The sequence below is a fragment of the Chanos chanos genome, chromosome 9 (assembly GCF_902362185.1).
Source record: "Chanos chanos chromosome 9, fChaCha1.1, whole genome shotgun sequence".
Taxonomy (NCBI): Eukaryota; Metazoa; Chordata; class Actinopteri; order Gonorynchiformes; family Chanidae; genus Chanos; species Chanos chanos.
Window position 1 is genome coordinate 35,007,450 of NC_044503.1, and position 64,534 is coordinate 35,071,983.

General features: G+C 40.2%; 3 protein-coding genes and 6 non-coding genes across 11 annotated transcripts; 2 read left to right on the top strand and 7 right to left on the bottom strand.

Annotated features, from left to right (window-relative positions):
* Window positions 1–2,399: 2,399 nt before the first annotated feature.
* On the bottom strand, window positions 2,400–7,506 carry LOC115821695 (tumor necrosis factor receptor superfamily member 14-like). The gene is made up of 6 exons (XM_030785498.1): window positions 7,374–7,506; window positions 4,957–5,082; window positions 4,705–4,860; window positions 3,495–3,582; window positions 3,202–3,399; window positions 2,400–2,544 (listed from the first exon to the last, which is right to left on the bottom strand). Exons 1-6 carry the CDS (start codon window positions 7,504–7,506, stop codon window positions 2,400–2,402), a joined length of 846 nt encoding a protein of 281 aa, XP_030641358.1.
* An 11,681-nt stretch (window positions 7,507–19,187) lies between these two features.
* trnak-uuu (transfer RNA lysine (anticodon UUU)) lies at window positions 19,188–19,260 on the bottom strand. The gene has a single exon. It is a non-coding gene; the product is annotated as a tRNA-Lys (tRNA).
* Window positions 19,261–19,985: 725 nt separating this feature from the next.
* On the top strand, window positions 19,986–27,364 carry LOC115821016 (adenosine deaminase-like). 2 transcript variants are annotated; one of them, XM_030784758.1, is made up of 11 exons: window positions 19,986–20,018; window positions 20,910–20,971; window positions 21,273–21,395; window positions 22,304–22,447; window positions 22,602–22,717; window positions 23,180–23,304; window positions 24,665–24,736; window positions 25,750–25,851; window positions 26,208–26,275; window positions 26,562–26,691; window positions 27,119–27,364. In XM_030784758.1, exons 1-11 carry the CDS (start codon window positions 19,986–19,988, stop codon window positions 27,221–27,223), a joined length of 1,080 nt encoding a protein of 359 aa, XP_030640618.1. In that variant the 3' UTR covers window positions 27,224–27,364. The 2 variants fall into 2 exon arrangements, with proteins under 2 accessions (XP_030640618.1, XP_030640619.1); XM_030784759.1 differs by lacking the exon at window positions 24,665–24,736.
* Window positions 27,365–28,607: 1,243 nt separating this feature from the next.
* LOC115821068 (adenosine deaminase-like) lies at window positions 28,608–36,120 on the top strand. 2 transcript variants are annotated; one of them, XM_030784825.1, is made up of 11 exons: window positions 28,608–28,640; window positions 29,529–29,590; window positions 29,904–30,026; window positions 30,761–30,904; window positions 31,035–31,150; window positions 31,554–31,678; window positions 33,125–33,196; window positions 34,498–34,599; window positions 34,961–35,028; window positions 35,316–35,445; window positions 35,875–36,120. In XM_030784825.1, the coding sequence occupies exons 1-11, from the start codon at window positions 28,608–28,610 to the stop codon at window positions 35,977–35,979; spliced, it is 1,080 nt and encodes a 359-aa protein (XP_030640685.1). In that variant the 3' UTR covers window positions 35,980–36,120. The 2 variants fall into 2 exon arrangements, with proteins under 2 accessions (XP_030640685.1, XP_030640686.1); XM_030784826.1 differs by lacking the exon at window positions 33,125–33,196.
* A 600-nt stretch (window positions 36,121–36,720) lies between these two features.
* trnak-uuu (transfer RNA lysine (anticodon UUU)) lies at window positions 36,721–36,793 on the bottom strand. The gene has a single exon. It is a non-coding gene; the product is annotated as a tRNA-Lys (tRNA).
* A 5,925-nt stretch (window positions 36,794–42,718) lies between these two features.
* Window positions 42,719–42,791, bottom strand: trnak-uuu (transfer RNA lysine (anticodon UUU)). The gene has a single exon. It is a non-coding gene; the product is annotated as a tRNA-Lys (tRNA).
* A 2,483-nt stretch (window positions 42,792–45,274) lies between these two features.
* trnak-uuu (transfer RNA lysine (anticodon UUU)) lies at window positions 45,275–45,347 on the bottom strand. The gene has a single exon. It is a non-coding gene; the product is annotated as a tRNA-Lys (tRNA).
* An 8,620-nt stretch (window positions 45,348–53,967) lies between these two features.
* Window positions 53,968–54,040, bottom strand: trnak-uuu (transfer RNA lysine (anticodon UUU)). Its single transcript has one exon. It is a non-coding gene; the product is annotated as a tRNA-Lys (tRNA).
* Window positions 54,041–56,494: 2,454 nt separating this feature from the next.
* On the bottom strand, window positions 56,495–56,567 carry trnak-uuu (transfer RNA lysine (anticodon UUU)). The gene has a single exon. It is a non-coding gene; the product is annotated as a tRNA-Lys (tRNA).
* Window positions 56,568–64,534: the final 7,967 nt, after the last annotated feature.

Here is a 64,534-nt window from a genome sequence, read left to right on the forward strand (position 1 = left end):
ATAACACATAATTTCAGGATCTATTTGTCAATATTAATTTGTTACAATGAGGCCTGTTGACTTCTTTCTGTAGTCACTGTGATCAATGCTAGACTGTCTTTCTGTCTGATTCACTCTTTCTTTCTGTCTTCCTCCAGCACTGATAAGTTATTTCAGGTCTTGGAGAATGTATTTTAAGCTTGTATTGAATTTCTCCTCTGAAATCGTACGCATGGAAGTCCCCATGAAGTCCCCACTGAGTCACGGGGTGTATGCTTTGACAGTATCTTCTCTGTTTCTCTTGTTTAATAAGAATATGTTACTCTTATAAGTGTTATTGACACCAGCATGAACCTCCCACCACTGTTCCTCTCCCTCCGTGTTTTCATTACTCACACTCCCTCATCACTTGCTACATGTTAAAGAGATGTGATTTTCTGCTGTGGGCGTGATTAGCAGGAAAATGAGATTCATGTGGGACGCTGAAAGCAGCAGAACGACAAGCCAAGTCTGGTCTCTTATGTAGCTTTTGTTTTGTCTAATGTGAGTGTCAGACGTTTGGGAAAAAGAAACTGAGCTATATGGTGTGTGATGAACAGGGAACAACACGTTAATGTTAAATCATATCTGCAGTCATTACCGCTTAAAGCAGGGGTCTCAAACTCCGGTCCTGGAGGGCCGGGGTCCTGCTGTTTTTCTTGTAGACCAACTAAATAGAATCTCTGATTGGCTGAGGAGTGTCCGCACCTGTTTTCAAGGTGAAAATCAACAGGTAACTAAGAGGTGAAAACAAAAATCAGCAGGACCCCGGCCCTCCAGGACCAGAGTTTGAGACCCCTGGCTTAAAGGAATTAACAACAAGCAACAACAACAACAGCAACAACAAAAACTGTCTGAATGACACCAGATAAACAGTGAATAAATAATTTAAGTAATTAATCTAGTGGTCTTCAGTTACTTTTATTTGTGTATTTATGTGTTTATGTATTTATTTATGAATAGGAATACTTTAATTGGAACATCAAAAACTAAACAGGGCTGAACCAAAAACTGACAAGAGAAAACAGTGAAAACAGAGCCCAGACTCGACACTAGAGGGAGAACAAACGAAAAAGGAGGAGACAGAGGAAACAGAGGGACCAGGGCCTGACAGTTTATGCTGATCTATTTCAAATGTCTGAAAATATAATTACACGGATTATATTTAACTATTTAACATAACACAGATTATGTATGTCCTAACTACCACACTATTCCAGTCTCAGTGCTCATATTGTTTAATTATCATACTGTAAAAACTGACACATCTCCCATCCTGCCCCGATTAGGTCATTTCCACGCACCTGTTAAACCGCTTACAATGAATCTGTTTTCCTGATTAAAAATAAACCAGTCCATCCCAGTCACTGTATGTCTGTGTGCCAATCTCAATTCATCTACAACTGCAGACATCAGATCAATGTGTTCCTAGAACTTCAGATGCACTCATAACACTCTGTACACACAATGGCTGTCTCTCTTTCAGTTTCGTTTGCCCACCATGTAGAAGAACAAGCTGTGAAGAAACCATGAATATGACATCTTAACCATCTTGTGTTTATAATCTTTTAGTGTACAAGTAAATGAAGAAATTTAATTTAAACATCCATCAAACGTCCTGGTCTAGTTTTCAGACTCACGCCCAACGTAAACAGCCTCATTTACTCCTATCAGTGCCTCTCAACTCCCAGTCATTTAAAATGACAATATTTCACTATTACCACAGTAATACTGTAACGCATATTTACCACAATAATTCTGTCATATTCTGCTCCACTATTTTGTAATATTGCAGATTTTATTTTAACCAGGCACTCCATCATTACTCCTGTGGACACTGTGGTATTAGTAACACTGATAAATAAGAGTACAGTATGTGAGAAAAGGCGACTAGGTGAAACAGTATTGCACATAATATAACAACAGCTTTTTTTTTTAAAGGCAGTTGCCTCACAGTGAGATGGTCTTGGGTTCGATTCCCGGCAACGTTGTTTAGCAACTCACTCAATTAGTATCTAAGCCGCTTGTCCTAACTAGTGTCATAGGGGGTGCTGGAGCCTATCCCAGCGCTCATAGGTAGCAGTGCATGGTATGTTCTAACACAGGGGTGGGCAACTCCGGTCCTGGAGGGCCATGGTCCTGCTGTTTTTCTTGTCAACCAACTAAATACAGTCTCTGATTGGCTGAGGAGCACGCACACCTGTTCTCAAAGTGAAAATCAACAGGTAGCTACGAGGTGAAAACAAAAACCGGCAAGACACCGGCCCTCCACGACTGGATTTGCCCACCCCTGTTCTAACATGTGAGTGTAGGGTGTGTGAAAACCTCTATAGGTGAAAAACGTATTGCACGTAATATAAACATGCTGATATTTTAAGCCGTTAAAAATACTGTCGGTTTTCATGACGTTCCTCCCGGTGGCGCATGGAACAGTATTGTGGCGCCGACGCTGTTTCAGTGCATGTCACAACAGGGGCCCGTTTGGCTGAAACAGCTGTTTCCACTTCCTGCTCCTGTTGTGTCAGTCTGTTTAAAAAAATACAGTCTGTCAAAGAGGTCCAGCGTTCTGCATGAAATATTTCACTCGCGGCTTCGTTTCTGCGTCGGGGTCATCTCTCTCCATTTCTGCTATTCCTGTTAAAAAATGTTAAGAAAAGTGCACGAGGCAGTCAGATGATATAAAAAAGGAAGTGAAGAAAAATAGATCTGACAAGCAGATGATCTGTGTTTTATTTCTAGAATCTGTATTAATATCTCAGCAGGAAAGCACTGTTTTATTACACTGACAGCTGAATGAAAACGCGTGGTCAGTGAATGACAACGGAGGGTGGGAGCATCGACCTCAGGATTATCACGACCCTGGATGTTTCGCTTCATTTCGTTAATTCTGAAGATTTTATTAAGGGCATGAAAAATCTTAAGGTTGTGAATTATACTTTGGTGTGACTGAATTGATCCAAGTCCAGTATTACTGATTCTACACAGCTTTCTTTGCACATTTTCTTGAAGTGTATGAATAATTCTGGAGGCCATGGCCAGGTAGTTGATAGGTGTTCGATAGATGCAATATATAAACCAGTCCTGAACCTTGTAAAGAATAATCCTTGTTCAAAGTCAAGGACCAAATGTGCTGATTCTTTACAAAACCCCATATTTACAAAACCCCACCTGAAGTCAGCCTACCTTTCTGTTTTTGGGGCAAAGATGGATTCTGTCTTCCTTTTATGTATCGTAAAACATGCTAATCCCACTGTAACGATGACTACACCAGATAAAACACCAAGTATGATGGCAACTTTCTGTATTTCTTCACATTCAGTATCTGATGAATGAGTTCCTGGCCTTTTTACCCATCTCAGAACACCATCGGAACTCTCACACCTGTCAGATGAAATAAAATCACATCATTAATGTGTTACACTAAAGAATCTAATTGTAATAGTGTTACAGACAGTGCTAATGGACAGTAAACTCACTGTGTATGTGGCAGACAGGATGAGAATGAACCATTTGAGTAAGTTTCACCAACACAGTCACCACACACAGTGTCTGTATCTGCTGATCCTACCAAAACAAACAGAGGACAAATACAGCTAACAGAAGTTTAAGATATATAAATGTAAAATCAATGCTTCTCCTACAATGTGGGAACAACTCTGTTCACAAACTAAAACAGTTTATATACACTGACCAGCCTGTTGGGTTATGCACTTATCTATCTATCTATCTATCTATCTATCTATCTATCTATCTATCTATCTATCTATCTATCTATCTATCTATCTATCTATCTATCTATCTATCTATCTGTCTGTGTGTGTATGTAAGTACTAGAGCTGCCCTCTGAAAGTCGACGAGTATGCAAGAATTTGCTAATCATTCAACAACAGGGCAAACCACTTGAAACAGGTAACTTGCATACCTAGGTGGCCATCGAAAAAGAGACTGAAGAAAAATGTTTGTTTTTTCATCTTAAATATCTCAAATCTTAAACTGCAAGTGTTTCATTTGTTTGTTTACTCATTTGCACTTAAGATTTACGCATTATGATGAGAGAAATACAGTAGTCTAACAAGCCTATCCCGTTGAAGTCGAAAAGTTATTATTTTACGACGGGCAATTCTGTGAGTTTATTTTAAACGGTTTCATTTGTTTATTCATTTATGCTACACATTGTTTTTGATGTTTAAAGTGAAATAAAAATAAAAAAAAAAACTGTATGAGCTTGATTTAAACAGAAATACACACATGCCGCCTGTCTCATTATTCTGATAAATCCAAATGGCCGCCCTACATTACATGTCGGCAATTCAAATGGGCCGCAGTTCAAATCTCGCATCATATGCAGCTGTCTTTTACTGATTTTTAAATCCTCAAAAATATGCTCCCACGACTATGTTGCCTTTGACTGTGTTAATGTGGTCAAAACCATCACTGAAACTCATGCCAATGAATTTTCTGATTGCCAGATAGTCTATATGGAAAAAAAGGAACGAATAGTCGAATATTCGTATTGACCAGCCAAATCCGATTTGACTGACAAAATCCTGAGTCGGGTGCAGCCCTGGTAAGTATGTATTCATTTATTGACTGATTTATTTAATACTTTCTGGCTCTTTGTGAATTATGACACGTAAGTGCCACATGGATGAGTGACCAAATCAAGTTTGTTCTTCAGGTACAGACCTTGCTGTATGATGTATTGTCCAGGTTTACATGTTGAATGTTCAGCAGCTGCTCTACAACTGTGTTTGTGTTGGTCAATACAGTAATATCCTTCACGTGGTTTACAGATGGTGTCTGCAATAAAGGTGCACTCTTTCTTTATTCTTAACCCTTGACCTACAAAGGAAACAGAAATTGTGTAAATGTAACAGTGAACTGGTTAAGCACTTATGTCAGAAAAACTCGTGTGACTAAGTCAAAGGACAAACTCACTGGAATCACAGACTGTACATTGGAAACAGCGACTTAGTCCATTGGGTGAATTGGTGAAAGTGGATGTAGAGCATGGTTTGCATGTTGTAGATGTGTCATCAGTACAATGTCTGTACACATGAAAACCTAAAAGAAAAGAAAAAAAAAGTAAATATCACATTCTCTTCGTCAAACAGTGTTGTAAATGTAAATTTGTATGCTTTAAACACGGGCCCGACGCGTCATATAATTGGGTGGACATTCCTGTAATGCGCGGTTATTTCAAAGGCTAACTCTTAGCTGTGACACAAAGGCTCATACACATTTACAGACACATCACAATAAGTCATAATCTGTCAAATCATTTGAGGCATAGATAGAGTTAAGTCCAAAATTATTCATACCCATGCCACATTTTTAATGAACCTTTATTTGGCCAGTAGGTTTCATCTGGCTGGAAACGACATAAGCAAGTAACGAAAGATGGTAAGACATTGTGTCAGAGATGCTAATTGTGAATTTGAACTATTTCTATGTTTTTTTTACATTTTTTTTTTTACCAAAAAGGGCACGTCCAAAATTATTCATACCCCTTCAAATTGCAAGCTCCTGTACTATTCCAAATGGTCTCGGTCATTTTTACCATGTTCTAGAGCATTCTAATCAACTTGAAATTAAGAACAGTTCATGCAATAGTTCTTTAGGCAGTTATTAGTTAATTGCAAGTCATGGCAAAAACCAAAGAGCGTAGTGAGGACTTCCGGTCGCACATTGTGGCAAGAAGAATCCAAGGATCACCACAAGGGTCATCTGATGAAAATGAGCATTTCCGGTATCAACATCTCAAGGCAGACACTCCGGCGGACACTGCACAAGGCTGGTCTCCACGGACGCCGACCAAGGAGGACTCCACTCCACCAGGACAAGCACACAAATGCTTGCCTAGCCTTCGCAAAGGCTCACCTGGCCAGAGAGGACAGACTTTTGGCCATCTGACCACAGAACTGATGACCAAAAGCTTTCCTCTTTTCTGTTTTGGAGAAGTGGAGTCTTCCTCTAGACCTCTTGCACTACCATTCTTGCCAGTGCAGGAGTCACTTTTGGCTTCCTACCCCACCCTTTGAGGTTTTTTCACAGTGTAGAACTCCTTGCACTTGTAGACACAGTGTAGAACTCCTTGTAGATTGTGCTTTGCACTGTGGCCACTGGCACTTGAAAACACTTGGACACGGACTTATAACCTTTCCCCGTCTTGTGAGCAGCCACAATGTGCAACCGGAAGACCGATTGGAATGGTATGGGACCTTACATTGCATTTTCTCAAAAATATGTGACAGTTTGAAGGAGCATGAATAATTTTGGACATGGCATTTTTGGTAAAAAAAAAAAAAAAAAAAGTAAAAACAAACAAACAAACAAACAAATATAGAAATAGCTAGAATTTATCATTAATATGTCTTACCGTCTTTTGTCACTTGTTTATGTCATTTCCAGCCAGATGAAACATATTGGTCCAATAGAAATTCACTATAAATGCACATTTGGCATGGGTATGAATAATTTTGGGCTTTAACTGTACATCACTCAGTCACTGTGTCACAAACAAACTCTTCCCTTCGAGCCTGTTTTTCATTTGTTTATTTATTTATTTATTTTTCACTGTTGTTTAACAGAGGATGGTATAGTGACAAAGTCCTTTCAGTTAGACTGATCACGGTTTGGTTTTGATTGCATTCAGCGACAGCACCTGATTGGATGCTGTGTTCTACTTTATATTCTTTAAAAACAGCTTGGGGCACATGGTGGTGCAGTGGTTAGTGCTGATGCCTCACAGCCAGACGGTTCTGGGTTTGATTCCTGGCCAGGCCGCCAGGGTCTTTTCTGTGCAGAGTTAGCACATTCTTCCTGGGTTTCTGCGTTAGGGCAGCCGTGGTCTAAAGGCTTGTGACTGGAGGGTTACCGGTTCAATTCCCAGGCCCAACATCCACAGCTGTGTGCCCTTGAGCAAGGCACTTAACCCTAATGCTCCCCAGGCGCAGAGGAATACTGCTCCTGCATCTGTTGTGTGTGTTCACTACTGGTGTGTTGGATGGGTTAAATGCAGAGACAAATTCACTGTTCACAATGTGTGTGTGCAATCACAGAGAATTTACATTTAATTTACAATTTACAAGCTCCCAGGGGTTTCCTAATAACAGCCCAAAGATATGAAGTTCAGGCGAACTGGAGATACTAAATTGCCCCATAGGTGTAAATGTGTGTGTGTGTGTGTGTGAGTATGTCTGCCTTGCGATAGACTGGTGACCTGTCCAGGGTGTTTCCCCTTCTTTCCCCCAATGAGTGCTGGGATAGGCTTCAGCACCCTCCCACAACCCTAGTTAGGTTAATCGGCTTTGAAAATGAATGAATGAACGAATGACAGTTTGAGTGACACTCACCAGGTCCACACATTGGACAGCACTGCCCATCCACTTCATATTCAGCCTCACCACATGTACCAATGCAGCATTGAAAGTCATGAAACAGAATTATTGCACATGAAAGATAGATTTTTAATACTGATACAGGCATCCTCCCTTTAGGGCTCAGGGCTCCTTGAGAATTCTTCATTTAGTGCAGATGTACTGATGTCAGCCTTTAATCTCCAGAGGATTCACTGAAATGACAAAGTTCAAAATTTACCACGTGATATAGTTTCCACTGGCACAGACTAAATGGAAGCACACTGCATTCATAACTGACCTTTATTTTCCTTCCTGTTTTAGGAAGAATAAACTCAGTGCTTTACTGTAGAAAGAAATCCTGAATCACTAACGTAATAACATTTTAGACAGTAATATAACAGCATTATTATCTAGCTTTTTCATCATAGACTTAGCAATCATATTTTTTTTTGTGAACAATGCAATAATATGAACACCATAACGTAATTACACTGGCGTAAAACTGTTAAAATGCTTCGGTTTGATGACATAAGGCCAACACCAGATGAAACAGTGGTCTTGCAAAACATGTAGAGGTGTTTACATGGTGTGGAACGGTTGTGTTTTAGTCAAGACTTAAACAGTCCGCTGATGGATCTGAAATATACAATGAGGAGAGAAAAAAGAAAAGTTACAGACTCTGTTAAATGTCCCCATGTATCCTGCTCCTGCACGTTTTGTGTTGCGATTTGTAGGTTTGTTACTGTTTCTGTCTCTCTTGGTGTGTGTGTGCGAGTGTGTGTGTGTGTGTGTTAATCCCACAGGTGACTCTGTTGAAGTTTTTCCCTCCTGATGAAGAAACTGAATGGAAGAAACCAGCAATATATATATATATATATAGATGTGTCCCTGTTTCCGATACGTTTTTTTTCTCTCTCTCTCTCTCTCTCTCTCTCTCTCTCTCTCTCACCCCACACGCTCTTATGTTGGAGGAGACAAATCACCCTCTTGCATCCTTTTGTTTTTGTTGCTTTGTTTAATATTAATACATTTTTCATTGCTCTTGTCGAGCAATTCTATGCTGTATCCGAGAGCTGGTGGCATTAGATCGGGGTGGGTACAGAAGACCCAGAAGACCCATCTTACCTTTTGTTATCAGAAGAAAGGTAAGATCTGTTCTCCAAGCGAAAGGTGTAGGTTAGACACCTGCTGGCCCACTCTGGTCGACTGCTACCAATTCCTCTCTGGGTTATCTCATTTTGTTCTTTAGTTTTGTTAAAAGTTTGAAGACTGATATGATATTTTGTGGTTTCTGAAATTATTAATGTTTTTCTTTTTTTTGAGTAATTTAAATGCTTGGTGGTATTTTATGTTAAGCCATGGGGGAGCGCTCTGGTTACTGCAACTCAGGTGGTCTTTGGGGCCACAACACACAGTCCTTTAGTCTACATGTTCATACTAAGGGTGAACTTGATGACAGATCCCAGGATTTCAGCATGTAGGTTATGGGACAGTATCGTTAATCTTTTCTTGGTTGGGGTTTGATTGTTCAGCAGACTGGCTGGTTGTTCAGTTGATTTACAGAATGGATGAAAGAAAGGCTGGATTAATACAAGGCGTATTTATAAGTGATTACATGCAGTGGGTAAAAAGGTCTGGATGATCATATTTAGAACACGTGCTACATTGAAGCCACTTTGTGTTTTCTTCTTGTGGCTCTGAGAACAAATACATTCAGTCTGACGTATAATTCTTTGAATGACTTCATTCATTTAGATCTCCTTATACTCATTAATCGGATGTACTTGATTTTGGGGACCTGAAGTTTACAGAGATATGGGGGCTCCCGCGGGAACCGTTACAGTACGACTGCGTGTTAATCTTCATTCTGTGCTACATGCACAGTAATTGTAGTGATTTTAGAAACTGAAGTGATAACTAAGTACAATTAGATTTCTCAAGATATTTAATGGCGCAAACCGCTTTTTTGACCTGGTGTTAATCTTTATTAAACTTGATGTTTATGAAACTTGACCTAGTTTACCCGAATGTCAGTACATTATAGGTTTGTGATCAGATTGATAGAGGACACATTTATGGAGACCACCTAACTCGAAAACGAAAGAGAAGTTATGTTACAGTAGTTACGGATCAGTCTAGAGTATGATTGTTTCAGTTAACGGCACGTAAACGATTGTTCTAAGTGCTGCCTTCTCAGGATTGGATTATATTTCTGAATGTTTTTGCCTTTTAGAGTTTTTCCGACTCAGTTTGGAATCACTCGTTTTTTTCCAGACGGGTGTGGTGCTGACGTAAACATAACGGGATACTCACACATTTGCGCAGCGTAGAATCTGAAATATCATCATATATGGTATCTTTATCCACAAATTCACTGGAAATAACACACCAGTGATCTTCGTTCAGTTTTCATGAAATTACACACGTTTATCATCGAACTTATAAAGCAATGCTCGACGCTTAACTTGGAACTTTGTTCGATACGAATCATTCCGCATCTTGTCGTTTTTTGTAAAACTATATGCACACATATGTAACTGTGGCTAGAGACTGAGAGAAAGGCTACTCTTACTTTTGTCGTGCAAAAACGGAGAGTCTTCTGGATCTTCTCGACATTTTTCATTCCTATTCTATTGTTCCGTTTCTTGGTTTGCTAACTGAGCGCTCCAGCGAATGGTGGGAGGGCCTGGGGACGTCTTTCCCAAAGAATTTGATGGATTGGGTGTGGCGTAACACGATAAGAAAAAGATCTATAATAGTTTTCATATCGCGTATGTAAACTTATATATTCAGCACATTCACGTGATCAGTTTCTGGAACACAAAAGTTTGAGATTAGAGGATTTTTGTTTTCAAAGACAAGTACATTTTTACGGTAAGTCTTTAGTAATGAAAGCTTTTGTGTTGAATATACGTTTGTTTAATGAAAATATGTTGACTGTTTTGTAATCAAACAGCTTAACTGAACTCACAAATTCACTCCCTACAGTAGTAGAGTCGTTCACGGAGGGTTGGAGAGAAATCAGATGAGGTATGTGGTTATCTGATTCAGAGAATTTATGACAAACATGATTATATTTGTTTTACTTTTATTTTTCTTAAAATAAGAATAAAATGTATTTATTCTTATTTTAAAAAAGAGATACATTGTGGCCTGGCCACGATATAAGTCTGTTACAGTCAATGGCAGGTAAAGTTCAGAGCAAATGTGGTTAACTACAATTACCAAATTTCGCCAGTAGGGGGCACAACAAAACAGTAAAGAACCATATTCTGAACAGCATGAAGACTCGTTTTGGAGGCTGTTACTCTTGTCCACCGAGCACTGCAACGTATTTAGAATAATCTAAAGTGCATTAAAACAGTGGTATATCGTTATCAGGACAGTGAGTGAAATGCATTCTAAATATGAAAAGGTATTCGCAGCTCAGTGGGGACAGCTGAACATCCTCTCTTGCTGAAACCTGAGATATATTAGTAATCCAAGATACTGAAAAAAGGCTTTATTAAAAAAAATATTTGGAAGGGCAGAAACACGTAATTTTTTTTAAGATTTATGATTTGCAGTGTAAATAAGAATCTCAGCAAGATCACAGTCAAAAGTAGCTCAACTCATGTCATTTGGGATTCTTGATAAAAAAAATGAGAGAAAGACAAAAAAATGAACACTGTTACAATAGGCTGAGAAAACATGTCAGGTTCAGCTTGTTCTAGACAAACAAAGAAACAAACAACAACAACAACAAACACATGTAGAGTCACAATATGTGGGGTTTTTTTCCCACCAGGCCTTTGAAATGAGTGTGTGTGATTGTGTGTCGCAAAAGTTTTTGAGACGGTATTCACTTCACTTCTGTTCAGACCAGAGCGTGTACCCGCATCTACAAAGGCACACACACACACACACACACACACACACATAAACACACACAGCGCTCAGGTCCGCAAACATATTATCTTTGGTATTGAATTCATTTGTGCAGAGATGAATGCAAGGGTAATATGAATGCAGAATTGATCTTTGTTCACTATTATGAAATGTAAAGTATTTACAATACATGCTATTATGTCCATTAAGAACTTCAACGCTTAAAAATATCCAGGAAACAAGTTATGAGGGCACGCTTTCAGGGGACTTGTAATTTTGAAACTTTAGAAGATTTCACTGAGGAAAAGGATGTGTTCTGTGACCGAAAGACAGCCTTAACTGAAAAACTGTAGAAACCTTGAATAAAATGAACGACACCAAATCCTCTAATATTTTTTTTACAAGACTGATGAGTTGCAGTATCTCTCAGATCCTCCACAGTTGTCTCTACCAACAGGCTTCATTGTTTATCTGACCCACTTTATCATCAACACCATGGTAACCAAGATTTTCAGAAGCATTTGATGCACAAGTTGCATACATACCTCACAACACATGTGGGCAGATGTAGAATGACCCCTGACACGTACACACTTGTATTTTCCGGCGCTGGAAAACAATATCAGCTCTCACATCGATATGTCATGGTGTTACTGAATATTTTGTACACAAATTAATTTACAGAAACATGATTTTTTTTGTGGAAACAATTTAATCATATGATTCAATTCCCATTAAACAGTCAAGCATGTATATTGTGTTCAGCAGTCTGAAATAATTTATCCACACAATTTCAGTGTCTGCTGAGTAGTATTACTGTGTTGTAATGCATGGCCCTTGACTAGTTTCTGTTGTTGCTGAATCTCACAGCGGTAAAAACCAGACTGTCTTTCTCTAGGCCCAGTCGATTCTCCCTCTGTCTTCTTCCAGAGCTGACATGTTGTGTGAAGTCCTGGAGAATGTAATTCATGCTCATGTAGATTCCAGCCAACAAACACACACACACACACACACACACACACGTACGTACGTACACACCTCACCCACTCAAACACACGCACAAATCATAATTCCAGAGAACTCTGTAGTGTCTAACCCGGCACTGAGGAAACACAGTCTTATACAACATGAAGACTTTAGAGGCATTCTGCATCTACTGCATTTTAGGCACCTGAATGCGACCATCCCTTTTAAACATCAGTCTGTCACACATAATGTCAAGAAATGCAGGCATGTATCACAGGTTTCCTCCATAACAAAGATGAAACACTGTCCTAAAGATTTGCATAGTTCTGTAGCACTATAACACACCTATGTGCAGGTAACATGGACAATGACCGGTGAGGATGAGGAGAAGAATCACATACACTGTACTGAGTGTTATAACTTTGTACAGTGGAGCAGTACATTTCTCTGAAATCACATAAAACACATTACAGTATTAACCGATAAACAGGAAATTACTGAAAAAACGGCATTATAAATGACTGAATAAATATCAATATGCCATTCTCAAACTACGTGTAGCCCATCAGTGCTAGCGTGTTATATCCTGAGGAATGCCGATGATTACTTCCCTATGGTAAAACAAATAGGAGAATTTAAATGTTTTCTATTGTGCACTTTTGAAAACTTGAGTGCTTTGAAAGCCTCACACTTTAAGACTGTGACTCAAGTTGCTTTTGCTAGGAGATTTTTATTTAGTTTTTATTAGATTCATGCTCTTATGATTGAACTTTTAACTGAAGTATAATATCTGAATACTTGTACCACCCCTGATACGTATACTCGTGTGTTTTACCAGAATCTTCTGTGTTCCTCTTGTTTAATGAGAACATGTTGCTCTTATGAGAGTTAACTGACTCCGGTATGAACCTCACACTCCCATTCCTGCGCATTCAGGTTTTCATCAGGCAAAGTGTTATGGACGAGGACACGGTGAGAGTTATTGCTCTGGGGGCTATGACCAGCGGGAACTTGGACTTGTAACCGGCTCATGACCTGGAACTTGTCTGATACCGCACCTCAGTTACGGCAGTTTGTACTTTTCAGAGACACGTAATATCTATAAACTGTAATTCTCAAAACGGCCCTCATTAATTGTAGCTGTGATTATTTATCACAGTATCACAGAAACTATTTTCACACTTGGAACAAATGGCACTCAGTTCTCTGCAACTTGCTTAGCCACACTGTCAGCGTTGTGAAATGTATTGCGTTAAGGTAATTAATTAGGCTATTGACAAAAAAAAAATATATGAAAAAATATGTAAATAGATCCGTTACCAAGTGACTGCATACACTGACTTATACGTTAACTGTAGCCTAACTGTGATACTTCAGCTTTTTGAGATATTTAAAATAATTGGTTTTGCGTACTCTAACTTATTTCAGTCAGTATGCTGTTATATAGCGCATCTTGCGCAATGAATTTGATTCGTCTGTTTTAAGTGTAGCCAGTATATCGTTATAGATTGGGTAACTGCTGAGGTGACGTGATAACGACAGAATCACTTTGATATCTTTAGTTTTCACTTACCAATCGCTGGCTTCTCTCCACTCAATAATTTGACCCCTTTCCGACCTCCCTACCGATGGCGTCCAACTTATGTCCGTTACAGGTGCAGTCAGACCGGTCATTAAGCAGCTCATCTCAGCTTCACGACCGGATGTCATCTGTGACTAGGTGAATCACTAAAGTACTCTGAAAACACAAAACTTTTGCTTACTGTTGGTCTTCCAGATATCCTCTATAAAAATACAATGTTGTAGTTTAAAACATAAAAATGTTAGATGCGTTGGTGCATTCAAAATAACTGGCCTACTCCTGCGTAAAATAACGCTTCACTGTTTTTAAAGGGAAAATCCGCATGTATACTCAAAATCATAAAAAGAAAAATGATATTCTCTGAACACAAGAAAAAGACGCATAATGCGTACAGCTGTGATTTAAATGTGTCCTATGACCTAAAATATGCACTGTGTTAAGATATTTTGAGGTTTTCACTGTTTAGCAACCGTGTCTGATTAATTAACAATAAACATGAGGATTAACCTCCAATTTCCTGTAGGTTTCTTTCCTCCGTAAACAGACTTGTGTTCATCTTCTGTTTGTAGAAATAAGACCCTTCGTCGCGCTTGTCCACGGACAACACAATCAACTGGACTTCGGCATTACTTGAACTTTTGCTAGAAAACCGATAGTTTTTGATTTTTTTTTTGTCCTGACAGTTTGTGACAAACATCTCCACTGTTCCGTTAATTTTTATTTGCATTCCATGCACTAAGTTAGGAAGCAGCCCTTGATTTTGGTGCGAGAGCAAGTTAATGAGATTTAACTACCCGGTGTGGCCACGATTAGTTGGTTTACATCCAAAATGCGAATCATGAGAAAAAAAACAGATCCGTTTTTACAATAATTTACATAAATATAATTTATTCAATTTGTTCATTAAAAATAAATGCTTTGAGAACAACACCCATTCCACTAAGACTAATTGTGCAGACGTAATTGGAAATGCATATAAATGAATAACGAAACCGCTGACCACCATTGCATCCTGAAACGATTTAAAAAATTACGAGGGTGCACAAATGCGTAAATGATATTATCATAATAACATGACTTACTTACGGGGAGGACTGGAAGAAACAAAACGAGAACCCACGCCATGTCTCTCGTTTAGCCTATGATTTAAAAAAACAAACAAAAAAACAAAAACATGTATATGATCAACTGTCAGTATAAGAGTTGCGCACACGTGCCACCCAAAGTGTACTTTTTGTCGAGTGTTGGTAATGTCTCTTTGTCATCTGAATGGAACATGTTTTACCACATCATTCAAACTAACCGTTACTCTGAAAAGTCACAAAACCACAAACAACAACTCTTCTCATGAACTGACACCACCTTCGACCCTCTTACCTGCTCACAAAATCGACTGTTGCGCACGGGGCGCGTCTTTCCGTGAGAACTGATCTCAACAGTTCAACCACAGTTTTTTTCTGTGTGTTCAGAGGTTTGGACAAGCATGTGTACTGTTCGTTCTCTAAAAGTGACATTCTAATGATTTTTCATTTGTTGTTTAATATAAAATGAAGAAAAATAGGTTTTGATGAGGTTCAGTTTTCAGCCAAGCAAAGAGCGCAATGCAGATCAATATTAACAGAAATACACGAGAAATTCTGACATTTAGATACATTTGTGAAGAATTACAAATAACTTATACATCATTTTGCAAACAGACTGCAAATCTGAGCGTTTTTGAAAAAGCTAAAAGAATCAGTCTTCAATATTCACAGTTTTTTTCAATCATTCTAAATCGAAGGTGTTCAAGTGTTCACACGTACAGATATCGTTTCAAAAGGCGCACCGTCAGAAAATGGATTCATCTGTTCAAATGTTATTGCTGTTGTAGTTGCACGTTTGCACACATATTTGTTTGTGGCGGATGTATATAACCAGTGAAGAACATATGTGTGTGCGTGACCTCGTCTGGTTGTTGGAAAGTTCTCTGTTGTTTGTCTGGGTGGAAACTCTCGCCTTACTCCTATTCACTGACCACAGTGTGCAATGAATGCTAAAATAGATCGTGGTGTGAGAGTTATAAAATGAACTCCTGACCTTACAAAGCTGAGGAAAATAAACACTTCTCTGAAACTTATTTCTGTTTGTAACTTTCTAATTAACACAAAAAGACGAGAAGGAAACTTTAAAGAGGAGACACTTTATTTGTTGAAAAATATGTAAAAAGAAAGAAAGAACATCAACGTATGAACACAGTGATACACGGAAACATTAAGAAAACATGTGAGGTCTATTTATGCTAAAGAAAATTGCAATGGAATCACGTCGAGTGCATTGTCCGGTTCTGTCTGCTCTTGTGGAACCTCCGGGCCCAGAACGCTGTAAAGACTCCAGTGGTGAGAAGCAGGAGACCACACAGAGAACCCAGAACCATCAGCCTCTTACAGGAACTTTCATCTGTAATAAAATGAAATACACAAACAACAGGGTGACCTCTTTCAGGAAGCTTGCTATATGTTTCTGAAAGAAGATAATGTGAGTATATGTAATAAAGTCACAAACTCAGTATCACACCAGTGGACGTGTGTGTTTTGGTCGTTTGGATGGGGACTCCTGTCTTTTTATCTTGACACACACACTTCACTGCAAGCCTGTTGTTCGCTTTGGGGAGTGTGATGACAGACCATCGAGTAAACAATCCATCTTCGTCTATCCTTTTCCCCTTCACTCTCTCTATTACTGGTACATCCTCAGCTCCCCCCACTTCCCAGAGTGGATCATTGCATCCTGCTCCACCACCAGTTAACTCACACATATACACACTGGATGCGTTGGAGCTGGTGCCACTAAATATTCGTATGACAGGTGGTATCTGGGGGTCTATATAAAAAAAAAAAAAGAGAGGGAGAGAGAGAGAGAGAGAAGGGGGAATGTATATTAATTATATAATTATACTGAGCAGACATTATAGAATAAGCCTGTTAGAATTATGTGTATTTTTATATTTTTAAATTGTTTGATCAGCAGAGAGAGCTCCGAATGTCACAATCTCAGTTTATTACATTCACATCTGTTTAATCATCCGTTCTTAAAGATCCACAATATTCCTCTCCGCTGCTTAAACGCATGCATGTAAGTATTTTAGAATTATGTGCATTTTTATATTTAATATTTCTATATTATTTTCAGCAGCAGAGAGAGCTCTGGATGTCACAGTTTCATTTCACGGTCAAATCTGATTAATCACCCGTTCTTAAAGATCCACAACATTCCTCTTCGCTGCTTAAAGGCGTGCATGTAGGTAATTTTAGAATTATGTATATTTTTATATCTTATATTTCCGTATTATTTTCAGCAACATAGAAAAGCTCTGGGTGTCACAGTTTCACTTCAGTACGGACAAATCTGATTAATCATCCGTGCTTAGAGATTCACAATATTCCTCTCCGCTGCTTAAAGGCGTACAGGTAAGTTCAGTCTGATTCTGTGTATGGGAAGATGATCTTGCCTGTTACAATCAAGTAGTGAGTTGATCCAGGAGTAAATGTCGTTCCAACTCCCACAACTGAAAAATAGCGCCCAGAATCCTTTACCGTAACATGAGAAATGGACAGAAACGTCTGACCCGAAGAGTCAGGTAATTTTCCAGAAAAGCGTTGGTATGAGAATGAAAATGCAGAGAAAGAATATAAAAATTTGACTTTTCCTGCGGCACTCTGATGGTACCAAGCAATGTACATAGCGCTTGAAGATCCGTCCACTTTACTGTGCAAGGTTACGGTTTCTCCAACTTTTCCAAACACGAATGAGTCTTGATCAGATAGACCATAGGTATAACCTAAACATGAAAATGTCAAGACAAAACAGGTTTATCGTTATACATGAGGATGATGCTGCTTATATTTTTATGTCGGTATTAGTACTCTGGTGATGAAGATCAGCGACAATTACAAAAATAGAAAAACAAGGTAATCGCATTTAGCGCGTGAAATTAGTTCTCCTAGATGAACGTTTACTTACTAGTGTTGATTATCACTACTGAAATCACCCACAGCACGTTCATAGCAGAAGAATTTAATGACATGTCGATTAAAAATCTCTCTCCCTCTCTCCCTCTCTCTCTCTCTCTCTCTCTCACACACACACACACACACTCACACACGCACATATACTTGACCTTTTTCTCTCTCCATATATGGTTTTTGGGGTGTGACTGAGGGGAAATGATCAAGGTTGACATTCTTTGTTCATTGACCAAGCCTACTCAAGTAAGACGCGATCTATGAAATTAAATCCTCAGAAACATAACCTCTTCAGTTTACCGCATTCCCTTTTCATTCACATAGTTTGAAAAAGACCACGATTCACCAGTGTGGCCATGGTTTGGAGCTCACAACGTCCAGACAACGTTCAAAGTCGTCTGAAGAAGAAGTCGCCACAGTTCAGAAGTGTGGTCGTCAGTGCATTCTGTATGACATGACCCCGAAAGAAGTATTTTAGACTTCGTGTTTAAAAAATCCCTGCCACAATGGGAAAGTAATACTTCTATAGGCCTGCTTATGCAACACTCCGTTTCATGTTCATCAGAGTGTCTTCCTCGGTATGATACGGAAGGCCTAAGAAGCCATCGGTTTAATCTTGATTCTGTTTTCTCGCGATAACGGGTTGTTTGGCTTTGTTTTCTCGAAATCTTGATTTATTTATGTCAATTTCACGAAATAACGAAACTTTGTTTTCTCGAGATAACGTCGTACTTAATTCAATATCTCGAGGAAACAATCTTGTTACCTCGTCCCATACCGTTCTATCAAGGTTCTCATCTGGTATCCCTCTCCCTCAGTGCAGCGTAGAACGGTTCGTCCGTTTCTACAAATCTGAGAGAGCGTGCGCTGACATGCACCTGCTCCTCCTGTGTTAGATTGAACGACATACAGCAAAGCACAGGCCACTCCCCTATTATTCAATTATGTCGTTATCTCGAGAAAACAAAGTTTCGTTATTTCGTGATAATGACATGAATAAGTCGAAGAAAAGAAAGAAAAGTAACGCGTTGTCACAAGGGAACGGAATTTAAATTAAATGTAAATTCATGGCATCTTAGGGCTTCCGCAGTATGAAGAGTGGGTTTTGCTTAAATAATGACTGAACAGCCTTTTACAAACTATTGTTAAAAGTACAAACTGAACGGCTTTTGCCCGGGAGGTGACTTGAGACCTTACTTGACCCCTTTGCGGAGACTCGACCCTGTATATAATCTCTTGCAACTCCCTCTGCATCGAGTGATCACTACACTTATCCAGCACGGTCGCCTTCACTCCCTGCAGACATCACACCGTGGCCAGGTAACACTGTTTTTTTTTTTCCCTGGAGAGTACCTCCAGGACCCATCCACTTCATAAGCTAAAGAGAACATCCGCCCGAACAGGGACTTGAACCCTGGACCCTCAGATTAAAAGTCTGATGCTCTACCGACTGAGCTATCCGGGCTCTGTCAACACACGCGGTGACATACTTAATCGAACCGAGAGGTGGCAGCTGTGGGAGGAGAAAAGATTGCGGTTACCCCGCAAAAGTTCTAAAAGCTTAAAATGCCCCGATCACAAATTAAAATGCCCCCAATTTACTATGATAAATGAATCAAATTCCGCTGTTTTTAACTCCGAGTGGGGACCCTTTGGTCACTAGCGACACATCAGAAAACGGGAAGAGGCGCAAGGGAAATGTAACAGCTGTGTGCTGATGTGACAGTTAAATCCGGCACCTCAAAAGTTACAACTGAAAACATTTCAGGCTACCGAGAGCCTCAAAACGATACCCCCGCCCCCCCCCCCCCCCCCCCAAAAAAGCCTGAAATTAGGTTGAAATAAAATACTACAAGTGAGGTGTGAATCTGGGCAGATCATGCCCGAATGGCTTGGAAGGAATCACCTATTTGATGCGTTACTCGCGACTTTGCATATGAATAAGTTTAACATGTCCACGGCTGTTTGGTCACTTGAGTAGGCGTGGTTGTATGTGGATAGAACTGACATATGGTAGTAGCTACAGTCAGAGTGGCAAAGTGTGGGCTCTGGTTCAGAGTCCAGTGTGCAATATGTCAGCGCTGTTATTAAAAACAGGTTGAACTTCCTTAGTCAAAGTGAGGCCACTGGTTCGTCAGTTCGTCAGCTAAGAAATTTCCTTGACAGACAGAGCTGATAATAGATTTAACAATGGCAGAACAACTCGCATTCAACAAGCCTAAGGTAAGTTGAGACTGAAGCGAGAAATGGTTGTGAACAGGGAATGTGGAAGTGGATCGGATTTGCTCTTGTTTGTGTGTGAATTATTGACAAAATTTATGAATGTCTCTGCTCTTCATTGGCCAAGGACATGAGGTGTAAAAACTGGAGTGCACTATGGCTAACCAGCTGAGGAGACATGATAAATGTATACATTTTCACATTTTAACAGCACAGTTTTTTACTGTTTGACAGATGAGATGCACTCATAGCAGTTTCAGACTATGAACAGAACCTTATTTTACACAAGGATTTTATTTACATTAGAATCAATCAGCAAACAGTTCACAACTCATAAATGCTTAATATATCTATACGTGAGTCACTACTGTGAGAAAACAGATCTAGTCGACAGCGCTGTCACATGCTGTACTGACACTGAACAAACAAACAAACAAACAATCAAAACTTTTACTTCAGGACTGGAGCATAAACCTTTTCAGTGGTGACTCAGCCGTGACGAAAGTGTGTCGAGTGATTTTTATGAGTCCCGCATTACCACGCTCACACACGTGTAATAACAGGTCGTCAATATTTATGACTCATCTACAAAGCCAGACACACACGCCTTCCCTTGTGCCAACACACGCTGGCCTGGGATCACTTCTCTCTTATCCCTGTCTGTCACTCCATCCGTGCATGACACACGGCAAGCTGCCCGTTAAGGCCCCGCTCAGTAGCATAGGACAGCGACTGCACTGTCCACACATACTCTGTATACAACTCAGGTCAAAAGTTAAATCCCAGGCTTTACTTTACGTTTTTAGTTTGGCATGGGTCTCCACGGTGATGTTGGACGTACCATACGGGTGTCTGGTGTGGTTAACGGTTATTTCGTCATCTCTTGACCTGCAGGTGGAGCTACATGTGCACCTCGATGGAGCGATACGAGTGGAGACCATTATGGATGTTGCGAAGTCAGTCAAGCTCCGTCAACTTGGGCTTTCTCTTAATAAGCACAGACTGAATTATGCTTAAAATAGAAAGAAAAGCAGAGAAACTTTTTTAAAGCATTTTGTGTGCCATAAATTACATTTACATGGTCTTAATACTTACTCAAAGTGAAGAGTTAAATTCTCACAGTGGTACAGTAAACAATATATATCCTGTGCTGTAATTTTCCATGCCCGTAATTCTGACTGAGAGTAAAAAAATCAAATCCTCATAGTGGTTTGTTTTGTGCTGTCATTTTATAACTCTGTGTTCTGACTGATACAGGAGGCGCGGAATGACCCTGCCCGCGGCGACAGTGGATGAGATGAGAGATCTATGTTCGTTAAAGGAACCTGCCACGCTCACGGAATTCCTCAGCAAATTCGACCATTACGTACCTGTCGTTGCGTGAGTAGCGGAACATCTTAAACACTCAATGAGATGAAATAAAAGCTTTTTCTCCTTGAATGGGGTTTAATGAGAATTTAATGAGGTTTGAGATGAGGCAAATATCTTATTTAACTGAATAGAGTGGCATACAGGTCAGGCTCAACCACTTTGCAAAGACTGATCTCAGTGGCGATGCTGAGGAACGACGACGCTATCTCACTCTCCAGCTCTGGATATTACAGTAATAACCTGAGTATATGAATAGATAATGTGAATATCTTTCTCATTTCAAGATACTGAGAGTTTGAAGGCAAAAGCTTAGCGCGTTCATTTCATAATAAATCAAAGTGGTCTCTGTGGGTTATAACATCAGTAGACAGTAGTTGTTACGCTGCTGTAGCCTGGGCCAGAGCTGTACCTGGTGGCATAGAGACCGTGGGCGGGCTGTTTGGACCAAGTTAAATACAGCACTGTCATTCTGTAACGTTTATAACTCTGGCCAAATAAAATCAATTAGATTGCTCTGTACGTTCAGAGAAGTACTGACTCAAGCCAGTGCAGAGTCCAGAGCAAAAATGTCACTGATCCCAGATCATTTTTTTTTATGTGTCCTAAAATTACCCCCACATGAAAACAAACAGACTCCAGATCAGTCTCTCGCAGTTTTGCTTTCTAGCCCGAAAAACAGGGTTGACATTAATGCGTTTTGTGTGTTAGAGTGCTGACACAGCTTAGGCTGTGCTAAAAACCTTTTTATCCATCTCAGACATCTGTAAAATCACCATAGGACTGAACAACTCAACAGTTTTTGGAGAGTAATGTTGTTGTTTTTTTTTTTGCATGTTTCTTTCTTCATTCTGTGTTATTTTGTTTATCTCTGCGATATGAAATTTCAGCTCACTTCCGTCTTGCGTTTGTTTTAACAGGGGGGACAGGGAAGCCATTAAGCGAATAGCCTACGAGTTTGTGGAGGACAAAGCCAAACAGGGAGTGATTTACGTGGAGGTCAGATACAGCCCCCATCTTCTGGCCAACAGGGATGTGGAGCCCATACCTTGGCAGCAGAAACAGTGAGGGTTCTCAGCAAGTAAACGTTTAAGTTTGAAATATCATCTACAAGCTTCTAAAAAAAAAAAAAAAAAGAAATGCACATAAAACTTGAATGGTTGTGCCCAAATGAACGATGATGCTCTGCATGGCTGTCCCGCCTCTTTCTCTGTTCAGAGGGGACCTGACGCCTGATGAAGTGGTGAATTCGGTGAACCAGGGCCTGAGTGCAGGGGAGAAGGCGTTTAAAACTAAAGCCAGGTCCATCCTGTGCTGCATGCGTCACATGCCGAGTAAGTCCTTGTCAAACTGTAAACCAGGCAAACACTGGGCACGTTTTCATGTCTACCACACTCAAGGTCCCTGTTCACGCAGCTTACAAATGTGTGTGTACATGTGTGTGTGTGTCTATGTGTGTGCGTGCGTGTGTATGTGTGTGTGTGTGTATGTGTGCATGCCTGTGTGTGTGCATATGTGTGTGTGTGTGTGTGTGTGTCTGTATGTCTATCTATCTGTGTGTGTGTGTGTGTGTGTGTGTGTGTGTGTGTGTGTGCGCGTATGTGTGTGTGTGTGTGTGTGTCTGTATGCCTATCTATCTGTGTGTGTGTGTGTGTGTGTGTGTATGTGTGTGTGTGTGTGTGTGTGTGTGTATGTGTGTGTGCATGTGTGTGTGCATGTGTGTGCGTGTGTGCGTGTGTGTGTGTGTGTGTGTGTGTGTGTGTGTGTGCGCGTGTGTGTTTGTTTGCTCTGTGCAGACTGGTCCTCAGACGTGATAGAGTTGTGTAAGAAGTACTGTGATGATGGAGTGGTAGGAATAGACCTTGCAGGAGATGAGCTGATGGACACAGAGTCTTACCCTGGACACAGGAGAGCTTATGAGGTAACCATCCTCTTCACCTGTCTTATCCCCACTCAACATGCCTTTCTGCTGTTTCCTAAAGAACAGGTGCAGATAAAGGCTTCCCACCATGCTAAAAAGAGCTTATTAAAAATATTTGTTTAGTCTAGAGTGGAAAGTTGAGAAACTAAGCTAACAGCATTCCTGATAAGCAGCCAGTCTAACGTTTTGATGAAAGAGCATTCTTTTCTTCGCAAACACTGATTCTCGGTTATTGAATAAGCTATGTGTGTATAAGCACAATAATGCTAACCTTTGAACATTTGAGGAGGACAAAGCATCATGTTCATTAGCATGCATAATGTGGACTTTACACGCCTCACACAACTGACTCTGAGTGTATTTATGCACAGTTACGAGGTCATTAAATAATCCCTGTGCACTGGTTATTGTGGAAGTCATTCAAAAAAAGTATAGTGAACATGTGAGAAAATCTATAGTAAAATTAGCTGAAAAAAAATCTTAATGAAGCACTACCAGTCTTTCTTTAGGCTATTATAAAACTACTGGAGGAAGAGTATAATTTCTCTATCTGCTAATGGGAAAAAACGAACGTTACATTTTATTATTTTATTAACAATTCAGTGATTGCCCCCAAAGAGCTCAAAGTTCATTTATAGGTATAAGAGGTTCTGTACCTTTGCTGGTGTCAGATTGCAAAGGAAGTTGTGCTTCCTTTGCAAAGGAAGTTGTGCTTCCTTCTTTGCTGTGACTTGTCTCATAGTTGCATATGATTTAAGAGGTTGAAATGTATTGAAAAAGACCTGATATTGTTGTTCTTGTTATTACTGTGTCATCATTACATGGTCACTGTTAACATAAGCTTATTTTTCTTGCTGCCTGAGTTTCATTCTGAACAGGTGGAGGCATGTTTAGTCTTTGCGTGAAACCGTACCTTCACGTTCTTATGGTTTGCTTTAGATAAAGCACTGGTTAAGAAAATATAACTCTCCAGGGAGACCATCTGGAAATATCATCATCATAAAGGCTAATACTGAGCAAATGGCAACATCTGTTTGTAACATTAATCTAAACCGGAGGCCCGGAGGCTTGAAATGCCGTCTAAACAAACACATTTTGCTGTTTGCAATCAGAGTTAAACTGATAAAGTGCTCTGATAAACTTGATTGCACGTGTGTCGAATTAACACAACACAATACAGTTATCACCTGCATTGTTCTGTGCCTTCATGCTTGTGTATGTGAAAGATAAGGCTTGAAAGATGATACAGTGGCAGCGTTGAAATGAAATCCGGATGCATCCTTTGGCTTTCATGGAGGTGTGTGTGTGCCTGTGTGTGTGTGCATGTGCCTGTGTGTTTTATGGAAACTGTTGTTGACAGGAAGCAGTTAAATCTGGGATCCACAGAACAGTGCATGCAGGGGAAGTGGGTCCGGCCTCAGTGGTGTGGGAGGTGAGTGCTCTTTCCCAATAAACACACATCCCCCAGAGACACAATATCTTACAGATCACAGTAACAAACATACATCACCCAGAGACACAATATCCTACAGATCACAGTAAAAAACACACAACCCCCAGAGACACAATATCCTACAGATCACAGTAAAAAGCATACATCACCCAGAGACACAATATCCTACAGATCATAGCAAAAAGCATACATCACCCAGAGACACAATATCCTACAGATCACAGCAAAAAGCATACATCACCCAGAGACACAATATCCTACAGATCACAGCAAAAAGCATACATCACCCAGAGACACAATATCCTACAGATCACAGCAAAAAACATACATCACCCAGAGACACAATATTCTACAGACCACAGTAAAAGTACTGTACAATGTTCTTTCATAAATGTAAACTCATTGGACATTGAGTTTAGATATTCATGAATACAAGAGATTGTCAAGTTCTTTCTAAGCCTGCGGGAGACGTTTAACAAAGTGTCAAAAATTGGGGACAAAGGAGAGTAAAATGGACATACATGTCTACCCCCCTCCACCCACACACCCAGAAACAGGTATACAATGCATTCTATATGGGTGAAAGATGATTTGGTTCTGACATGCCTTCACCTCTTCTTTGACAGCTAGACAGAGTTGTACATGAGTTGCTATCCAGCTTTCACAGAGTAGACTGGGAACAGATCAGCCCTAAACAGCACAGCTCAGAGGCCCGGTAGGCTGCCTTGACAACGTTAGAGTTTTTACCACGTGACTCAGACTCATAACAACTAGAAAAGAGAGAGAGAGAGAGAGAGAGAGAGAGAGAGAGAGAGAAAGACAGAGAGAGAGAGAGAAAGACAGAGAGAGAGAGAGAGAGAGAGAGGGAGAGAGAGAGAGAGAGAGAGAGAGAGAGAGAGAGAGAATCAGCTGGCCTTATGAACTGATGCTGGGCTGGGCTTCAGGGCCGTTTCTTTTCTTTTTTTTAACTGTTATTTTTTCCGAACCCTGAGGCCGTCGAGATTCTGAAAGCAGAGCGCATAGGTCATGGCTACCACGTCACCGAGGACCAAGCACTGTACAAACGATTACTGGACCAAAACATGCATTTCGAGGTAAACAAACAAGACACCTCTAACACTGTCATAGTGTAACATGTCTGTATACAAAGAGCCCTCATTCAGCCTTGTCACTGACCCTGAGCACTGTTATTGTTCTTGTCTTGTGCTGCTCAGGAAATCTGTCAGGAAATCTATCAGGAAATCTGTGTGTACTATGAGCTTGTATTGCCCCCTGGTGGCGGGTTTTGAGGTTCACTTGAAAAAGATCTGGTCGTGCTCTCTTCAGTTTTAATCAGTCCACCATTTGATTTTCAACTGAACGAGAAGTTACACCCAGATGGCGTGAGCATTGCCATGGTGACAGACAGTTCTAAGGTCACTGAGGGCATTCCGTGTGTCTTGTATTTCAGACGTGTCCACTCTCCAGCAGACAGACGGGGGCTTGTGATCCAGACTTCACGAAACATCCTCTTATCAGGTGAGAATCTGGTACTGTGTTAGTTTTCTAACACACACTACACTCTAGCACCGTCTTCTAATGCAATACCACCACCAGCATCTGCTTCCTACGTGTGCTGACTGTGGTTAACATTTAGATCATAGAGTTTAATGTTACATTGATGAGACCAGCATGGGCTTCCCTGCCAAGTCAGTGGTGAACTGGAAGTGTATGGTCGGTGTGTGGAGTTTTAAAACTGCGTGTTATTAATTGTAATTGACGTGTTACTCTCTCTTCTCGTTCTTCTGTTATATTACACTCCCAGGTTCCAGGTGGACAAGGCCAACTACTCGCTGAACACAGACGGCCCTTTGGTTCTGAACTCCGACCTGAATCTAGATTATGAGGTCGCGCAGAAATACATGGGCTTCACAGAGGACGAATTCAGGAGAGTGGTAAGCACGGTTTCCCAAGATGTCTTTCATCGTATCTGTCCGCGTGAAATTACCATAGAAACGTATGAAAGCATAAATCACTTCCATAATGCTAAGACTCCACCTTGTTGCCTCAAGATGTGGGTCAGCAAGGTATGACATAAACTCTGATGTAAACTCAAAAAAAATTAAAAAAAATAAAAAAGTATATATATACATGTGTGTTGTAAAGATTTTCTATCAGTGGTGAGCACTCCATGAAAGTCTGGGATTTTCACTGCACAATTAGCATCTATTTCTATTTCCGAAATGCAGTAAATCTGAAAGCTCTCACATTACCAGAGTAATTATAATTAACGATGCAATTGGTATAATATTTAATTGTAATTACAGAGCTATGCACGTTCGGCTTGGGTTTAAAGAGTCTGTTAACTCTTGTCTTTCACAGAACGTGAATGCAGCAAAGTCATGCTTTTTACCTGAGGGAGAGAAGAGGGAGCTACTGCGTCAGCTGTGTGAAGCCTATGGGATGGTGGGAGATGCGTCTCCCTGAGCCAATGACCTGAGAGCCGCCTTTTTAAAAAAAAACAACAACAACAACAAAAAAACAAACAGCAAACAGCCCGGGCAGATGTGCCGCTGCTTACCCGGGTTACCCTAGTAACGAAAGCTGTCACGTACTTACAAAGACATCCACACACACAAAACAAGAAAGAAAGAAAAAAAAAACTAAAAGGAAAAAAAAAATGCTAACGACAATATCAAGAAATAAAGAAGTATAACCCAGCAGATCAAATTCTTGCTCATGACATTTGATTTTGTTCTGTGATCGGTAATAATGTTCCAAAGATGAAAGCTTTCGGCTCCCAAATACTAAGGCGAGGGCTGGATGCTGGGTTTCCAAATAAATAACAAATTTACAAATTTATTTACAAATAAATAAAATGTAGTCGAAAGATTTCTGAGGAGCAACCAAAATGATCTTGAATAATTGAACCGAAACAGGTAACTGTCATCCAGTGCGCGCAGCAGTTTTTCAAGCTCTATGCCATCTGTACGACCTCGGCAAAGTTTTTAGATTTTTACTTTTTCTGGTTTTCTCTATTTTTTTCTTTTTTTTCATAGGGAGTCTCTGGCAGCTGTCTTTGAACGCCTCGTTTTGTGCGGTAGAAAATTTTCGCCCGAACAAGGACTTGAACCCTGGACCCTCAGATCAAAAAACTGTTGGTCCACCGACTGAGCTATCCGGGTTATATCTTTGTAAGCACTGACATATGTATTCGAACCGAGGGGTGGCAGCATGCAGCGCTGTGGGAGGAGAAAAGATTGCGGTTACCTCGCCAAAGTTCTAAAAACTTAAAATGCCCCGATCACAAATTAATATGTCCCTAATTTTCTATGATGAATAAATCAAATCCCTCTGTTTTAACTCCGAGTGGAGACCCTTTGGTCACTAGCGACACATAAGGCAATCAGAAAACGGGAAGAGGCGCAAGGGAAATGTAACAGCTGTGTGCTGATGTGACAGTTAAATCCGGCACCTCAAAAGTTACAACTGAAAACATTTCAGGTTACCGAGAGCCTAAAAACGATACCCCCCCCCCAAAAAAAGCCTGAAATTAGGTTGAAATAAAATACTACAGGTGAGGTGTGAATCTGGACAAATCATGCCCGATTGGCTTGGAAGGAATCACCTATTTGATGCGTTACTCGCGAATTTGCATATTAATAAATTTAACATGTCCACGGCTGTTTGGTCACTTTAGGCGTGGTTGTATGTGGATAGAACTGACATATGGTAGTAGCTACAGTCAGAGTGGCAAAGCGTGCGCTCCAGTGTGCAATATGTCAGTGCTGTTATTAAAAACAGGTTGAACTACCTTATCGAAAGTGAGGCCACTGTTCGTGAGTTCGTAAGCTAAGCAATTGAGTTAACAATGGCAGAACAACTCGCATTCAACAAGCCTAAGGTAAGTTGAGACTAAGGTGAGAAATGATTGTGAACAGGGAATGTGGAAGTGGATCGCATTTGCTCTTGTTAGTGTGTGAATTATTGACAAGTTTATGAATGTCTCTGTTCTTCATTGGCCAAGGACATGAGGCGGAAAAACTGGAATGCACTGTAGTTAACCAGCTGAGGAGACATGACAAATTTATACATTTTCTCCTTTCAACAGCACTGTTTTTTACTGTTTGACAGATGAGATGCACTCATAGCAGTTTCAGAGCGTGACTATGAACAGAACCTTATTTTACACAAGGATTTATTTACATTAGAATCAATCAGCAAACAGTTCACAACGCATACATGCTTAACGTGTCTATACGTGAGTCACCACTGTGAGAAAACAGATCTAGTCGACAGCGCCGTCACACACTGTACTGACACTGATTAAAAACAAACAAACAAGCAAAACTTTTACTTCAGGACTGGAGCAGAAGCCTTTTCAGTTGTGACTCAATCGTGACGAAAGCTGTGTCGAGTGATTTTATGAGTCCCGCATTACTACGCTCACACACGTGTAATAACAGGTCGTCGATATTTATGACTCATCTACAAAGCCAGACACATATGCCTTCCCAGGAGCCGCCACACGCTGGCCTGGGATCAGTTCTCTCTTATCCCTGTCTCTCACTCCATCCGTGCATGGCACACGGTAACCTGCCAGTCAAGACCCTGCTCAGTAGCACAGGACAGCGACTGCGCTGTCCACACATGCTCTGTATACAGCTCAGGTCAAAGGTTAAGTCCCAGGCTTTACGTTTTTAGTTTGGCACAGGTTTCCATGGTTATGCTTGACATAACATATGGGATTCCGGTGTGGTTAACGATTATTTCGTCATCTCTTAACCTGCAGGTGGAGCTACATGTGCACCTCGATGGAGCGATACGAGTGGAGACCATTATGGATGTTGCGAAGTCAGTAAAGCTCCGTCAGTTTGGGCTTTCTCTTAATAAGCACAGACTGAATTATACTTAAAATAGAAAGAAAAGCAGAGAAACTTTTTTAAAGCATTTTGTGTGCCATAAATTACATTTACATAGTCTTAATACTTACTCAAAGTGAAGAGTTAAATTCTCACAGTGGTATAGTAAACTATATATCCTGTGCTGTAATTTTCCATGCCCGTAATTCTGACTGAGAGTAAAAAAATCAAATCCTCATAGTAGTATAAGAAGTGCAGTATGTTTTGTGCTGTCATTTTATAACTCTGTGGTCTGACTGATACAGGAGGCGCAGAATCACCCTGCCTGCGGCGACAGTGGATGAGATGAGAGATGTATGTTCGTTAAAGGAACCTGCCACGCTCACGGAATTCCTCAGCAAATTCGACCATTACGTACCTGTCGTTGCGTGAGTAGCGGAACATCTTAAACAGTCAGTGAGATGAAATAAAAGCTTCTTCTCCTTGAATGGGGTTTTATGAGAATTTAATGAGGTTTGAGATGATGTAAATTTCTTATTTAACTGAATAGAGCGGCATACAGGTCAGGCTCAACGACTTTGCAAAGACTGATCTCAGCGACGATGCTGAGGAAACATATCTCACTCTCCAGCTCTGGATATTACAGTAATAACCTGAGCATATGAATAGATAATGTGAATATCTTTCTCATTTCAAGATACTGAGAGTTTGAAGATAAAAGTTTAGCGCGTTCATTTCATAATAAACCAAAGTGGTCTCTGTGGGTTATAACATCAGTAGACAGTAGTTGTTACACTGCTGTAGCCTGGGCCAGCGCTGTACCTGGCGGTATAGAGACCGTGGGCGGGGTGTTTGGGCCAAGTACAACACATCACTGTCATTCTGTAAAGTTTTTAACTCTGGCCAAATGAAATCTTCAATAGGATTGCTCTGTCCAGAGAAGCACTGGCTCAAGCCAGTGCAGAGTCCAGAGCAAAAATATCACTGATCCCAGATCATCTTTTTATGTGTCATTAAATTACCCCCACGTAAAAACAAACAGACTCCAGATCAGTCTCTTTTTTTTTTTTTTGCATGCTTCTTTCTTCATTCCGTATTATTTTTTTTTTATCTTTGCGATATGAAGTTTCGGCTCACTTTGGTTATACGTTTGTTTTAACAGGGGGGACAGGGAAGCCATTAAGCGAATAGCCTATGAGTTTGTGGAGGACAAAGCCAAACAGGGAGTGATCTATGTGGAGGTCAGATACAGCCCCCACCTTCTGGCCAACACGGACGTGGAGCCCATACCTTGGCAGCAGAAACAGTGAGGGTTCTCGTCATGTGAATTTTGAAATGTCATCTAAAAAAAAAAAAAGTACCCATAAAACTCAAAAGATTGTGCTCAAATGAACGACGACGCTCTGCATGGCTGTGTTGCCTCTTTCTCTGTTCAGAGGGGACCTGACGCCTGATGAAGTGGTGAATTTGGTGAACCGGGGCCTGAGTGCAGGGGAGAAGGCGTTTAAAACCAAAGCCAGGTCCATCCTGTGCTGCATGCGTCACATGCCGGGTAATTCCTCGTCAAACTGTAAACCAGACAAACACTGGGCACGTTTTCAAGTCTACCACCCTCGAGGTCCCTGTTCACAAACGTTTATGTGTGTGCGTGTGCGTGTGTGTATATGTGTGTGTCTGTATGCCTATCTGTATGTGTGTGTGTCTGTATGCCTATCTGTGTGTGTGTCTGTATGCCTATCTGTGTGTGTGTGCGTGTGTGTGTGTCTATGTGTGTGTGTGTGCGTGTGTGTGTGTCTATGTGTGTGTGTGTGTGTGTGTGTGTGTGTGTGTGTGTGTATGTGTGTGTGTGTGTGTGTGTGTGTGTGTGTGTATGTTTGTGTGTGTGTCTGTCTGTCTGTATGCCTATCTGTGTGTGTGTGTGTGCGCGCGCGTGTGTGTTTTTTTGTTCTGTGCAGACTGGTCCTCAGACGTGATAGAGTTGTGTAAGAAGTACCGTGATGATGGAGTGGTGGGAATAGACCTGGCAGGAGATGAGCTGATGGACACAGAGTCTTACCCTGGACACAGGAGAGCTTATGAGGTAACCATCCTCTTCACCTGTCTCATCCCCACTCAACATTCCTTTCTGCTGTTTTCTAAAGAACAGGTGCAGATAAAGGCTTCCCACCATGCTAAACAGAGCGTATTAAAAAAAAAAAACTGGTTTAGTCTAGAGTGGAAAGTTGAGAAACTAAGCTAACAGCATTCCTGATATGCAGCCACGTTTTGATGAAAGAGCGTTCTTCTCTTTGCAAACACTGATTCTCGGTTATTAAATAAGACATGAGCGTATTAGCATAATAATGCTAACCTTTGAACATTCGAGAAGGACAACAGCATCATGTCCATTAGCATGCATAATGTGGACTTTAGACTTTACACGCCTCACACAACTGACTCTGAGTGTATTTATGCACAGTTACGAGGTCATTAAATAATCCCCGTGCACTGGTTATTGTGGAAGCCATTTGAAAAAAGTATAGTGAACATGTGAGAAAGTCCATAGTAAAATTAGCTGAAAAAAACCCTTAATGAAGCACTACCAGTCTTTCTTTAGGCTATTCTAAATCTACTGGAAGAAGAGTATAATTTCTCTCTTTGCTAATGGGAAAGAAAATGAACGTTACTTGTTATTATTTTATTATCAATTCAGTGATTGCCCCCAAAAGAGCTCAAAGTTCATTTATAGGTATCAGAGGTTCTGTACCTTTGCTGGTGTCAGATTGCAAAGGAATTTGTGCTACCTCTGCAGGGAAGTTGTGCTTCCTTTGCAAAGGAAGTTGTGCGTCCTTCTTTGCTGTGACTTGTCTCGTAGTTGCTTATGATTTAAGAGGTTGAAATGTATTGAAAAAGACCTGATATTGTTGTTACTGTTATTACTGTGTCATCATTACATGGTCACTGTTAACATAAGCTTATTTTTCTTGCTGCCTGAGTTTCATTCTGAACAGGTGGAGGCATGTTTAGCCTTAGTGTGAAATCGTACCCTCATGTACTTATAGTTTTCTTTAGATAAAGCACTGGTTAAGAAAATATAACTCTCCAGTGAGACCCTCTGGGAATATCATCATCATAAAGGCTAATATTGAGCGAATGGCAACATCTGTTTGTAACATTAATCTAAACCGGAGGCCCGGAGGCTTGAAATGCTGTCTAAACAAGCGCATTTTGCTGTTTGTAATCAGAGTTAAACTGATAAAGTGCTCTGATAAACTTGATTGCACGTGTGTCGAATTAACACAACACAATACAGTAATCACATGCATTGTTTTGTACGTTCATGCTTGTGTATTTGAAAGATAAGGCTTGAAAGATGATACAGTGGCAGCGTTGAAATGAAATCCAGATGCATCCTTTGGCTTTTATGGAGGTGTGTGTGTGTGTGTGTGCCTGCGTTCGTGTATGTGTGTGTGTGTGTGTGTGTGTGTGCCTGCGTTCGTGTGTGTGTGTGTGTGTGTGTGTGTTTTATGGAAACTGTTGTTGACAGGAAGCAGTTAGATCTGGGATCCACAGAACAGTGCATGCAGGGGAAGTGGGTCCGGCCTCAGTGGTGTGGGAGGTGAGTGCTCTTTCCCAATAAACACACATCCCCCAGAGACACAATATCTTACAGATCACAGTAACAAACATACATCACCCAGAGACACAATAGCCTACAGATCACAGTAAAAAACACACAACCCCCAGAGACACAATATCCTACAGATCACAGTAAAAAGCATACATCACCCAGAGACACAATATCCCACGGATCACAGTAAAAAACACACAACCCCCAGAGACACAATATCCTACAGATCACAGTAAAAAACATACATCACCCAGAGACACAATATCCTACAGATCACAGCAAAAAACATACATCACCCAGAGACACAATATCCTACAGATCACAGCAAAAAACATACATCACCCAGAGACACAATATCCTACAGATCACAGTAAAAAGCATACATCACCCAGAGACACAATATCCCACAGATCACAGTAAAAAACATACATCACCCAGAGACACAATATCCTACAGATCACAGTAAAAAACATACATCACCCAGAGACACAATGTCCTACAGATCACAGCAAAAAACATACATCACCCAGAGACACAATATCCTACAGATCACAGTAAAAGTACTGTACAATGTTCTTTCATAAATGTAAACTCATTGGACATTGAGTTTAGATATTCATGAATACGAGAGATTGTCAAGTTCTTTCTAAGCCTGCGGGAGACGTTTAACAAAGTGTCAAAAATTGGGGACAAAGGAGAGTAAAATGGACATACATGTCTACCCCCCTCCACCCACACACCCAGAAACAGGTATACAATGCATTCTATATGGGTGAAAGATGATTTGGTTCTGACATGCCTTCACCTCTTCTTTGACAGCTAGACAGAGTTGTACATGAGTTGCTATCCAGCTTTCACAGAGTAGACTGGGAACAGATCAGCCCTAAACAGCACAGCTCAGAGGCCCGGTAGGCTGCCTTGACAACGTTAGAGTTTTTACCACGTGACCTTCTAAAAATAGCCAGACTCATAACAACTAGAAAGAGAGAGAGAGAGAGAGAGAGAGAGAGAGAGAGAAAGAGAGAGAGAGTGAGAGAGAGAGAGAGAGAGAGAGAGAGGGAGAGAGAGACAAAGAGAGAGAGAGAGAGAGAGAGAGAGAGAGAGAGAGAAAGAGAGAGAGAGAGAGAGAGAGAGAGAGAGAGAGAGAGAGAGAGAGAAAGAGAGAGAGAGAGAGAGAGAGAGAGAGAGTGTGAGAGAGAGAATCAGCTGGCCTTATGAACTGATGCTGGGCTGGGCTTCAGGGCCGTTTCTTTTCTTTTTTTAACTGTTATTTTTTTCCGTCCCCTGAGGCTGTCGAGATTCTGAGAGCAGAGCGCATAGGTCACGGCTACCACGTCACCGAGGACCAAGCACTGTACAAACGATTACTGGACCAAAACATGCATTTCGAGGTAAACAAACAAAACATGTCCAACACTGTCACATAGTATAACATATCTGTATACAAAGAGCCCTCATTCAGCCTTGTCACTGACCCTGAGCACTGTTATTGTTCTTGTCTTGTGCTGCTCAGCTGGAAACACGTCAGGAAATCTATCAGGAAATCTGTGTGTACTATGAGCTTGTATTGCCCCCTGGTGGCGGGTTTTGAGGTTCACTTGAAAAAGATCTGGTCGTGCTCTCTTCAGTTTTAATCAGTCCACCATTTGATTTTCAACTGAACGAGAAGTTACACCCAGATGACGTGAGCATTACCATGGTGACAGACAGTTCTAAGGTCACTGAGAGCATTCTGTGTGTCTCGTATTTCAGATGTGTCCGCTCTCCAGCAGACAGACTGGGGCTTGTGATCCAGACTTCACAAAACATCCTCTTATCAGGTGAGAATCTGGCATTGTGTTAGTTTTCTAACACACACTACACTCTAGCACCGTCTCCTAACACAATGCACACCACCAGCATCTGCTTCCGACATGTGCCGACTGTGGTTAACATTTAGATCATAGACTTTAAATTTACATTGATGAGACCAGCATGGGCTTCACTGCCACGTCAGTGGTGAACTGGAAGTGTATGGTCGGTGTGTGGAGTGTTAAAACTGCGTGTTATTTATTGTAATTGACATGTTTATCTTTCTTCTCGTTCTTCTGTTATATTACACTCCCAGGTTCCAGGTGGACAAGGCCAACTACTCGCTGAACACAGATGACCCTTTGGTTCTGAACTCCAACCTGAATCTAGATTATGAGGTCGCGCAGAAATACATGGGCTTCACAGAGGATGAATTCAAGAGAGTGGTAATCACGGTTTCCCCAAGATCTCTTTCATCGTATCTGCACGCTTGAAATTACCATAGCAACGTATGAAAGCATAAATCACTTCCATCCTGCTAAGACTCCACCTTGTTACCTCAAAATGTGGGTCAGCAAGGTATAACATAAACTCTGATGTAAACTCAAAAAAAAATTTAAAAAAATAAAAAAGTATATATATACATGTGTGTTGTAAAAATTTTCTATCAGTGGTGAGCACTCCATGAAAGTCTGGGATTTTCACTGCACAATTAGCATCTATTTCTATTTCCGAAATGCAGTAAATCTGAAAGCTCTCACATTACCAGAGTAATTATAATTAACGATGCAATTGGTATAATATTTAATTGTAATTACAGAGCTATGCACGTTCGGCTTGGGTTTAAAGAGTCTGTTAACTCTTGTCTTTCACAGAACGTGAATGCAGCAAAGTCATGCTTTTTACCTGAGGGAGAGAAGAGGGAGCTACTGCGTCAGCTGTGTGAAGCCTATGGGATGGTGGGAGATGCGTCTCCCTGAGCCAATGACCTGAGAGCCGCCTTTTTAAAAAAAAACAACAACAACAACAAAAAAACAAACAGCAAACAGCCCGGGCAGATGTGCCGCTGCTTACCCGGGTTACCCTAGTAACGAAAGCTGTCACGTACTTACAAAGACATCCACACACACACAAAACAAGAAAGAAAGAAAAAAAAAACTAAAAGGAAAAAAAAAAAATGCTAACGACAATATCAAGAAATAAAGAAGTATAACCCAGCAGATCAAATTCTTGCTCATGACGTTTGATTTTGTTCTCTGCTCGGTAATAATGTTCTAAAGATGAAAGCTTTCGGCTCCCAAATACTAAGGCGAGGGCTGGACGGTGGGTCTCCACAAACCTCCATAAATCCTAAATCTCTAGAAATTTTGGGCCCTATGAAAGAATGTAATATTGAGCCCCCCCAAACCTTAATAGTGTTATTAAAAGTGTTCTATGAGGGCCCCTTGCCAAGAGGTGGTAGGAAACGAAAACTTTCAAATAAATAAAATGCAGTCGAGGGTTTCTGAGGAGCAACCAAAATGATCTTGAATAATTGAACCGAAACAGGTAACTGTCATCCAGTGCGCACAGCAGTTTTTCAAGCTCTATGCCATCTGTACGACCTCGGCAAAGTTTTTAGATTTTTACTTTTTCTGGTTTTCTCTATTTTTTTCCTTTTTTTCATAAGGAGTCTCTGGCAGCTGTCTTTGAACGCCTCGTTTTGTGCGGTAGAAAATTTTCGCCCGAACAGGGACTTGAACCCTGGACCCTCAGATTAAAAGTCTGATGCTCTACCGACTGAGCTATCCGGGCGCTGCGGGAAACAGTTGCAGTAATCCTCACAACCAGCTGATGGCAGCACGCCACCTTGCTGAACTTGGTGAAAATGACAAGAATGTCTTCGGATAGACACAATACTGAGTTTAGTTCCGCCCAATTTAAAATGCTTCAGTCACCTTTTATGGTAAAAGAAAATCGTTTCACAATTTCCATGCGACGACTCCTCGGTCGCTAGCAAAACATCAGGCAGTCGTAAAAATCGTGAGGGTACAAGGGAAACGAAAGGCGCCTTCGATGATATGTTTAAATTTGGAAGCACATGTACAAATGTGAATGTGAAAGTCCAGACGGCTAAATCGGCTTGCTTTTAAAGGCTTTCAAACTTTCGAAATATAGAAGCTCTCAGATTTAAACGGAAGCAATAACTGTTCATACCATAAACCAATAACTCAAATCATTTCATGTTGCGCAGAGGAATTTAAACGCAGTGAGGGTGTACGACTCACAACGAATAATGTAGCAACAACTAGGCTACAGACGATTAACAATATATATTTTAGGCAATCTCTCTTATATTCTGTTAATAAGGAGGCAAAAATTATAATAAGGCAGATAGGTTGTAAACACACAAAAATGGCTTGTTGATATTTTATTGTAAAATTCGATTAATTGAAGCTCAAATAATAAGTTAAATCTGATAGACACACTTAATAAGTCAGAAAAAGTGAACAATTTCAAACAGTCCCGAAGCATATGATTTCAGAAATAACTCGTACCAAAAATAATGTACCAAGATGTATCATTACCAATAGAATGACCAAAAAAAAAAAAAAAAATCAACTCAAGATGCCATTGTATCAGGATACGTATCGAAGTTCCCACGACTTAAACGACACAATATATCATAGATTATATTGGCATGCCTCTTCACAGTTCCCGTTACAGCCATTAGTGAAACTATTTCTATAACATTATTTTTTTTATACTGTAGCTTCTATCCACATTTCACTTGACTGTAAAGCGAGTTCTTTTCCTGTGTGTTGATGTGTCTTTCTCTGTGTCGTCTACCTGACTTTGATCCCGACGGTTGTTTGAAGTCAAGGTGTGTGTATGTTAGTTCTGGCTGCTTATTGCCCTGTGCAGTGAAAAAGGAGAAAGACCATTCATTATCTCTCTTTCCCTCACAACTACCACCCACCCGCCCACACACACACACACACACACACACACACACACACACACACACAGACATACCTGAGCATCTGAGGTTGACTGTCCTGAACCTGAAAAACACAATCACTGTCGCTAGTTTATAGGTCCCACAAAATACAAAAATGCTGATGTGTTAATAAAAATAACAATGCATGGTAAACAACTGTTAAGCAAATTATGTATGTACGATATTGGCGCATGTGTCAAACTGTTTATTTAACTTAATCAGTTTATCATGGGATGTTGTTGTAAACCCATTTATAGTACACTATGGTGCATAAAATGTTATTATAAGTCATCTCCTCAGGGTTTATTTTTTTATTATAATTAACGAGCATCAGTACTGCAATCCACTATACTCACATTTAACTTGGCTGTAAAAAGACGTCTCCTCCTGAGTGTTGATGTGTCTCTCTCTGCGTCGTCCACCAGACTTTGATTGTGTGAAATCGAGGTGTGCGTATGTGGCTCCTGGCTGCCTGTTGTCCTGTTAAAGAAAGCAAAAACAAAATAAACTCTTATCCTGTGATCTCACATAATAATCAGAAGTTAGTTTGCTCTTCAAGAAACATACCTGAACTTCTGATGTTGGGGCCCGTAAACCTGAAAAACACAAACACTGTCTTTAAGATGTGAACTGATAATTTGTACTCTCTCCCTCTCTCTCTCCCTCTCTCTCTCCCTCTCTCTCTCTCTCTCTCTCTCTCTCACTCTCTCTCTCTCTCTCTCTCTCTATGATCTCAAACCCTCTTTAAATTTTTGAATCAACATATTTTCATTTTCCAAGTATTGCTGTGAAGATTAACACACCTGTGCGTTGCTGACACAGCCAATGAGAGATGAGTATAAGGAGGAGAATCACACACACTGTACTGAGTGCTATGGCTGCATAGGACATAGCAGCACACCACTCTGAAACTACAGGAAATACAGACAAGCATTAGTATAAGACAGTGTATCACGCTGAAACTGCAGTAAATACAGATCCACAGTACTAGAACAAGAAACATATTAAGAAAACAAGAAAGTAAAGAAATATTAAATATATTAGTTCATTGAAATAAAATGTCATTTGGCAAAATACAACTAATCATCTAATCATAACTGTAAATGTTTAGATTGTTTACATTTGAACAAACAAATCCCCACCTCACCCTGTCTGGTGTGTTTGTGTGTGTGTGTGTTTTACCCGTTACTTTTCTGTTCCCCTTATTTAATGAGGACATGTTGCTCTTATGTGTGTTATTGTCTCCAACATGAACCTCACACCACCACTCCTCCACATCCGGGTCTTCATCATACAGACTGTTATAACTGAGATGAGAGTTATTGCTGTTGGGGTGATGACCCGCGGGAGTTTGTACTTGTAAGCGGCTCATCACTTGGAACCTGTTTGAAACGGCACGTTAGATAGCGCGAGTTGTACTTTTCAGAGACATGCAAATTGGAATAAATGTAACTCTTAATAGGACTTCGATCAATCTAAGCTTCTAACGCGATAATTATTTATTTTCGTTTTCAATGAAAACGGCATTTAATAATCTGACTCAGGCTATCCACGTTATCAGCATTGTGAAGCGCTTCATTTTGAAGACGATTTTAGGTCATTTCTTTAGCTTACTACGCATGTGATCTGTCAAAACTAACGCTGACAACAGAAAAATTACAAAACTGGAGATCAGAACTTCTACACTTTAATGACACAGTAAAGCAACCGCTTAGATCTTTAGTTTTTTTTACTTACCCATCACTAGCCTCCCTCCATTCAATAATTTGACCCCGTTCCGAACTTTCTAACGATGACCTCCAATTTATGTCCATTACTGGCGCACTCAAACCCGTCACTAAGCAGCGAAGCTCAGTGTGGCGCCTGAGTGCTTTTTGTGACGGTTCGGGTGAATCGCTGAAGCACTCCTTATTAAACAACATAACTTTGCTGTTGTTCTTCCAGATAATCTCCTCTGAAAATACAACACATTTCGCTTTTATGTAATATTTATGATTTAATGTGGTAACTGTAAAATTAACAATATAAGATTTCTTAATGTTGTATCGCTTTCAACAAACATGCCAGCTCTGGTTTAATATTAGGCCCCGAGCCGAAAAATGCATTTAGAATTAAACTGGTCAAACAAGAAAAGAAAAGCAATGGTTACAATTGTAAAACTTGAAATAAGCACAATTTTACATGTTTCTCAGCTTTTAATTTCACGACTTCTTCTGATTAATTCACTGTTTGGTGTGACGACTAACCTCCGATATGCAGTAGGTTTCCTTCGTCCGTAAACTGCATGCTAGTGCTGATCCTCGGCGCGCAAAAATAACGCCCCGCGTCGCTCTTTTCCACTTTCTGTACAGTCAACTGGACTTGGGAATCGTTTATTTTTTTACTAGTAAACCGACAGTGTGTTTTCTGACACTTTGTGTCTATCATTTCTACTGTTCCATTATTACTTATTCGCGTCCATCGCACATGGTCGCCAAAGCAGCCTTTGTCTTTCAAACAAGGGCAAGTTATGGAGACTTCACCACCCGGCGTAGAAACGATTAGTCGACTGGCATCTACAAAGGGAACCATGCAAATCAATGACATGGATTTAAATGATTAAATATAAATAAAATTAGCTCAATTCCTGCAAAGAGAAATCATTAACCAACACTCTTTCCATTGAAACACTGTGTTTAAAGTTTGAGATGACTGAAAGTGCATGTAAATGAAAATGTAACCAAAACTTGAAGCAGTATCAAAACATGCAACACGATTTAACATTAAATTAATTCAGTGTTTTCCGTATCAACAAGAAAGTCCGCAATCATTTAAATAATACGATATTTTGACAAATTTATAAACCAGGTTATTGCATGAAAACGACTTACTCACGGTGAAGGCTGAAAGAATGAGAATGACAAACCAAGCCATGTCCCTCACAAATGTTTTCACTAATGCGAGCATCTAAGGTCAATACACCGATACACTACTGTACGTGCGTGCGTCTGCCCAGCTCTGCTGCGGTTTTGCGCGCGACGTCCGTAATGTCTTTTTTTCCCCCCATCAGAATGGAACGTGATTTCACCACATCGTTCAAATGAACCGTTGATCTGCGAAGTGACAAAGGCACAAACAACATCGTATCTCACGAACTGATAGCAACTTCGACCCTCAGCTCTCATCTGCTCACAAAATCAGCTTTTGCGCACAAGGCCCGTCTTTGCGTGAGAAGTGGCCACAACAGTTAAACCACTATGTTTCCTTCGTTTCTTTCTTTATGTATGTGTTAAGAAGTTTGGGTAAACATTTGTACAGTTTTTCTGAGAACAACACAAACAAAGGAATAACAAACAACGACAATGACGACAACAACAAAAACGATCCTCTATTTGTATTTAATTTGCTGCTTTAATGTAAAATACAAAAGAAATTCTGATGAGTTCCAGTTCGACAGACAGGAATTGAGTTTTCAGCTTAACAATGAAGACAATGACATTCATGAAATATTAAAGTATGGCACCCCCTCACAAATATTTAACTCTTAATAATTGAGAATTGCTAAGGAATTAATAAGTCAAGTAATAGGAACTGAATATTTTGAGACGACTGAAACAAACAACAAACAAACAAACATACAAGTAGACAAACAAACGGACAAATAAAGTTTCAGTATACACAATTTATTTTAGATCTTTCTTACACTGAAGCTGTCAAAACATTCACCAAAACATACACAATGAAAACATACACTCCTGAGAGATTTTCTGCAGGAAGACAAATTATGTTTAAATTATTTTCTTAAAGCAGAAGTGTAGGAACAACAACTAAGTTGAAAGCAAAAACTTGTCTGTGCAGATGCACCAAATGCATGTGACCAGTAAACAACACACATGTCTGTGGTGACCTAGACTGGGTGTTGGAAAGTTTTCAGTTGTTTTGTTTGGCTGGAAACTCTCACCTCACCCCTACACTCTGACCACAGTGTTCAGTGAATGCCAAAAAAAGAACGTGCTGTGAGTGTTACTAAGTTCATTTAAGACTTTACATAGCTGAGGAGAGGAAATACTTGGCTAACTTTTTGCATTGTTTTATATTTAATTTTCTAAACAACATTAAATCATGAGAAGTATATTCAGTAAATAAGAAGCCATGTGGGTTAAAAATGTATATGTGCTCCTGCTGAGCTAAAAAGAAGGAAAGAAAGAAAGAAAGAAAGTGTAGAAATGCTTGGACACCATAATACACAGAAGCATTAACTGAACATCAGTGGGGTGTATGTTGAAGGAAAATTGTAATGGCTTCATGTTGAGCATTTAAGTGATATTGTCCATTTTTTCTGCTCTTGTTGAACCTCCGAGTCCAGAATAAAATGAAGAGTCCAGTGTTCAGAAGAAGGAGTCAATCAGTGTCACACCAGTGTCACACCGGTGTGTTTTGCCTAATTAGATAAGAATTCCTCTCTCACACACTTCATTGTGAGTGTATTCTCTGCTTTGCACAATGTGAAGACAGACCATCAAATAAAACATATGTTGCTCTCTCTATAACTGTCAACTTCCTCTGTCCCATCCCCCGCCATTGGACCATTCCAGTCTGCTCTATCACCTTAATTTTCAAACTGAGGTCTTCAGACTGGATGCCATGAAATGTTAGATGATCAGAGGGTTGGAGAGTGACAGAGACATAAGACGTCAGGGTGTAACAGCTCAATGCCATTTCTGCACTCGGCCCGAAAGGTGTTAGTTGCAGAAAAGTTTCGCCCGAACAGGGACTTGAACCCTGGACCCTCAGATTAAAAGTCTGATGCTCTACCGACTGAGCTATCCGGGCTCGTGTTTAACGTCCGACTAATTTGGCTGTTAATAATCATATCTCCTCTAATTTAACTATACATTCAACTGTCGTGATGGAGCAAACCTTGGTTGTATCTACAAAAGAGAAAAATACATACAAACGATCAAAATATCGTTTTTTTCTAACAGTCATACCAGACTAACCCTAACGCTTTATTTGTTATCGATGGTTAAATTGACGATATAATTGCATTTTTAATTTTCACTCGACAAAGAGGACGTTGATTGGCAGCATTATCGAAAGCTATTACACTCAAGTTGGGCATGGATAAATACCAGTTAAGACGTGTAGCACTAGCCATTTTACTTTTACAGAAAGCGAAGAACGTTTACCTCTTCGCTCTTGCACTCCTTACCTGTATGAACGTTTCGAATCTGACAGAGAGAAAAAGACAAAGACAGTCAGAGGTAGGGGAAGGGGTGGCCACATAGAGGTCGATTGTATGTTTCTGGAAGCTTATGAGAATACAGCTCACTAGTCTGTTTTGATTTGGGTATTTATTCGAACAAACAACATCATGTAGGCCTACATCATCATCACATTTTAGGGGTTGTAGGCAGCGTATTAAGTTATTGGCTTAAAACTGACTGAATGTTTTTTCATTTAGTATGTAGTCCTCGACAACTGGAATAGCCAGAGATTGGTTTGAGGGTGAAACAGAGGTTACGGTATCCACAGAAAGGATAGTCAAACATTATTAAGATGTGTTTTATTGTGTAGGCGTAATCATAACACCCGGGCCATCCACTGCCTAGTTAACATCAACCTGTCCAATAATAGTCAAACACCTCCACTGATCGAGTGTCTCTACTGATACCATCACCCCCTCTAGTGGTCAGCACGTGGGATTGTACTGGCATTAGCATAACCCCCTTTCCTTGTCTGAATGTTTCTGTGAAGCAGTGCGCACGGTGACTTTTGGGAATCTGTAGGTCGCAGATGCTCTTACCCACCAAAACTTTCACCGTTGGTTTGGGATCCGGCTATCTTGCACAGACCATGATCGGGTTGACTGCCGCAAAAAGGTGGGATTTCTGCTGACTATTCATTTCGGGTTATGCTGCCTGAATTTTCATGACACACTACACAAGTACACAGCAGACGGACAGAGTAAGGATATACTCCAAGACAAAATTAAAGGTGAGGTTTATCATTCCACCCATGGGTGAGGAAACGAGGAAGCAGGATGTTACGGAACCCCTAAAGTCCCGAAATGTGATTTACCATAAATTCGCATATGTGTCTAACGACTTCTGATGCACGCAGCCCCCATATAATGGAGAGAACTCAGCTAATCAAGTTTAATTTTCGTTTCAAACTTACTTGAGTAAGCAATAAATTCTTAAAAGCTACAACGCAGTTGAACCACATGGTCTTCAAAGCACAAGCCTACAAGAAAATTATATTGTGCGCGTAAGATGAAAAAAATATCACCTTTCGGGACTTTAGAGGTTCCGTAGGGTGCAAACAGTAACCCTTGTATTTTGGATAGATCTCATGGGATCTGGAGACTTATGAGTTTATGAATATCGTACATGAAAGACTTTCCTGAGTGATTCATCAATGCCACTTATACGTTCTTAATGCTGCCCACTCGGAAGTCCTCATTTCAGCACCACGGACAGCGCGGAAAGCGTGGCCTGTTCAGGTTAAACCAGCAGGTCAGTCCGAAAGATAAAACAAAAAACAAAAAACAAAACAAAACAGTACAAAAAAACAGAAAACCCTCAAAACGTTGGTGATTGTCACAACACGCAATGCCATTGACAATTTGTCCTTTAGTACCAGATTTAAACTCTTCCTATTGATCTTCAGTAAGTCAGGGTTCATTGATTATATGGATAAGAATGTAGCTTCATTACGGATTGGTTTTTTATGACCACTATTTGTGACACAGGACGATGACAAGTTTCGTTTAGCATTTCTTAGTTAGCAGAAGTTTTTAGTGTTTTAATCTGCCTGATTTCTGTGCACGTGCAAAACCAGGCACCACATCTCGCACTAGGCGGCAGCACATACTTAATAATGTGTTTATAATATTGTTCTGACGGTCCCGTCCACGTAAGCGTCAGCTCAGTTCAAATTTATTGTAGTACCTCTTGGCACCGTCTGATGGCGAGCTTGGCAATCAGGTTACTTTATTCTCGATTCATATCCTGAGTTCACATTTCCGACTTTGCTAAGGAGACAAAAGAAGTATTACTCAGTGACGACATTTTGAGGCACTCTGTGGAGTGCTGATGCGTATTGACTTGTTTTGTGAAATTCGGAGTCTCGACTTATTCTATAATGTCGTGCTGCTCTCTCTGCTTCGAGTCATCACCGAATTTACACAGAAAGCTTCGCCTTCGTTTCCCACAGCTAACCTGAAATTCTATGCTGTCCATCACACCGTGGCCAAGGAACACAACTGCTTGTTTCTTTAAAGAACCTCTATTTCTTAAACTAAAGAGAACGTCCGCCCGAACAGGGACTTGAACCCTGGACCCTCAGATTAAAAGTCTGATGCTCTACCGACTGAGCTATACGGGCTCTAAAATCAAAATTATAACTCCTAAACTCTCTCCATCGGAATGAATAATATTCAGGTGCACTTCATACCGACAACTAGCAATTAATGAGCCGGGCAGACAACCAAGTTGCGTTGGGTCAAAAAGACAGAGGTGGCGCATTGTTGAGGAGCTATACAGGTGACAGTGTGAGGGTCCCATGATTTGACTGTAAAGGGTGACCTGTCGTCCAACTTTTCTAAACACGAAAGAGAGAGAACATGGACCGCGGAACCGGAAAGGCCCGAGCCCTACCTACTTTTGGACATCAAACATGTAAAAAAAAAATTGAATCCATCGGTGGCCACATATATCATACACTGCTTCCATGTGTGCCCCCACGTAGCCTATCAGAAAGCAATAGATTCTGTTATCTAAAAATGTATTGGTTGTGTAATGTCACGTGAATCGAAATTTCCGAACCAACGCTGCTCCTTTGGTACAGTTAACGTTAAACCGCCACTTCCTTATTTGGTTATCTAGTTAGCTTTTACCGCATATTGCAACACCGAAAAATAACAGATACTTTGGGAGCAGTACCAACGAAATTTTTATGTGTTGAGGATTGCCAGGGACAAGCAGCAAAACGTCTGACGGAGACAGTTCCTCGGGCCGACCAATTCGAAATGAGTTCAGCGGTTCATGAGAGAGAGGGGCATTAGATGATGATCATTTTCCATTCAAATCGAACACCAAAAACAAGCCCATCGATTCCACCTCGGGCTGGTCATTTTCTCCTTAAAGCACCGTGTACAGCACTGAACAGGAATATCTAATTCAGCGCATCCAACTCATTATGAAGACGCTGACCAACTCATTCTGTTCATTGTGTGACCAAATGCAAATATTAATTTAGCTGCACTTGTAAATAAAGTGCCGCGAAAAAGCAGGGCAACTTCGGCGCGTGATGTGGGCTATTATGTGTGTTTTTAATGTTTCATTTCTGCGACTCTTCCCTGTTGTTAAACAAAGAATAATTGATACTGTGAGCGTTTGTTGGCATCCAAACTTTAAGAGCTTGGTAATTGCAGTTTAATATTAATAGTGTTTATATATATGAGAAATGACGAGCAAAGCAAAGCGCTACTGCAAAGTAGCGAATCTTATTGGCTCTGTGTTAATCACATTTTTAATGATTAATCTTACTTCAGGGAGTTGAAAATAACATATGAAGTTAAAAGTTAACAAGAGACTGTTAAAAGTGTCTGAATCCTATTTTTGTGAGTTATAGCCAAATTCAGTCTCGTTTTTTAAGCATAGACGTCAAAACACATATATCAGGACATTTATACATGTTGATCATTTCAAATAAGTCTTAATAATCAGTTTTGAACCTCACATCAAGTTACATTTAGTTCAAATACGTTTAAATAGGTTATCCTTACAAGTAATACAATTTAACCTGAAAACATCTCTACTTTCTGAAACACGTTCATTGTGCAGCATTTCTGGCGTTTTATTTATGAAGCATTTTTATTATTACATCAAATCTATTTAGTTTTCACTTGGCTGTAAAGTGAAGTCTCTTCCTGTGTGTTGACGCGTCTCTCTCTGTGTCGTCCACTAGACTTCGGCTTTGATGGCTGTTTGAAATTGAGGTGTGTGTATGTTACCCCTGGCTGCTCATCTTCCTATGACATAAAGAAAAAGAATGTATGTGTATGATGAGCCCAGGAGCTGTAGACTTGTCTGACATCATCATCATCATCTCTCTCTCTCTCTCGCATCCCCACTCATTCTTAAATCAGACATAATTTTTTTTGCGGTGCATAAGTCTTACCCGTGTACCTGTTGAGGGTGAACCATTGACTGTTGATGATCCTGAATCTGAAACACACAGTCACTGTTTGTAAGATCCTCATCACTGCTGTCTCGCTCTCTCCAATGTGAAACACAGCATGTTACTCACATTTAACCTGACTGCAAAGTGAGGCGTCTTCCTGTGTTTTGACATGTTGGTGTCGTCTACCAGACTTTGATTTTGATGATTGTTTGAAATGAAGGTCTGTGTATGTGACTTCTGGCCGCTCATCTTCCTATATAACGAGGAATGATGAGCAACTGTTGTTACATATACATTTACTTACACGCATGTAAACACACAACACGAACACAAATAATCAATATCTGGTTAATTGTGTAGAAAAAAACATACCTGCACCTCTGCATGAAATTCTGAACCTGAAATACACAGTTCATTTCTTCATTCATTTTGTTTTAGAATATTCCTTTCATTTTATTCATAGATTTAATCTTTTATTTCATATATAATTTTAAAGATATACATTTGTACTAACTCACTCTGTTTAATATTTTAAATGTAGTTTCGTCTATATTTTGTCCATTCTCAGGAGTAACTCACCTGTGCGCAGGTTACACAGCCAATGAGAGATGAGTATAAGGAGGAGAATCACACACACTGTACTGAGTGCTATGGCTGCATAAGACAGAACAGGACACCACTCTGAACCTACAGGAAATACAGAACTGCATTAATTATAAGACAAAAGATCACCATTAAAATAAATAAGTGAGTATGCAACAAATTCATAACCGCATTAATATATCACTCTGTCCCTACAGAAAATGCTGAGCTGTATTAACATCAGAGACTAGATCACTTGGAAAATACATGAGAAAGTTTATCTATATCTGTTTCATTATGTTTCTCCTTCTTCTGTTTGTAAATGCATGTCTTTAATAACGAATAAAAGATTTCACAGATTAAATGTTCTTTATTTTATCTTAAATGTGTGTGTGTGTGTGTGTCTGTCTGTCTGTCTGTCTGTCTGTCTGTCTGTCTGTCTACGTGTTTACCTGATTCCTCTCCATTTCTCATGTTTATTTTGAAAATATTGCTTTTGTAAACTTTATTGTTTCCAGCATGAACCTCACACCACCATTCACCCTCCTCCAGGTCTTTATCACTTTCCTCGTGTGGGAGAGCATTGTAGGAGTTGTGATGGGAAACTCTGCTCTGATCATGGTCCCATTTAGTGTAGTATGACTGATCACTGGTGGAAATTTGAATCCGTAAATAACTCATCACTTGGAACCTGTTTGAAACGGGACAATGATTTTATGTTTACAAAAACTGGCATACAACGCCAGGTGTCCACTTCAAGTGCGTGACAACGTTAGTAGATTTTGAATGTAATGTTCTAACTGTGACGGTGACAGAGAAAATCTGAGCGGCATAATGCACGTCCTGAGCGGTAATTTGTTCAGTCTAGACACACACACACACACACGTGTATATATATATATATATATATATATACACATACATACATATATATATATATATATATATATACATACATACATACACACACAGAGAGAGAGAGAGAGAGAGAGAGAGAGACTATTTAAAAAAAAAAAACATCCAAAGAATCACTTATCCTACCTCGCATATAGTTATGCTATGTGCTATAGTTTACCACATTATACATTTATGAAGTTGACTATTCATTCGTGAACTTCAGGATAAGTCAAAAGAACTGACTGGCTACTGTACAACGCGAGAGAAAACTAGCCCATTTGTTAGTGCTATTTCATTCGAAATGATAATCAAGTTATTGTATGCTAAAATAGACTAGAACTTTTTTCAAACAGTTGATGAAATATATAATTCATTTTTTAATCATCGCTCACCATGACAATTACCCGCCCATCTAGTCACTTTACAGGACATTACGAGTTTTGATAAAGAAAAACTGATTTTTGTCAATTACCCACTCACCCACTGTTTGTTTCCATTGATTCTAAAATCTGACCGGTTCGGTTCTTTCCACCAGATGACCGCCAAAGTATATCCGACACTGGAGCACCCACACCGGTCACTAGACAGCGCAGCTCGACGTAGCCTGTCGTTTTTTCCCGCTGTTGTTCTAGTCGATCGCTAAACCGCTCAAAGAACAGCACGACTTCACTGTCTTCTGTCCAGACGTCCTCATCTAAAAATAGAACAGCATTGTAACTTTTAAAATAGCAATACACCGTTAATCCAAATTTTTTCACAACTGATGCTTTCACGAGCATGCAATAAAAAATACAATGGAACATAGCATAGAACATAGAAGAGAATGTAATTTAGCATAAGGACGAACAATAAACATTTTAAGGGTTCTGTCGGGGCCAAATCTTTGCTAATCTGAGAAGTGACTTTTAATTTGTGGCCAAAAAACTAATTCTTCTGAAAATTGTCATAAAAATAACGAGGCTATTACTTTCTTGTTTGATCACCGAAACAAACTTTTGACTCTTCCCGGCGCTCTGTTCGAAATGTATTTCACTGCGCGAGGAAACTTTTGACGTTCACAGCTCTACATGACTTTTACCCTTCTATTCTTCTCAAATTTAATAGGTCTGTAGCACGCACTGAAAAGACACGTTCTCGAAGATAGGCCATCCTTTACCTTGCGTTTTTTCATAATTGTGACTGCATTTCTTTTCTGAGAAAATTAGTCTGAACATTTTTACGATTCCAAAGCTCTTTTCACGAACTGAAAGTGTTTTATTGGGCTTTTTCAATGTACTTTCCTACATAATTATCATTGGACTATAGTATCTCATAGTGTTTCATTCTCTTGGGACTACACTTTGATCGACCGCAAAGTGTACCTAAAGGATAACAAAAGTGATCATAAATAAATGACGATTATAACTAACCTCCGACATGCAGCAGAGTTTCTCCAGGCCTAAAGTCAATATCTGTGCTTATCTCTTCTCCGCAATAGTAGCGTCCAGAGTCCCGCTTGTCAGCCCCCAAAACAGTCAGCTGTACTTCAAAATCGTTTAATCGTTTGCTGGAATACCGACAAGGTGGTTTCTGACAGTTTGTGCTAATCAGCTCCGCTGTTCCGTTCATATGGAATCGAACCCACCACATGAAGTCCAAAAGACAGATTTCTTCTTTCAAACAAGAGCAGTTCATTGAGACATTACTGCCAGGCTTTGAAATGATTAATAGGCTTGCGTCTGCGAAAAGAGTAACAAACACAAAGGAGTGTATATATATATATTATATAGATATATTATTCATTTATGCAAATGTATACGCTCTGTGCAACGTACCACTAATAGCAAGGGCTCCTTATAAAAGTAGTCTATGTCTATTTATGTAGTTGGCCGTTAAAATATACGGACTTACCCACGTGAAAAACAAAAAGCAGAAGAATGACGAATCGAGCCATGCGTCCTGGACATAGATGCTCTCGAGAGTGTTAGGGTACACACGAGAAGAAAGTGCAGAAAACTGTGTACAGGCGTGTCTGTCCTGGTGCTCTTTTGGGTAGTCAACGTCATGACCAGTGAAAAAAACCATACAACATTTCACCAAAACACGACACTGCCTGTTGCGCAGGAGACGCTTGACTCAGTGACACACAGTCTCAACGGTTTAACCACAATGTTTTTTTTTCTTTTTCTAAAGAGGAGTTCAAAGATAAAAGCATTGTCGTCAACAAGCTGTGTCCTTTAACACTGAAAGTCTTTATCGTTTTACTTTGCTAATTGCACTCTCTTGTTTTAGTTGTACTTGGCCTGTATTTCAATGTTCTGTTAAACAAACGCATGTCAGTCAATTACACACCAGGATTTACGAGGTTCTGACATCAAAATTGCACTTGGCCAAGTTATTATGCACGATTCATGCTAATTATTTTCCTGATTAATCCAGTTATCTTTTAAAAATCCCCAGTTAGCAAGATTCAAAGACATCCTCTACTCACATAAGATATTTCCTGTGTAAGCACTTCTAAATTAGCATGCATGTTTCAGAGTAAAATGATGCATGAGAGAAGAATCAGAGAAAGGTGCAATAATGTGTATTTCAGTTCCTTTTTGGTGAAAATATGATGTATGAGATGTTTATGCTGGTCACACTCTGAAGAGAGTGATGGGCAGTGATAGGTGTAAAGCAGAATGTTTTTATATATCCTGTCAACAGAACGGCACTGCACTAACCTGGCCTGAGAAGTGGAAAGTTCTCTGTTGTTTTGATCAGTGGAAACTTTTACCCCTGACCACAGTGAAAGAACAAAGATGTAGCGTGAGCTCTTCAAGGTGAAAAAGGTACATGTTTTTCCATCTTGACTCCTTACCAACAAAACTGATTTTAAGTGCAGTGAAAGAGCTGACCAAGAGTTGACAAAGGGTTTACAAAGATTCAGTAAAAACCAACTCATTTTGAGTTCTTTTTTAAGGACTTTTCACTTGTTACAGTCCTCGTTACAGACACACGTTACAAACATCTTTTGCAGTACAGTGGTATTAATCTATTTTTGTTTTTCAAACCATTTTCAATGTAACTATCATGTCCAGTGTGTATTATGATATTCATGTGTGTTGCAGTAGCTGAAGGTATAATCGGTTATATTTCTGTAACACATTATTATTGTCTTTTATAGTATTTATGATATAATCATGACAATTATGAAGGCATACTTTTATTGGTCACACACACACACACACACCAGACCAGTGAGCAGTGAAATACAGCCTGGACCTCTCACAGGCCCACCTCCAGGTACCAGTAAGGGAAGACTCACAGAAATATTTAACAATAACCACACACAAGGGCATATTTTCCTACAACCATCTTCTTTTTGGAATTACATTAGTTCCTTCCATATTTCAGAAAGTTAGGGATCAAGTGCTGCAAGGACTTTCTAATGTCCATTGCTTTCTCGACAACATCCTAGTTAACGGTTGAGATGATGCTCATCATCTGAAACACCTGGAGGCCATGCTGAGTCACCTGGAAAAGTTTGGACTGTGAGTTGAGAAGGGGAAGTGTGAGTTTTTCAGGAGCTCACTGGAGTATCTGGAACACATGATCGATGCGGCTGGGCTCCACGAATCGCCTGATAAGATTCGCGCAATAGTGGATGCTCCCGTGCCAGCAAACATGAATCAGTTACATTTTTTCTTAAGACTAGTCAATTACTGTGCACGCTTTGTTTGGAATCTGTTCTCAACCCATTAAATACTCTACTTCACAAAGGCATTAAGTGGGAGTGGTCACCAGAATGCGATGAGGCTTTCTGTGGGGTTAAAGATCTGTTCTCCAGCAAGTGGTTTCTAACCCATTATGACCCACGGCTTCCAGTTAAACTTGCACATGATGCCTCACATTACAGTGTGGGAGCAGTGATGTTCCACCTGCTGCCAAAGGTTAAGAAAAACCCATAGCCTTTGCTTCTTAAAGTCTCCGCAAGGCAGAGCAAAATTTGCTAAATTATGCTAAAATGCAACATGAAGCATTCGGGATCTTATTTGGAGTTAGGCGTTTCCATTCACGTCTGCATGGCCGTCATTTCACTTTGCTCACTGATCACCACCCACTGACAGTCATTCTCAGTCCCAGCAAAGCGATTCCATCAATGGCTGCAGCAGGACTGCAGCATTGGGCACTTTTACTAGCAGTGCACAATTATACCATTGAGCACAGACACGCTGCTGACCACTGCAATGCAGACTGCCCTTCACGCCTGCCTCTCCCGGCGCAAAGAAATTAGGGACAGTTGACACCGTCCTAATCAACACCTGGAAAGCCAATTTGCAGTGCTGACGTAACAAAGGGACCCAAGAGCCGACCCCACCATCTCACAGGTAATGGAGATGGTTTCTACCGGTTGATTCTCTGGCACCAATGGCTCGCACCACGTCTACTCCAGAGGGATGAGCTTCAAGGCTGCGTGATGTGGGGCAACCAAGTTACGTCAAAAGCTCTTGGAGGAGCTGCACTCAGGTCCCGCCTGTGCGGTCGAGGCGAAAGCGGTTGCGAGGAGCTATGTGTGTTGGCCGGGACTGAACGGCCCAAGCTGAGGGGACATGTAAGACCCGTGTCTTACTCGTAAGTGTTCACAGAAATGCCCTAGCCCCACTCCTCTGTACACTTGGCCTTGACCTGCAGCACCATGGTCAGTTAATGCATTGTTTTGTATTTAATTGTCTAATTAACACAAAATCATGAGAAGTAAGAAAGAAAGAAAGACAGTGTAGAAATGTTTGGACACCATAATACACAGAAGCATTAACTGAACATCAGTGGGATGTAGGTTGAAGGAAAATTCTAATGGCTTCATGTTGAACATTTAAGTGGTATTGTCCACTTTTTTTCCTGCTCTTGTTGGACCTCCCGAATAAAATTCAGATTCCAGTGTTCAGAAAAAGTAGTAAACCACTGTCACACCAGTAGATGTGTGTGTTTTGCCTAATTAGATAAGAATTCCTCTCTCACACACTTCATTATGAGTGTATTCTCCGCTTTGCACGATGTGAATATAGACTGTCAAATGAAAGAAACATTCTTCTCCATGTTTCTCTCTCTACAACTGTCACTTTCTCCATCCCATCCCCTGTAACTGGATCATTCCAGTCTGCTCTAACACCTTAATTTACAAATTTAGGTCTCCAGATTGTATACCATAAAATGCTAGATGATCAGAGGATGACAGAAGCAGAACACAGTGGTGTGAAACAATTCATTGCTATTTCTGCACTTGTTCTTTCAACTATCCATAAGGCCAGGGGCAAATTTCCCTCTTGCTCGTTCCTTGAAGATGACACCAAGACACTTCCCAGGTTAAAGGTACACACGCCCGAACAGGGACTTGAACCCTGGACCCTCAGATTAAAAGTCTGATGCTCTACCGACTGAGCTATCCGGGCTCTGCAACTTCCCATTGTTGCTACGGTGCTAACACTGTCGTGATGAACAAACCTTGGTTATATCTAAAAAGGGAAAAATATGTACAAACGATCATAATTTCAAACAGTCATAGCATACTAACCCCTACTTTTATTTGTTATCGACGGTTAAAATGACGATATAACTACAGTTTGAATTTTCACTCAACAAAGAGGACGCTGATTGGCAGCATTACCGAAAGCTGTTACACTAACATGGCGAATGGATCAAAACCAGTTAAGACGTGTAGCACAAGCAATTTTACTTTAACAGAAAACGAAGAACGTTTACTTCTGCGCTCTTGCACTCCTTACCTGTATGAACGTTTTGGATCTGACAGAGTGAAAAAGACAAAGACAGTGAGAGGTAGGGGAAGGGGTGGCCACATAGAGGTCGATTGTATGTTTCAGGAAGCTTATGAGAATACAGCTCACTAGTCTGTTTTGATTTGGGTATTTATTCGAAACAAACAACATCATGTAGGCCTACATCATCATCACATTTTAGGGATTGTTGGCAGCTTATTAAGTTGTTGACTTAACTTAAAACTGACTGAATGTTTTTTCATTTAGTATGTAGTCCTCGACAACTGGAATAACCAGAAATTGGTTTGAGGTTGAAACAGAGGTTACGGTATCCACAGAAAGGATAGTCAAACATTATTAAGATGCGTATTATTTTGTAGGCGTAATCATAACTCCGGGCCACCCACTGCCTAGTCAACATCAACCTGTCCAATAACAGTCAAACATCTCCACTGATCAAAGGCCTCTCCTGATGTCATCACCCCCTCTAGTGGTCAGCACATGGGATTGTGCTGGCATTGGCGTGCCCTCTTTTCCTTGTCTGAATGTTTCTGTGAAACAATGCGCACGGTGACAGACCACGGTCGGGTTGACTGCCGTAAAATGCGGGATTTATGCTGACTTTTCATTTCGGGTTATGCTGCCTGAATTTTCATGACACACTACACGCAGATGACAAGTACACAGCAGACAGACAGAGTAAGGATATACTCCAAGACAGAGTTAAAGGTGGAGTTTATTACTCCACACAGGGGTGAGAAAACAAGGAAACAGGATGTTACGGAAGCCCCTAAAGTCCGGAAAGGTGATTTTTTTTTCTTGTACGCACAAGTTAATTTACCATTAATTCACATGCGTCTCCAACAACTTCAGATGCACACAGCCACCATGTAATGGAGAGAATTCAGCTAATCAAGTTTTATTTTCGTTTCAAACTTACTTGAGAAATCAATAAAATGTTAAAAGCTACAAACGCAACTTACCCCCATGGTCTTCAAAGCACAAGCCTGGCATGCCTTTACTGCGCAGATATTAACTTGCTGCTACAAGATAATGATCTTGTGCGCAAAAAATATAAACTTGTTCCAACAGCATAATTAACTTGTGCGAGCAAGATAAAAAATAGCACCTTTCGGGACTATAGAGGCTCCGTAGGGTGCAAATAGTAACCCTCGTATTTTGGATTGATCTCATGGGGTCTGGAAACTTATGAATTTATGAATATTCTACATGAAAGACTTTCCTGAGTGATTCACTACTGCAACCTATACGATCTTAAAATGCTGCCCACTCGGAAGTCTTCATTTCAGCACCACGGACAGCACCATGAGCTGCTTAATCTAGCTTCCGCCACTAGTCTGCGCAGGTTGAACCAGCAGGTCATTCCGCCGGAAGATAAAAACAAACAAACAAACAAACGAACAAACAAACAAACAAACAAAAGCCTAAAAATGTTGGTGACAGCACGCATTAGCATTGACGCAGGGCGCCTAATAATACCAGATTTAAACTCTTCTTATTGCTCCTCAATAAGTCAGGGATAAGAATGTAGCCTCATTGCGGATTGTTTTTTATGACCACTATTTGTGACACAGGACGATGACAAGTTTCAACATTTCTTAGTTAGCAGAAGTTCTCTCATTTTTAGTTTTTTAATCTGCCTGATTTCTGTGCACCACATCTCGCACTAGGCGGCAGCACAGACTTAATGATGTGTTTATAATATTGTTCTGACGGTCCCGTCAGCGTAAGTGTCAACTCAGTTCAAATTTATTGTAGTACCTCTTGGCACCGTCTGATGGCGAGCTTGGCAAACAAGTTACTTTATTCTCGATTCACATCCTCAGTTCAGTTAACCGACTTTGCTAAGGAAACAAAAAAGTGTTACTCAGTGACGACATTTTGAGGCACTCTGTAGAGTGCTGATGCGTACTGACTTATTTTGTGAAATTCGGAGTCTCGACTCAGTCTATAACGTCTTGCTGCTCTCTCTGCTTCGAGTTATCATCGAATTTACACAGCAAGTTTCGCCTTCGTTTCCCACAGCTAACCTGAAATTCCATGCCATACATCACACCGTGGCCAGGGAACCTCCGGGACCCATCCATGTCATAAACTAAAGGGGAAATTCGCCCGAACAGGGACTTGAACCCTGGACCCTCAGATTAAAAGTCTGATGCTCTACCGACTGAGCTATCCGGGCTCTTCAGCTAAAGCTATAACTCCAACAGCGCCTGGAGGTTTCCAGCTTAAGACGGTGAGGGACGGGTCACAAACTGACCTCATAACGGTTTAGTTTGATGGAGTACTACTTAAAATATCCTAATGATTTACTCCTTCCGGCGGCGCATTGTTGAGGAGCTGTACAGGTGACAGTACGAGGGTCCCATGATTTGACTGTAGAGGGTGACCTGTTGTCCAACCTACTTTTGAAAATCAAACATGTAAAAAAAAAAATCGAAGCCATCGGTAGCAACATATATCATACATTGCTTCCATGTGTGCTCCCACGCAGCCTCAGAAAGCAATAGATTCTGTTATCTAAAAATGTATTGGTTGTGTCACGTGAATCGAAATTTCCGTAACAACGCTGCTCCCTTCATATAGTTAACGTTAAACCGCCACTTCGTTCTTTGGTTATCCAGTTAGCTTTTACTGCATATTGCATATAACTGCATATTTACTGCATTACTGCATATAACAGATATTTTGGAGGGCAGTGCCAACGAAAGTTTTATGAGTTGAGGTTACCAAGGACTTCACCCAGCACACCGTCTGCCGGAGACAGTTCTTCGGGCTGACCAATTCGAAATGCGTTCCGTGGTCCATGGGGGGGGGGGGGGGGGGGGGGGCGTGGGGCTCTAGTGAATCGTTAAAAGTGTCTGAGTTATAGCTAAATTCAGTCTCATGGTTTAAGCATAGACGTCAAAACACACTTATCAGGGCATTAATACACGTTGAACATTTCAAATAAGTCGTAATAAACTTCACATCAAGCATTTAGTTTGTACATTTAGTTCGACTACATTTAAATAGGTTTTCCTTACAAATAATACAGTTCATTTGAAAACATCTCTGCTATTTGGAACAGGTTTAATGTGCAGCATTTCTGGAGTTTTATTTCTAAAGCATTTTTATTATTACAGCAAAGCTATTTAGTTTTCACTTGGCTGTAAAGTGAGGTCTCTTCCTGTGTGTTGGCCCGTCTCTCTCTGTGTCGTCCACCAGACTTCGGCTTTGATGGCTGTTTGAAATTGAGGTGTGTGTACGTAACCCCTGGCTGCTCATCTTCCTATGAAATGAAGAAAAAGAATGTATGTGTGTGGTGAGCCCAGGACCTCTAGACTTGTCTGAGATCATCTCTCTCTCTCTCATCCCCACTCACTATTAAATCAGATATAATTTTTCACGGTGCATCAATCTTACCTGTGTACCTGTTGAGGGCGAGCCATTGGTTGTTGATGATCCTGAACCTGAAAAACACAGTCACTGTTTATAAGATCTCATCACTACTGTCTCTCTCTCTCTTATGTGAAACACAGCAGTTACTCACATTTAACCTGACTGTAAAGTGAGGCGTCTTCCTGTGATTTGACATGTTGGTGTCGTCTACCAGACTTTGATTTTGATGACTGTTTGAAATGAAGGTCTGTGTATGTGACTTCTGGCCGCTCATCGTCCTATGAAACGAGGAACGATAAACAACTGTTGTTACATACACATTCACTTACACGCATGTACGCACGTAGGCACGCACACACACACACACACACACACACACAAACACAAATAATCAATATCTGGTTAATTGTGTAGAAAAACATACCTGGACCTCTGCGTGAAACTCTGAACCTGAAATAAGCAGTTGCTCTGTTCATTTTTTTCATTCATTTCGTTTTAGAATTTTCCTTTCATTTTATTCATAGATTTAATCATTTATTTAATATATTTGTAAAGATAGTCATCTGTACTAAATCACTCTGTTTAATATTTTAAATGTAGTTTCGTCTATATTTTGTCCATTCTCAGGAGTAACTCACCTGTGCGTAGGTTACACAGCCAATGAGAGATGAGTATAAGGAGGAGAATCACACTCACTGTACTGAGTGCTATGGCTGCATAGAACAGAGCAGGACACCACTCTGAACCTACAGGAAATACAAAACTACATTAATATAAAAGAGTACATCACTCTGACACTACAGGTAATCGAGATGTGTGTGTGTGTGTGTGTTTCTGTTTTCATATTTACCTGATTCCTCTCCATTTCTCATGTTTATTTTGAAAATATTGCTTTTGTAAACTTTACTGTTTCCAGTATGAACCTCACACCACCATTCACCCTCCTCCAGGTCTTCATCACTTTCCTCGTGTTGGAGAGCATTGTGGGAGTTGTTGTGATGCGAGTCTCTGTTCTGATCATGGTCCGAGTTATTGTAGTTCGACTGATCACTGGTGGAAATTTGAATCCGTAAATGACTCATCACTTGGAACCTGTTTGAAACGGGACAATGATTTTATGTTTACAAAAACTGGCATACAACGCCAGGTGTCCACTTCAAGTGCGTGACAACGTTAGTAGATTTTGAATGTAATGTTCTAACTGTGACGGTGTCAATGAAAATCTGAGCGGGACGATACACGTCCTGAGCGGTAAATCAGGCTACGGTTCTATGCACAGTAAACAGGTGTACACAGACAGGACATGTGAAATGACAACTTGAACATGAAACAGTTGTATGCGATCATCGTTCCGTGAGCTGAACGAGCCGTTCGTTAATAAGCTGGCGAAGACAAAAGTTTGATAGGTCTAAGGAGTGCATGAGATTGAGGCCTGGCAGAAGGTTTTGAACTAAAAGGCGAAGAGAAGATTTTAGCGCTAGAGAAGAGACTTTAGAATTGGTGGAGTGATGAATGGGAATGATGAATCACGTTTACACACACACACTCACACGCAAATATATGTATACAGTGATATTATTTAAAAAAAATCACTAATCCTAAATCGCTTATTTTCATATTTACAAAGAATTAATTTCACATTTCACCGTGCTGCAGCTCACCACAGTATACATTTATGAAGTTGACAGTTCATTCATGAACAGGGTATACATTAAAAGAATCGACTGGCTACTGTACAACGCGAGAGTAAATTTCTGTTAAACCAGCCCATTTGTCAGTGCTATGTAATTCGAAATGATAATCAAGTTATTGTATGCTAAAATAGACTAGAACTTTTTTCAAACACTTGATGAAAAATATAATTCATATTTTAATCATCGCTCACGATGACAATTACCCGCCCATCTAGTCATTTTACAGGACAGCACGAGTTTTGACAAAGAAAAGCAGATTTTGAACTGTTACCCGCTCACCCACTGTTTGTCTCCACTGATTCCAAAATCTGACCGGTTCGGTTCTTTCCACCAGATGACCGCCAAACAATAACCGACGCTGGAGCACCCAGACCGGTCACTAGACATCGCAGCTCGGCGAACCGTGTCGGTTTTATTCGCTGCTGCTCTAGTGAATCGTTGAACCACTCAGAGAGAAGCACAACTTCACTGTTTTTTGTCCAGATCTCCTCCTCTAAAAATAAAACAGCATTGTCTGACCGTCTTTTTAAAGTTATGATAGACTATTAATTCACCAGCACAACTGAGATCAAACCATAGAACAGAAAAATTGAATAGAGCATACAACAACATACAGAATACAGAATAATGCAAATGGGAGGATGAACGATTGCGTTATACATCTTTTATGCTCTATTCTATTTTTTCTGTTCTATGGTTTGATCTCAATATATAGACATACACACACACACACGTACACACACACTTACACACATACATACATACATATATATCTTTAGCAGCTCTGTCTTGCCAAATGTTTGTTGATCTGGTAGCTGACTTTAACTTTGCAACAAAAAACCTGAATAATTCCCATTCTTCTAAATACGATCATACAAATATTGTCTCAAGTTCTTTCTTGCTGGTCCATCGAAGCTGAATTATTTATATGCTTACGTAGGCCTAGACCTCATTTTCAACTACTGTCTAGCTCTCAGACTACTGACTGTTTCTGCTGCTCTGGTCGAATTGCATTTCACTGGACGATGAAACTTTTAACACAAAGCCCTGCAAGACCTTCATCCTCCCATCCTTCGTGAATAGATCTCTTGCACACCCTGAATGCACAGGTCTTTAAAGAAACGTGACTATTTCTTACACTATTCTGCGTTTCTCTTAATGTCGACGCTCATCTTCATCTGTGGAAATTCGTTTAAACTTGTTTACACTTTCCAGGCAGTACACCATTTACAAGCTCTTTTTACAAGCATTTTCTGAGATAACTGTTTTACTGAGAAATTGTATTGTACGTTCCCATATTATCATTATCATTATTAGACAAAATATTTCAGCATGTTTCATTCTACAGGGACTTCAGTTTAATCGACCGCAACGCGCTGAAAAAGAGTTTATAAATGCAATCACTATTTTTACTGACCTCCGACATGCAGTAGGGTGTCCTCAGCCTTAAAGTCAATGAGTGTGCTCAGCTCTTCTCCGCAATAATAGCGCCCTGAGTCTCGCTCTTCAACCCCAAAAACAGTCAGCTGTACTTCCAAATCATTTAATCTTTTACTGGAAAACCGACAGTTTGGATTCTGACACTCTGTGTCAATCACCCCCAAAGTTCCATTCGTGTCGAATCGAACCCACTTTATATATTCATCGAAACAGCCCTCTTTTTCCGCACAAGGGCAATTTATGGAGACGTTATCGCCTGGTTTGGAAATGATTAATAGACCTGCGCCTGTGAAAAGAGTAAAAAAAAAAAACAAACAAACAAAACAAAGCGAATAAACAGTCAAACCTCCAAAACGTCAATCAGATATAATATTCACTTAGATTTAAATCCTAGAAATTAGATGAAAAATATATTTGTGCATATCTTAATCTTATACTTGTGGTGCGCACATCTGACACGCTCAGTGCAACATGTCACCAACAGAAAAAGTCTACTTACAACAGCATATGTTAATGAGTTGGTAATGAAAATGGATAAGCTTACCCACGTGAAAAGCAGAAAACAGAAGAGTGAAAAATCGAGCCATGTGTCTAAAGGCGCACACGAGAGGAAAGTGCGGAAAACAGCGTACCTGCGCTGGCGCGCTTTTACGCAGGATGTGAGTTCTTTTACCTAACCTTCAAAAGGGAACACTATCAGAACAACAACTGAATTAGATGTGTCTCTGGTGAGCACAAGAAAACCCACAGTCAACATCATGGCCAGTGAAAAAGAAAAAAGCGGGTTGGACCATACAAAACTTCACCTACACTCAGCATTGTCTTTTACGCAGGAAGCGCTTCACTCAGTGACACGCAGTATCAACCGTTTAACCACAATGGGTTTTTTTTGCTTTGTTTTTTTGGTCACCGTTGTTTCTGTTTTTAGACATATGTTCAAAGGTAAGAAGAAACTCGCGAAGAGTCTAGCCCTCAACGAGTCTTGTCCTTTAATTTTCAAAGCGTTTCTTGTTATAATTCTGTTGTATTCCGTAAGCCGAGAGATCGTCAGTCAGTTCCAAGCAGAGTTTTATGAGCTTAAGAGAATATTTGTATTATTACACTATCAAATGTACTTGGCCAACTTAACTATATAAGATTCACACTAATTAATTTCCCAACAAATCCAGTTATCTGTTAAAAAATCCCCAGTTACCAAAATTCCAAGACGTTTTCTCATCAGATCCGATATTTCGCGTGTAAGAACATGTAGATGATCAAGCAAAGTACAATGTCGAAATCATTTCAGAGTAAAATGGAGTAAGAGAGAGAAGAGTCGGAGGGAGGTGTATTAATGTACATTTCAGCTTCTTCTTGGTGAAAATAGAATGTACAAGACGTTTATGCTGGTGACACGCTGAAGAGTGAAGAGTTATAGGTATAAAGTAGAATGTGTGAATATATCCTGTCAACAAAACACCACTGCATTAACCTGGCCTGAGAAGTGGAAAGTTGTCTGCTGTGTTGCTCAGTGGAAACTTTCACACTCTGACCACAGTGAAAGATAAAAGATGTGGTGTGAGTTCTACAGAGTGAACAAGATACGCTTTTTTTCCATCTTGACTTGTTTTGCTCGCCATGAAAACCGAATGCAGCTTCACAATGTTTACAACAAATAGTTCATTTGTACAAGCTGGCAAGAAGCGAAATAAATTAAATTTTGAAGCTCGGAATTTTAAGACACTATCAGTGTAAAAAACAAAACAAAAACAAAAACAAAAAAAACACTGGAGTTGTAATTTTCTATCGAACGTCTCGTGACACCGGACAGATAAACAAGCGGACAGATAAACCAAATAACTCTCGTAGCTCCCTGTTTCTCTAAGATGACATTGTTATACCGGAGTCATGGCTCGATGTCTAAAGACTTGATTCTGAAAATCTTTCACTCGTTACAGTCCAACGCCTGTCCGGAGCAGTGGTTTGGACGTTGCATCTGTATTAATGTATTTTTGCTGTGCAAGACATCTTCACTGTGGTCATTATGTCCAGTATGTATTATGGGGTTTAGATGTGTTGCGGTACCCAGAGATCTAGTCTTTTTTCTAAAAAAGTATTGATCCTTTTTTTGTATTAATGATATAATTCTGACAATTATTGTGACAACAACCAGCATAAAACTCTGAATAATGATAGCAAGATCAACAACATGAAGATGGAAAGAAAAACGGAAGACGAGAAGACGAAAAAATAGAAGTAAGAGAGTCATTTGGAGATTAAAAAAAAAGATTATTAATTATAATTGCCAAAATAACGGAAAGGACGTTCATTATATCGTTGCTATAGCAGAGCACTTGGCTAGTGGTGAGCCGGAAAAGAAGCAACCTCTCTCTCTTTCTCTCTCTCTGATGTGTTGTGTGTGTGTGTGTGTGCGTGTGTGTATGTGTGTGTGTGTGTGTGTGTGTGTGCGCGCGCGCACGCGTAGATGGAGAGTTGACTTACGTTTGTGGAGGCTAGTCCGAAGACAGAACATGAGAACATTATTAACATTATTAATTAATACGTTTTCAAATTGAACAGAAAGTTTTGCTTGACAAGTTGCTCAAATTAATAACGTATTGTCATTAGTGACTCAGTTTGTACTTGGCTGTGTTATGACTGGGTGAATTTCTACATCACTGAACTCTGAAATGCAAACCAAACAGTGAGACCTTGTTATTGCACGTGTTAGTCTAGTTAGGATGTGGGCCGTTATATATCCTTAGGCTTATATAACGGCCTTTAAAATATGCTTTCAGCCTCGCTTAACTTTTCCGCTCCAGCCGTCCCAGCGATAAGTTAGGTGGAAAGCATTTTTTAAAGGATGTTTTGATCATTTAAAGTAAAAGGTCATTTATCCAGTCTCTTGCCTTACAGCGGTAACGGGCAGACGGTATGCACATCGGAATGTAACACATTTGTAGTGAAGTTTAATGTTTTCCTCTCGCAGCTCTGCCCATCAACTGCATGTGGGTAGTCAGACCTGACACCTCCGACAAAAAATTGGTCTCAGTTCAACTTTGGATGTGCCAGTTAAAGAAACAAATGGCTTTTTTTGCTTCCGCTAAAATGAACTCTTCTTTCCCTCAGCTTCGACCTGCATAGGGCAGTTAATACTAAAGACAACATCGCAACATCGTTTCTGCCACCTATTGGACATTAACATTCACTACAGATGTTCACAATCAATATTTGGAGAACAGTCAAACATTTTTAAGGAGCATCAACGTTAGACCTCATACCAAAAGCATTTTGATTGATGCATGGAGCTTAATTAAAGTTTCTCTAACGGTATGTAAATATTCCTCCTCAAGCCTGTGTTGCTTTTGATTACCGTGGTTTTACTGTTTGTGATCTTTCGCAAAATCTCCTCTAACTGCGGGCCCTTACACTCCCATTTATTTTTTACCCTCACAGTTTGTTTCCCATGAAGTGCCAGCATAGTTTTAATTTCATGGACGCAGTGTTACCCAGTCCATCACAGTGGTACGTCAACATATATACACTGATCTGGTGAATTTTTATCATACTTTGTGTGGTATCGTGTGACGAAAAATCACTTGGATTAAAAGACTGTTTTCTCCCCTCTGAGCATAATGCATATATTTCTAAGCAC

Excerpts from the sequence above, each read along its gene's own strand:
- LOC115821695 (XM_030785498.1), bottom strand. The coding sequence starts at position 7,506 with ATGCCTGTATCAGTATTAAAAATCTATCTTTCATGTGCAATAATTCTG. Across the intron at positions 5,083-7,373 it reads CTGTCCAATGTGTGGACCTG|GTTTTCATGTGTACAGACAT; the intron begins GTGAGTGTCACT and ends CTTTTCTTTTAG. Across the intron at positions 3,583-4,704 it reads ACAATACATCATACAGCAAG|GATCAGCAGATACAGACACT; the intron begins GTCTGTACCTGA and ends TTGTTTTGGTAG.
- LOC115821016 (XM_030784758.1), top strand. The coding sequence starts at position 19,986 with ATGGCAGAACAACTCGCATTCAACAAGCCTAAG. Across the intron at positions 22,448-22,601 it reads ATACCTTGGCAGCAGAAACA|AGGGGACCTGACGCCTGATG; the intron begins GTGAGGGTTCTC and ends TTCTCTGTTCAG. Across the intron at positions 25,852-26,207 it reads ACCAAAACATGCATTTCGAG|ACGTGTCCACTCTCCAGCAG; the intron begins GTAAACAAACAA and ends CTTGTATTTCAG.
- LOC115821068 (XM_030784825.1), top strand. The coding sequence starts at position 28,608 with ATGGCAGAACAACTCGCATTCAACAAGCCTAAG. Across the intron at positions 31,679-33,124 it reads GACACAGGAGAGCTTATGAG|GAAGCAGTTAGATCTGGGAT; the intron begins GTAACCATCCTC and ends TGTTGTTGACAG. Across the intron at positions 35,446-35,874 it reads AGGATGAATTCAAGAGAGTG|AACGTGAATGCAGCAAAGTC; the intron begins GTAATCACGGTT and ends TGTCTTTCACAG.